Source organism: Artibeus jamaicensis, unplaced genomic scaffold, assembly GCF_021234435.1.
Source record: "Artibeus jamaicensis isolate MK-2021 breed Jamaican fruit bat unplaced genomic scaffold, CSHL_Jam_final contig_484, whole genome shotgun sequence".
NCBI lineage: Eukaryota > Metazoa > Chordata > Mammalia > Chiroptera > Phyllostomidae > Artibeus > Artibeus jamaicensis.
In genome coordinates this window covers 2565730-2637818 of record NW_026521859.1, presented here as the reverse complement: position 1 = coordinate 2637818, position 72089 = coordinate 2565730, and the positions used below count along the sequence as shown (strand labels likewise).

General features: G+C 43.0%; 1 protein-coding gene across 1 annotated transcript; it reads right to left on the bottom strand.

Moving 5' to 3' along the window:
* Nucleotides 1–18412: 18412 nt before the first annotated feature.
* On the bottom strand, nt 18413–63794 carry GCLC (glutamate-cysteine ligase catalytic subunit). Its single transcript, XM_037159552.2, has 16 exons — nt 63198–63794; nt 39869–39981; nt 38894–39076; nt 35459–35572; nt 33803–33861; nt 33567–33700; nt 29330–29404; nt 28750–28866; nt 27106–27244; nt 26528–26640; nt 25953–26045; nt 25589–25693; nt 21410–21491; nt 21228–21331; nt 21033–21153; nt 18413–20039 (listed from the first exon to the last, which is right to left on the bottom strand). The coding sequence occupies exons 1-16, from the start codon at nt 63345–63347 to the stop codon at nt 19828–19830; spliced, it is 1914 nt and encodes a 637-aa protein (XP_037015447.1). The 5' UTR covers nt 63348–63794; the 3' UTR covers nt 18413–19827.
* Between the last annotated feature and the right edge of the window lie 8295 nt (nt 63795–72089).

Sequence of the window (72089 nt, the reverse complement as noted above, 5' to 3'; positions counted from 1 at the left end):
ATCTTGTAAAACTAAACCCTGTGTCCACCAAACAGCAACGCCTCATCCCTCCTCCCCCAGCCCTTGGCAACAATCATTTACTTCCCGTCTCTATGAATCTGACTACTCTTAACTACTGCACATAAGTGGCATTTTACAGTGTGTGTCTTTTTGTGACTGGCTTATTTCATTTAGCACAATGTCCTCAAGTTCATCCATGTTGTAGCATGCGTCAGAATTTCTTTTTAATGCTGAATAATATTCTGGTATATGTATACACTACTTTTTGCTCATCCCTTCATCTGCCGATGGATGCTTGGGTTGCTCCCACTTTTAGTCTATTGTAAACAGTGTTGTAATGAACATACATGTGAAAATATCCTTTCAAGACTCTGCTTTCAATTCTTTGGGGTAGGTACTCAGATATGGGACTGCTGGATCTTACGGTAATGTCATTTTTGATTTTTTGAGGAACTGCTACACTGTTTTCCACAGCAGCTGTGATGTTACACAGCCCCACACACAAGGTTTCCGACTTCCTCGCAGCCTCGCCCCTATTTATTGTTTCGTTTTGGTTTGGTTTTCAAGTGTTCATCCTAATGGGTGTGAGATGACACCTCACTGTGGTTTTCATTTGCATTTCTCTGAGTAGTGATGCTGAGTACCTTTTCATATGTTTGTTGGCCATCTGTGTATCTTCTTTGGAGAATTATTTATTCAAGTTCTTTGTCCACTTTTTTAATTCCTCACCTGAGGACATTTTTTTAATTGCTTTTATAGAAAGTAGAAGGGGGAAGGAAGGTGGGGAAGAGAGAAAGAAAAAGAGAGAAAGAGAAACATGGTTGTGAAAGCCAAACATTGATTGGTTGCCTCCTGTGCATGCCCTGACCAGGAATCAAACTCACAACCTAGGTATGTGCCCTGACTGGGAATTGAACTTGCCAACTTTTGGTGTTTGTGCCAGTGCTGAACCATACCAGCCAGGGATGTCCATTTTTTAAAAAAATGAGTTATTTGGCTTTTGTTGCGGTGGTGGTAGAGTTATAGAAGGTCCTTATAGTTCCAGATGTGTATATTCAGATACATAATTTAAAAATATTGCTTCTTGCTCCGTAAGTTGACTTTTCATCCTACTATTTTCTTGGATATACAGAAATTTTTAAGTGTGGTATAGTCCCATTTATCTAATTTTGCTTTTATTGGCTGTGCTTTCCATGTCACATCCAAGAAATCATGACCAAATTCAATTTTTTGAAGGTTTTTCCTCAAGTTTTCTTTTAGGAGTTTTACAGTTTTAGGTTCCGCATCTAGGTCTGTAGTCCATTTTAAGATGATTTTTGTATATGGTGTAAGGTAAGGGTCCAATTTCATGTTTTTGGTTGTGATATTTAGCTTTCCCTCCAGCATTTACTTAAAGGACTCTTCTTATACCTTTGAATAGTCTTGACACCCTTGTCAAAAATCCTTTGACCATAAATGTAAGGGTTTATTTCTGGACTTTTTATTCTGTTCCATTGGTCTGCACATCTGTCTGTACGCCAGCCAGATGTTTTTGATAAGTCCTATTGTCATTCTCGTTTGTGTCTGTGTATGTTCCGGCTGCTCTGTTTATTTCTCCTTTGACCCAGTCATTGTTTAACAGCATGTTGTATAATGTCCATATATTTGTGGGTTTTCCTGCTTGCTTTTTGCAATTGATTTCCAATTTCAAAGCATTGTGGTCTAAGAGTGTGCTCAATATGATTTTAGTCTTCTTAACTTGGTTGAGAACAGTTTTGTATTTATGTTTCTATCCTGGAGAATGTTCCATGTGCCCTAGAGAAGAATGTATAATCTGGTGTTCTGGGGTGAAAGGCTCTGTAAATGCTAATTATGCTCATTTGATCTAATGTGTCATTTAAGGCCGATATTTGTTTATCAATTTTCTATTTGGAATTTCTATCCGTATCTGTCAATAGGGTGTTTAGGCCCCCTATTATTATTGTGTTTTGTAAGTTTCAACATTTAGTTCTATTTTATTCTATTGATTCTAAAGAGAGGGAAAGGGTGGGAGAAAAAGAGGAAGAGTATCATCGATGTCAGAGAAACATCAATCAGTTGCTTCTTGAACATACCCTAACTGGGGACCAAACCCACAATCTAAGCATGTGCTCTGACCGGGAATGGAACTGCTGACTTTTCAGTTTGCTAGATGAATGCCCAACCAACCGAGCCAAGCCAGCCAGAGCTAATATGTTACATTTTCTTTTTGTATTTACCACTCTGTCATTATAAAATGCCAATTTTGGTCTCTTATTACCTTTTTTATCTTGAAATCTATTTTGTCAGATGTAAGTATGTCTATACCCTCTTTTCTCTGGATGCCATGGCTTGTAGAATCATTTTCTACCCTTCACTTAAAGTCCTTATTTGTCTGTGAAGCTGAGCTGTGTCTCCCAAGGGCAGCATGTTCTTGGGTTTTGATTTTTGATTCAGTCCACTGCTCCGTGCCTTTTTATTGGCGAGTTCAGCCCATTTCCACTTAGGGTGATTGTTGAGGTATGAGGAGTTCCTGCAGCCACTCTACTTTTGTTCCCTGGTAGCCCTGTGTCTCCATGGTTCCTTTCCCTTTGTGTGTCTGTCTGTTACTTCAGTTTGGCGGTATTCTTTAATTTATTCCCCTGTTTTCTTTCTTTTTTTTTTTATGATAAGTGTTTCAGTTCTAGATTTTTTGTGTTTGTATGTGGTTACCATGAGGTTTATGCAAAAGAAAATCTCATATATACAGTAGTCCATTTGCCTCTGAATGCGTCTTATCTCCATTCCCCTTTGCAAATTCAGACCTTTGCCCCCTTTCCTTGATGATTTTTTGATACAAGTTTTATAACAAGTTAAAATTTACTATAGTTTTTTAATATTTTCTTTTCATTCAGGGTGCTTTTTATTGTAATAGAATTGACACATAACAGTATATTAGTTTTAGGCGTTCACCGTAAAGCATTTAGGATCATTTAAAAACTGCACTCAGCTAGCACAGCAGCTCACGTTCATTGAATGCTTACTATTCTACAGGCACTGTCTCGAGTGCTTGACACGTACTGGCTCTTTTATCTTTACAGCTCTACAGGGTGGTACTATTATTGTCATCTTCAGTTTGCACATGAGGAAACTGAGGCAGCAGGAGGTTAGGTAACTTGTCCAAGGTCACCCAGGAAAAGCCAAGCAATCGGGGTCAGAGATCTCATTCCTTGATCTCCATCTCTGTTGCCTTCCTTACTTATGCTTTTTCCCTCTCCACTCACGTTCATTCAGACCTCTTTTAGATTTATCGAGGAAAATGAATAAGGAGCAAGGGAACTTTGCAAGCTTGAGGGAGAACCTTTGCTGACTGTGAAGCGTGGTATCCTGCAGCCCTGAGGTGAGACCTGCCGCAGGCCCCGGATCTGGCTGAGGGGAGCGAGAGTAAGAGTTTGTTCCTAGGAGGGTAGTACCAAGCCTGACCCCAGAGCAAAGACCTTTTTTAGCTTGGTGACAGAAAAGGGGAACAAGCAGCAATGGAAAAAAGAACATCGAGCAATTGATTCAGAATCTTATGTGGCAGGGTTTCAGTACCTGTAGGTGAGTGACTGCTAAAGCTGGGCGTGCCGTCTCTGGACACCGATGTATGGGGAGCGGCCGCTCACTGTGTTAATGGCAACCTGCTCGGACCGAAGCTTGTGTGAGGCAGGAAAGAAGAGGAAAGAAGCATCCCTATTTTAATTTTCGTTCTTTTTTCTTTTTAGCTTAGCACTGTGCTAAACCCATCCTTTCTCTGTCTATCAAAGAATGCACCTTAGGCTCTCTTGACCAAACTCAGACATGCTTTATTAGGGGCATATTCAAAGGGCAGAGAAAACAGAAGCTTTTGAATACCATTCTGGACCACCACGATACCAAAGGCAACTTGGATCCCTATCCAGGATGGGGTTAGTGCAGTGCTGAGCTTTGAATATCTTGTTTATTTTGTTCAGGGAAAATCTTCTTCACACAGAGACCTTGAAAAAGTTGCCTCTCTCTGTCTGATTGTGTGAGTGATGCTTTGTTGGCCTTTGCCTCACAGCCAGTGCGGTGAGACTTCAGTGCGCTCCTGACGGCTGTCTCGTGCAAGCTCACAGACATGCCTGTCACCTCCTGTGCAACTGGCCTGAGCTGAGCAGCCAGACTGTGGGGCCTGGCTAGGGAAATACACCTGGAAGTGACAACAATGCCTATTGTGTACAACCCTTAAGGTGGCAAAGCTATTCAACCTTCAGCTGCAAAATGGGCAACAAAGTCCTCTGCCCTCTGCTTTTTTTTTTTTTGCGAGGAATAATAAAGAGAGTTACAGGTGCCCCATTATTCTGAAGGACATCGAGGAAACAGCTCTTTTGTGCTCTCTATATATCTTAGACATAAATCTAGAGGGGCTGGACAGTGAAAAAATCTGAGTCCCAAGCCCTGTGCGTGACAGTTGCTGCACACATGAGAGAGAACACAGGGTTCTTGGGGCAGGAGCTGTCTGTCTCCGTTGCCCTGTATTTCCGGTTCAGCAGTTCCTGGCATGGAGTGGACACACCATAAATCATCACTGGTGGCCTCATCAAGGCTTTCTCGGTCTCAGTGAGCTGAGGACTGGAGTGACCTCTCAGCTGCTCCAGGGCCCAGAACAGAGAAGGTGCCCTAATGACCCATCTGTAGTGGAGTGATTTAAAGATGCTCCAGTGGCCACCGTTCATGTAAAATTTTCCTTCACAAGAGAGACCATTAGCAGGAGGGGCAGCTGCCCCGTTGGGAGGGTTAGACTCACCTGCTCCAATATTCCCACGCATTCCTCCTCAAACTTCTACACTGGCCAAAAGCACAGGAGCGGTGCACACCCCTTCTTTCCATAGCCTATTTCCAAGGAGCGGTGACACCCCCACCCCACCCTTGCAGGCTCCAGCAGAGAAAAATCAGTCCCTGGCTAAGCAGCCGTGATTATGGCTGTGTTTCTTTATCTTTATAGGTATGATAGATGTATTTGCTATTAACAACTCCCTTGGTGCTTGTGTGGTTGGCATTTGAGACCAGCCAGAGGAGTGCAAGGCAGAGCAGAGGCTGACATTTCTTGAGCATCTGCTACGTGCCAGACAGATGCCTGGCCAGATGAGTGCTTCCTGCCGGAAAGGATTATGTCAGGTAGATGTCATCATTACCATGTTTCCTGAGAAAATGCTGACGTTCTGAGAGAAACAAAGGGCATTAGCAGAGTCAGGAAGCTGGGTTGGACTCCAGAGACTCAGTTGTCTCAATGGGGGCAGGGAACAAGTCAGAGATTCCTTTTTATGCCCCCACTGGACTTTGCACAGGACGTTGGTGCCCTTCATAGGGAACAGATGTAGCAGAAACCCACTCAAAATAAGCTTAAACAAAAATGTGAATTTATTGGGAGGGACATTCAGTACCAACTAGGATCTGAGGAAGGTGGACAACCAGGTTGGTCATCAGCGGCAGGCGTCCTTGGGCTCCCTCCCTGAAGCTCCCTCCAGGCTGGGGTGGACCTGCACCAGTGACTCTTAGCTGGAGTCCTTGAGAGAGAACCTAACCAGCTCCTGGCTAGCCAGTGGTTTGTCTCCTCAGTGTCAGGTGTTCACCTCTAGTCCAATCAGCTATGGCCGAGAGTCATGAGGCAAACACATGACTTTTGGATGCTGCTTTTGTGGGTGGAACAGTTCTCTGAAAAACAAACAAACAAACAAACAAACAAACAAACCATTTCTGTGCTGGGCAGACAATCCGAAGGTATCTATTATATTTGGCTGTAGCTCAATAACTATTTACTGCATTTTTTTTGGTCCTGACCAAACACTTTGAGAACCTTGGCTGAATTATTCTCTTTTTCATTTTGTCCCTTGGCAGGGTTCATATGTGTTTAAGGAAAAGATGTGGTATTCCTACATGCTAGTTGTGCCCTTGTTCATAACCATGGGGGCAAATCAAGAAAGAAGAAATGGACTACCTACTCTGAAATGCTTGGTTCCAAGGGGATGGAGGAGGTGGGAGAACAGCTGTGGCTCAGGCTGCTGTCTGCTGCTGGAAGGCTACCAAGGCCACTTGTTAAATGGGTGGGCAGCAACCCGTAGGTGCTTTGATTTTTCCCCACAGGAAGTTATTTTCTGTTTTTGCAAGTTTGTTGAATTTCTGTTGTGTCTGGGGTAAATATTCTGAATGCCTGCATCTCTGTTTTCCCTTCAGAGTGCCCTAATTTTGTATTCTGCATAACTCCTGAGGGGCCCAAAAGCAATTGCAGGGCTTGCTCCTTGACCCTGAAGGCTACAAGCGCGTGGATTAGTTTTATGCTGCCACCATGAGGCGGCTGCTGGAATTCCAAGGCACTTTGGGTCACAATGATTTATTATCAAATGTCCAGCTTCGGAAAGAAAAATGGGCAAGTGAAAAAAAATCATAATAGAACAATCCACCCTGGCTGGTGTGGTTCAGTGGATGGAGCACTGACCTGTGAACTGAAAGGTCGCTGGTTCAATTCCAAGTCAGGTCACGTGCCTGGGTTGTTGGCCAGCTCCCCAGTTGAGGGTGTATGAGAGGCAACTGCATCTCTCACACATTGATATTTTTCTCCCTCTCTTTCTCCCTCCTTTCCCATTTCTCTAAAAAGTAAATGAATAAAATCTTTAAAAGAAAAGAACATTCCACCTCCTAAAAATGGCCTTCTGAAAGTCTTAAAGGGGTACACAATTTTTCCAGGTATGGCCAAGACCCACCCCACCTACCAGTTACTGAGTGTCCTTAGACCAACTGCTTGGATTTCCTAAGCCTCAGGTGTCAAAAAGCAATGATGCTATTCATTTCCCCGGGTTCCCTATTGACTGAATGGCCTTAGCACTTGGAAAGCTCTCAATAAATGACTGCTATTGTTATCTGGAATTGGCCATGCTGAGTCTTCCACAGGGAGAAAGAAAAAGGTGACAGGGGAAGGGGCGGGGGTGGAACGGGGGTGCATCAGTAACCCAAATAAAACCAAAAACTCACTGTATGCCCTGGAGCGGATGAGCAATGTTGTGGGCGGGGGTCAAGAACAGTGTTACGGGAGATGGCTCTAATCGTCAAAATGGGGACAAGAACATTCTTTTTTTTACTAGTAATTTAGAGTCAGGGAATTACATAAATATAGAATGCCCGTATGGTAATGATTCTAGAAATGTACCCCAATTTCTTTTTTTCAAACGGAGCAACCAAGTGGTTGAACCACTTCTCAAATGAAAATGTAGCTCCATCAGCAGCAGACTGAGGTTAGGACCCAAGACTTTTGACAGTTCATCTAGGCCCTTTATAAAATGCTGAAATAAAATGAACTAAGCAAACAACTAGAACAGGAACAGAATCACAGAAGTGGAGATCACACAGAGGGTTAACAGCAGGGGTGCGGAGGATGGGGGCAAATGTACAGGGAATAAGAAGCACAAATGGAAGGCACAAAATACACAGGGGGAGGTTAAGAATAGTACAGGAAATGGAGAAGCCAAAGAACTTATATGTATGACCCGTGGACATGAACTAAGTGGGGAGGGATTCTGGTGGGAAGTGGGTTGCAGGGCAGAGGGGAATAAAGGGAGGAGAACAAATCCCAAGACAACTGTAATAGCATAATGGATAAAATATACTTTAAAAAAAAAAGGATTGGCCAAATCAGGACTGCCCTAGATTAAAAAAAATTCCTTGGGTGAGCCTGTGGTTTCCTCACCTCCAAAGTGGCGATGATAATAATGTCCTACTCCAGAGGGTTGCAGTGCCGATCAAATGAGATACTACACATAAAGCATTTTGTGCATTAGATGCTCACGGGTATGATGCCACGACAGGGGAGGTCACCTCTGACCCCTGCGCTGTCTCCTGGAGGTGACCAGTCAGCCTTTGCCACCTTTTGAACCATTCATTCCTAACTCTGGGTCTCTGTGATCAGAAAAAACTGACGGCAAGAACATGTGTTAGTTACTTCTGTATACCTCCTGGCACCTGGCACAACTGCCTTTTTTAAATTAAGCTTTTTTATTTTGAGATAATTATATTCATGTGCAGTTGTACAAGATTATACAGAGAGGTCGCGTGTCTTTTATCCAATTTTCTCCAGTGGAAACAGTCTGCAGAATTACAGTATCACAACCAAGGTGTTGACATTGACGTAATCCACTGAGCTCATCAGATTTCCCCCGTTTCAATTGTCCTCGTGTGTATTTGGTTCTTTACAGTTCTAGTACATGTGCAGGTTCATGTGCTCATCATCAGTCTAGGCTCAGAGCAAGTCAATCATTTACGAAGGTCCCTCGTGCTGTTCCTTTATAACCACACCCATTCCTCAGTGGCACTCTCCCCTGCCCGTCCGGTCTCTAAACTCAGGGGACCAGACCACGAAGGGGTATTGGGCCTATTGGGCCCTTTTCATTCCACGTAACTCACGAGGGAGTCGTCCAGATTGCTGCTCCTGTCTATAGTTTGTTCCTTTTTACTGCTGATGAGTATTTGGTGACATAGATGTACCACTGTTTGTTTAACCACTCACCCCTCGAATGACATTTGGGTTGTTTTCTGTGCTTGGCTATTAGGGGTAAAGCTGCGATGGAGGTTTGTATACAGGTTTTTGTGTAAATATAAGTTCCTATGTCTCTGAAACAAATGCCCGAGAGTGCAAATGCTGGGTGAAATGTAATTACATTTTTATTTTATCTATTTATTTCCTGCCCCCACTCCTGCCTCATACCCACCCTTCCCCTTTGACAACCATGGGCTGTTCTCTACATCTATGGGCCTGCGTGTGTGTTTTTTAATAATTAATTTGTTCTGTTCTTTTAGGTTTCACATTAAAGTGAGACCATATGGTATTTGTCTTTCTCTGACTTATTTCTTTAGCATAATAACCTCTAGGTCCATCCATGTTGTCACACATGGAAAGATTTCATTCTTTTTTATGGCTGAATAATATTCTATCATATATGTACCACATCTTTATGCACTCATCTGCTGAGGGACATCTAGGCTGCTTCCAGATTTTGGCTGTCACTAGTAATGCTGCAATGAACACAGGGGTGCGTGTATCTTTTTGATTTGTGTTTTGTTTTCTTCGGATAAACAACCAGAAGTGGAATTGCTAGATCATATAGCAGCTTTATTTCTAATTTCTTGAGACATCTCCACAGTGGCCGCACCAATTTACAATCCCAGAAACAGTGTACAAGGGTTCCCTTTTCTCCACATCCTTGCCAACGCTTGTGCTTTGTCGATGTTTTGATGGCAGCCACCTGAAGTTGTGAGGTGGTACCTCACTGTGGCTTTAATTTGCATCTCTCTGATGACTAGTGGCATTGAGCATCTTTCCATATGTCTCTTGGCCATCTGTATGTCTGCTTTAAAGAAGTGTTTATTCAGGTCCTTTGCCCATATTTTAATTGGATTGTTAGGGGTTTTCTGGTGTTGAGTTGCATGAGTTCCTTATATGTTTATTTTGGGTGTTAAACCCTTGTTGGATGTATCATTCACAAATATCCTTTCCTGTTCAGTAGGTTGTCTTTTCATTTTGCACATAGTTAGTGTTTTAAGAAACTGTGAAACGTTTTCTGGAGTGACTGCACATTTTGCACGCACCAGCAAGGTATAAGTGATCTATTTTCTGGCACCCTTGCCAGTATTTAATATTATCACTATTTTTTATTTTAACTTTTCTACTAGGTGTATAGTTACATTGTGGCTTTAATTTGCACCTCTCTATTGGCTAATGATGTTGTACATCTTTTCAGGTGCTTCTTCACCATCTATCACTCTCTGATGAAATATGTCTTCATATATTTTGCCCATCTTAAAATTGGATTCTGTGCTTTGTACTCGATTTTTGCAAGTTCTTTATATAGTTTAGAGATAAGGCCTTAAGACATTCCGCTTTTAAAATACAACAATCTCATTGGATTATGAGTAGCATAACACATGTATTAGTAAAATATATGACTACAGCATGAGAATGGGAAGGGGTAAATGGAATATACTGTTGTGTGGTTCTTAGCATCACGCGTGAACTGACATAGTGCCTATTCATGCTAGACTGTGATCTGTTAGAGATGCATAGTGTAGCCAATTTAAAAAATCAGAATGAGGAAACATTAAAAAAAACCCAACCCAGACATATAATTAAGTCAGTAGGAGAAATAAAATGGAATAACCAAAGAAGAAAGGGGAATTAGAGGAACAAAACCAGCAAATACAAATAGGAAACAGAGAACCACAAGGTGGACTCAAACCTCACCATATGACTGCATTGCACAAAGTGTTCTTAGACATGTGCTTCAGTGAAAAAGGATTTAAAAAGTAAGACCGATAATTGAGCTATTTACAAGAGATACACTTTAAAAATAAAATCATAGGTAAGTGGTAAGTAAAAATGATAGAAAATAATTATTATGCAAACCCTAATCATAAGAAATTTGGTGTGACTATCTTCACATCAGACATAGTGAACTTCAAAACACAGGGAGTATTACCAGAGATGAAAAGGGGCCCTTTATTATGACACCAGGGTCAACTGGTGCAGAGGACTTAGCAATTCTAAGTGTGAAAGTATCGAGCTTCCAAGCACAGGAGACAGAAAACCTGACAGAACTAAATGGAGAAATAGATGAAGCCACAGTCATACGTATGAGCTACAATCTCCAGTGTGACATTTCTTCTCTACTCTTTGTAGTTGATAGTAAAGCAGACGATAGGAAGCAGAGAGGATACAGAGGCCCTGAACGGCATTGCAATCCGGTAAACAAGGTTGCACGTTGCGCATGTCAAACACATTTTCAAGTGCCCGTGGGGTATTCATTAAGAAAGACTGTATGTTGCCCTGGCTGGCATAGCTCAGTGGATTGAGCGCGGGCCTGCGAACCAGAGTATCCAGGTTCGATTCCCAGTCAGGGCACATGCCTGGGTTGCAGGCCAGTTCCCAGCAGGGGATGCATGAGAGGCAACCATACATTGATGTTTCTCTCCCACTCTTTCTCCTTCCCTTCCCCTCTCTCGAAAAATAAATAAATAAAATATTTAAAAAAAAAGAAAGACTGTATGTTGAGCTATATAAAACAAGTCTAAAATTTAAAGAATGGAATACAGTATATTCTGTGGCCACAATGAAATTATGTTAGACATAAATAACATAAAATAAATCTAGAAAATCCCTGAGATTTTTCAGTAAAGTAGCACACCACCAAACAACCCATGAATCAAAGAAAACAATCACAGGGGATTAGAAAATGTGTAACTGAGCGAGAATGAAAATAACAACATAAGAAAAAATGTTACCACGAAAACAGTAATAAAAGTGAAATCAATAGCTTTCACTGACCATGCTAGAACACAAACTTATTTCCACTTTACAGTGAGAACAGAAATAAAATAGATTTCAGTATGGAATTTCATTTTATAGCATCTTTGTTCAGAATGAGTCTCTGAATTGGGAAGTATTTGTAAACCAGTGAAACTAAATGAAAAGGCAACTACACAATAGAGCACTAGAGGGCACTATTACCTAACCTGCAGGAAAAAGCTTTCACTGTGGAAAACTGAGTATCAGCTCTGCCACAGACCTGCGAGAGCACCAAGGTTTGTATCCCTTTATTTTTGATAGTAAGACAGTTGCGTCCACAGGGAGCACATTAGTTGCCAAATAGCACACAGGTAATAGAAATTATGTTAGAACTAGAACCCAGTCTCCTGATTTCTAATGAAAGCAGAGACAGACCCAGACTTTCCTGTAAGGCTAACGGCCATGAGCTCAGTCCAGCTACTGAGCTGTCTGCCTGCAGCTGCCTGGCTGTGGGGAGAGGTGGGCAAGGAGAGAGCACCTACTATATGGAGAAAGCCTGCCTCAGCGCAAAACCAGGAGAGCAGCAAGTGCAGGCCAGGGATGGAGCAGCTAGGGCCTGGTGGCATTTGAACCCCAATAAGCTTGCTTGAAACTAGTGACAGCTTGGGCATTTCAGTTGTGCAAACTGGCACCAGCTCACTCTCACCCACAGGTAACCACTAGTGGGACTGAGATAACCATCACTTAGGCGTTTGTCTGTTCTTGAGCTTAGAAATTGAATCATGTATATATATTTTTGGTCTGACTTCTTTTTTAAAAAATATATTTTATTGATTATGCCATTACAGTTGTTCTATTCCCCCCTTCATTCCCCTCCACCCTGCACACCCCTCCCCCACCATTCCCCCCTTTAGTTTATGACCACATGTCTCAAGTACTTTAGATTCTATATTTCCCATACTATTCTTGCCCTCCCCCTATTTTCTACCTACTGTCTATGCTACTTATTTTCTGTACCTTCTCCCCCCTTCTACTCCCATTCCCCTATTGCTAACCCTCCACGTGATCTTCATTTCTATGGTTCTGCTCCTGATCTAGCTGTCCTCTTAGTTTGCTTTTGTTTTAAGTGTGGTTCTTAGTAACTGTGAGTTTGCTGTCCTTTCACTGTTCATCTTTTTTATCTTCTTTTTCTTAGGTAAGTCCCTTTAACATTTCATATAATAAGGGCTTGGTGATGATGAACTCCTGGAATTTGATCTTATCTGAGAAGCACTTTATCTGCCCTTCCATTCTAAATAAGAGCTTTGCTGGATAGAGCAATCTTGGATGTAGGTCTTTGGATTTCATGAGTTGGAATACTTCTTTCCAGCCCCTTCTTGCCTGGAAGGTCTCTTGAGAAATCAGCTGACAGTCTGATGGGAACTCCTTTGTAGGTGACTGTCCCCTTATCTCTTGATGCTTCTAGAATTCTCTCCTTCATTTTAATCTTGGCTAATGTAATTATGATGTGTTTTGGTGTGTTCCTTCTTGGGTCCAACTTCTTTGGTACTCTCTGATCTTCCTGGATTTCCTGGAAGTCTATTTCCTTTGCCAGAATGGGGAAGTTCTCCTTTATTAATTGTTCAAATAAGTTTTCCACTGTTGCTGTTCCTCTTCCCCTTCTGGTACCCCCATATAATTCAGATGTTGGAATGTTTAAAGATGTCCTGAAGGTTCCTAAGCCTCTCCTCATTTTTTTTGAATTCTTGTTTCTTCATCCTTTTCTGTTTGGTCATTTTTTTCCTTCCTTCTGGTCTACTCCCTTGAGTTGAGTCCCAGTTTTCTTCCCATTACTATTGGTTTCCTGTGCATTTCCCTTCATTTCAATTAGTTTAGCCTTCATATGTTCCTCTAATTTGTGAGTAAAATCAACCAGTTCTGTGAGCATCTGATGTCCACTGTTTTGAACTGTGCATCTGAAAGTTTGGCTATTTCTTCATCGCTTAGATGTATTGGCTCTGGGGCTCTGAGCTGTTCTTGAGCCATGTTTTGATCAGTTCATGCCTGTTACCTATGAGGAGCAGAGCCTTAGGTGTTCACCAGGGCAGGGCCACCCAGGTTGCTGGTTTGTGACACTGTATGTGGGGGCAGGGTCAGAAAGGGACAATGGCGGTTCCCTCTGCCACTTCGTGCTGCTGGGGCCTTCGTGGTTGGTTTCACTGCTCGCTCCTTCGCCATTTTATCTGTGCGCAAATGTGTGACCACAGTCAGCCCTCAGTGGGTCCGCCCGCTTCTCCACACCTGGGATCCGCCCACGGCTGCTGGCGCACCTGGGTCTCGAGCCTGGGTCGGTTTGGTGGCTCTTTCCTGCCCAACTCCGCTCTGCTGCTGGCTCTGCCCCTTTAACTGGTTTGGCTGAAGGGTTCATTGTTGTCAGACTTCTGTATAGTTCAATTTTCTGTGGTTTGGCTGTGTTTTTGTTGCTAAAACTTTGTTGTTTTTAAACTTGGTTGTGTGAGAAGGTACAGTGCTTCCACCTATGCCTCCATCTTGGCGGAAGTCCCTGGTCTCACTTCTTTATGTGACATTTCTGAGACTCATTCATGTTATGTGTAACAGTGTTTTCTTTTCCATTATTGTGTTATAGTCTATTGCTCTTTGTTTTTTATGGAGGTATAACTGACATATAACATTATGAGTTTCAGGAGTACAACACAATTTGATATTTGTACGCATTGTGAAATAATCACAACAAGTCTAGTTAGCATCCAACACCAGTCACAAAAAGGTGATGTTTTTCTTGTGAAAAACTTTTAAGACCTTGCAGTGACTTTCAAAAAAGCAATACAGTGTTATAAGCTATAGTCTCCATGCTGTACATTATAAACCAATAACATATTTATAACTGAAAGCTTGTACCTTTTTACCCCCTTCACCCATTCACCAACTCTGGCAACTACCAATTTATTCTCTGCATTCATGAGCCTGAGTTTGTTGCTACTGTTGATTCCATATGCAGGTAAGATCATAAAGCATTTGACTGACTTATTTCACTTAGTGTAATGTTGTTGTAAATGGCTAGATTTCATTTTTTATGGTCAAGTAATATTCCAGTGTATATATATACTACATATTTATCAATTCATCCATTGATGGACATTTTGGTTGATTCCATAATTATGTTGGCTACTAAAAATATTGCAATGGACATAGGGATGCAGATATATTTTCAAGGTACTGTTTTCATTTTCTTCAGAATTGCTGGGTCGTATGGCAGTTCTACTTTTAAGGTTTTTAGGAGCATCCATACTGCTTTCTATGTGACTGCACCAATTTACATTCCCAGCAACAGTCCACAAAGGTTGCCTTTTTCCACATCCTCACCCCTTTTATTTCTAGTCTTTATCAAACATCCATTTGAACAGGTGTGGAGTAGGTGACTTCTGACTGTGACTTTGATTTGCATTTGTTTCATGCTGGTGATGTTGAGCATCTTTTCAGATACCTGTCGGCCACCTGTGTCTTCTTTGGGAAAATGTCTATTCAGATCTTGCCCTTATTTTTTAAATGATTTTTATTGTACCTTTTCCATGATCACTATCCCCCTTATACCCTCTTCCACCTCCATCCATCCCCATCCCCCACAATCACCAAACTGTTGTCTATGTCTATGACTTTTTTTTCTTTTTGCAGACCTATTTTTAAATAGGATTGCTTGGGGGGTTTTTTTTGGGTGTCTTTGCTATTGAATTGTATGAGTTATTTATATAATTTGTATATGAACCCCTTATCGGATATATGACTGGTAATATTTTCTCCTATTCAGTAGGTTGCCCTTCATTGTGTGGTTTCTTTTGCTGTGCAGAACACTTTTTAGTTCAGTGTAGTTCTGCCTGTTTTTCACTTTTAGTGTCAGGTTTAAAATCAATCACCAGACCAGCATCAAAGAGCTTACCACCTGTGTTTTCTTCTAGAATTTTTATGGTTTCAGGTCTTGATTTCCAAGTCTTTAATTCACATTGAGTTAATTTTTGTGGATGGTTATGATAGTGATGCAATTTCCCCAACAGCATTTATTGAAGAGATTATATTCTTGGCTTGTCATAAATTGACCACATAAGCATGGATTTATTTCCAGGCTCTCTTTTCTGTTCTTGAGGTCTATGCATCTATTTTAAGCCAATACCAGAGTATTTTGATTATTATAGCTTTGCAATTAGTTTGAAATAAGAACAAAGTTGGTGGCGCCATTGTTCTTTCTTTGTGTATCTTCCATACTTTGCTTTGTAATGTTTCATGTCACAGAATGTTAAGAGTGAAGGGGGCGTTAGGGATTATCCAGTCTATTTCAGCTCCACTTAACAAGAAACTGAATGGGCTAAAAAGTGTATCTTTGCCAGCCAAGGCCACCCACCCAGGTTTTAATTCTAGTCCAGACCTCATCAGCTTCCTTCTAATTTATACTTTTCTAAGTATCACTTGGCATGTATGTTCAGAGAATGTTAAATATTTACACAAAAGCATAATGGAGAGGAGAGAGCAGCTTGCAGAGCTCAGAGGCTTATCTCCAGGGAAAGTGGAGAGAAACAACCTAAATAAAAAGCATATTAGCAGCACCTCTAACAACCTTGCAATGAAGCAGCCTACTTACAGTTCTGACAACAGTCCCTTATCTACCCAGAACTTTGAAAGGCCTGGCATCAAAAGGCTCACTTTCTGTGGTTCCTGCCAAGCTAAGCACTACCGGCGGCCTGAAGGGTACTTTTCACTTTCTCTCTGCAAGGTTTCAGGTCCCCAGAAATCTACCTTCAGTTCAAGTATAGCCTAACCCTGGATTTCCACATCTCACTTGGTTAATTTTTCAACAGGTGGCCATTTAGATGGGAGTGGCCAAGGCAAGCTCCCTCCGTTTCTGAAGGGAGAGGCTCACAAACAGCTTCGGGGATGAACAAAAGGGTGGGGCACAGTCATCCTGCTGCCAGGAAGAAACCTCCTATTAATGCAGGAGAAACTGATGGACAGGAAACTAGGCTTTGGGTTAGAAGGGCGGCAGGTTAAGTTTATTCTGAGGGTCGAAGAGTCAGCTCATTAACTTCCCTTAGTGTCTCCAGCTCTGTTCCTAAAACTGAGTGCTCCAGCTGTGTTCAGGTGCCAAAGCTCAAGAAAGGCAGAATTCACTTTCTTGTCTTGGAGACAGAGTACTATTTATTCCCTGGTTTTTAGCAGGAAAATCTAGATACACCCCATTAAATGAAAAGCAAGTATCATCTGAGATGTACAACTGATGTGTCTAAAACTTGGGCATGGAAAGTGATCAAGTCTTGGTCACTGGGTGTGGACCACGGACCAGCAGTGGGAACATTACCTGGGAGGTGATTAGAAACGCGGAGATGTGGGCACCACCCTAGGCCAGCTGAGCCAGAATGTGCACTTGAATAAGACTCCCAAGACATTTGTATGCAGATTAGCCGGACAAGCAGGGCACCAGGATCATTCGGGTAAAGTTACAGCTCTGAGAAAGGTAGACTGGCCCCAGGAGGAACAGTAGTACAGAACTCAGGTGTGAGAAAAGGATGTGGATGCAAAACCAGGGGGTGAAAACAGCTCTCTTGCGGGACTTGCTGACTCTGAACTAAGTGCCTCCAGCTTGGACGGGAGTGTGCAACAGCACCCAGGTCGATCAGCGCTCCCCAGGTGGCCACTGACTCTGATAGGCAGCAGTTCAGAGCAAAAAAAAAAAAAAAAAAATCACTTCTAGTGTCACTTCAGCAGAACATCAAGCCCCTCCCTCTCTACAGGGGCTGACAGCTACTAGAGGAGACAATGATACAGGGTGCAGCCAAGAGGTGAGCCCCCAAAAGGGATTTGGAATGGGGTCCAGAACTCAAGGTGTCTAGGAAATATTGGAGAGACATGTAAGATGTCCTCACTCCTTCTCCACCTCCCCAGGCATGAGTTGGGGGAAGGGACACATGGACAAGAACACGCAGGGCTGTTTTGTACAGCTACAACTTTGCAGCTCATCCATGGCATGGTCATTTAACGTATCTATAACCTTTAACTGGCTGCACAGATATGTTAAATAGCTGTAGCCATGCTCTGAGCCAGGGGGTTGGATATAAGGGACTTCCCCCCAAGATGTAACTGGGGGCAGGTCCCCTGAGTTATAACACCTGCAAGAGAGCTTGGAGATGATTGGCTCCATGCCATGGGGCCACAGCTGCCCAGACTCACGATAGCAGCCCAGGAAAGATGGGAGGATATGGGCGTGCTGGCAAGTGTAGCCGATTGTGGGAGGAGTCGGAAATGGGGCTGCAGAGGAGGACTGGCATGAGAATTTAAACCCAGACTCAGCAGCCACTGGAGAGAGCCACCTGCAGCTTTGGTAGGAGAGAGGACAACGTGGCTGTGGCAGTGCAGGGAGAACTACACTTCTGGCAGAATGGGGACCACTGCAGCTTTGGTAGAAGAGGACTAAATGGCTTTGGGGTGCTTGCATTGGCCAGGTGGCCTGGGAAGCAGGAGAGACTATGCTTGGAAGAAGGGAGAAAGAACTCTTGCCAGTGGGCCATGAGAAGGTGCCACATGGCTTTGGATTAACTGGAGATCCTGACTGGATGGTGACACAGCTGATGGTGCCAGCAGCTGGAAACATGGACATTTGCTTCTTTTCCTGAGTTACAGCACCCCAAATTAGGGCAGGGGGAGAAAGAAGCACTGTGGGCGTATGAGGGTATCCAAAAAGGACTTTAATATTTTAATGAAGACATTAGGTCACTACTTTAAGTCTGTATAGCATTAAATAAACCTTTCCTTCCCTTTTCACAAACCTCTGGCATTGAGAGACGTCTTTCCTATCTGGCAGCAGACATAACGAACCTGGTTGGGGGGTCCTTTCGGTAATAGTATATCGTGTCCCCCTTGGCCTTGCCCTTGGCCCTGTGTGGGGGTATCTGTTCTGTAACAGTTTTTGGCGTCCCTGGGTGGGCCAATAATTGGTCCCTTGTTCTGTAGCAATAAGGCATCTGTTTTTGTCACTATTATAAAAACATCTGAGGATCACAATGAAAAAGAATTTCACAGAACATCTGAACTAATTAAAAAAAACAAATCCCACCACGCACACAGTTGAAAGTTTGCAGACTGCTAATTCCATTCGTTTATTTCCTCATCGACAAACACTTTAGTTCATCTTCCTTTTTACAACCTGATTTACAAGCAAATTGAAATGAAAAACAGGCATTCTTTAATCCTCCAAAATGCAAGTAAGAAATATAGCAGACCCTAGTATTTATACACAAATAGGTTTAGCGGAAGCAGCTTTAACACAATCTTAAAATTAGCATTATAGTTTAAATATTGATGCCTGTTAAGATCTGCATAATCTATGATACATAGTTATTTCTGAAGCAAGTAAGACTTTTAATTGGAAAAAAACCCTTCAACAAAATGCTCCAATAACAATTATGTGAAATTTAAATTATTTACAATTAAACATTTAGGGCCCTGATTCACACACTTAGTGCATATCATGATTTACTTATGAGTTTCATAGACAAGGTAATAAGCAGCATGTAGAATATCTGCCAGGTAAGGTCTAGATTGTCAATATGCTTACTGGAAACTAAAAAAAGTAACAAAACAGACACTTCAGCAACTGCCCTTGATTTGCAAATGGAAATACACAGCAGCAACCAGAACAGCCATGGGCCACAGCAGAAGACCTGGTGCCGTTCTGACAATACTCTGTGGATTATGTGCAAGAGGAATGTCCCCCAACCCCTTAACAAGAGAATCACCCCAATACTCCCTACATGTGAACTCAGGGTAACAGGCTCCTTCCTGCCTTCCTATGGAGTTCTCTGTACACTTAATGCCTGAACCAAATGTATCAAATAAAGACAGAAGTATTGTATCCTTCCTAACAGGCGTCAAGTTCAACGGTGGGGAAAGCCTGGAGCACTGTATGGAAGTGGGCAGCTATTCCGATCACACCAGAAACCGGTAAGGTGCCAGAAATCCAGGGTTAAGTTACCGCTGAAGTCCTTCAACGGATTCAAAGTGATTCTACGTGCAAAGCAAAGGTGATGACTCAAAAAAAAAATGAACAAGACGAGCTGTTTTTAAAGGGAAATAATAAATCTCAGTGAATCAGGCCCCAGGTAAAGTCTTTAACGAAATTTACAGTAAACATTGTGAACTCTGGAATGCAGGTATAGTACAGTTACTGGTACATCACATTCACGAAACTGCTCAGACAGTTGTTGCTCCAGAGGAAGAATTCAAAAATGTACAAGCCAGCTCACGACGACTTCAGACATGTTAATAAAATACACTGTTAATCATAAAAATACTTTACTATGTACATGTTCGCTGTATAAACTCGAGATTTACCCACTGACGGAAGCCTCTAACCCCACTTGTGGCTGACGGGCCCAGAAGCGGCAGCGGCCTGTGCCCGGTTTTCACCCCACAGGCTGGCCGAGAGGGCTGCGGTCGGTTCTTCAAAGACACAGCCACGCATCTTCCCTTCTGCAAAATGTCTACTTGGAAGAGTCGGTTTTACTTCCGCTATATTTCACTTTCCTAAATGCTGGTCCAAGTAACTCTGGGCACTCACACGATTCATTTGCAATTTGGTTACACTTTGAGATAAGGCTGTAGTTCATTTTATCAGTTATTACACTGTCTTGCTTGTAGTCAGGATGGTTTGTGATAAACTCCCTCATCCACCTGGCGACTGTCATTAGTTCTCCTGAAAAAAAAAAAAATTAAAAACACTTTAAGTTAATAGGAGAGCTTTTTAAAAATAAGTTGACATTTATTTAGTGACCAAGAAAAACACAATCCTAAAGAAAAATTGGTTTGACCTTTTGGTGTAGCGAGATGGCAGGGGCTGGGGAAGAATTTCAGGGTACAGGCAGGCACCCCATTGCTACCTGTTAGATGCTACCTAACAACTGACCCTGCTCACTGGTGAGAAATGGGAGCCAACCTGTGGGCCAGGACATAAGACACTGGTCCTCCCATCTGGCCAGAGGGCTAAGACCACATATGCTGGTTGGTGCCATGAGACTATCTCAGGTCGGTAGGTCAAGTTTTTCAAAGTGATCTTTAGTCAAAAAGGTAGAGCGAATAGTAAATAGAGTGGATGAAGAGAGACTGGCAGGTACGCCATTTGGGGGGTATGTCCTTTGTGAATGCAGAAGGTTTAGAGAAGGCTCAAGTGAAATCAGATGCCAAAACCACCATCATGGTTGCTCTTCCAACAGCTGACTGCTCCCCTGGGCCTGGCCAATGAGAGCTCCTCACAGCTACCAGAGGAGCTGCTGGGGGCGCTCACTGTACGCATGCAGGCTGATGACCCAGACGCCCTCGCTGTGTTGCTCCTTTAGCCTGCGGAGTCACCGAGCCCTGTGAGAAGAGCCCAGGACGGTACAGAGTGCACCTGGCCAGACTTCAGCGACAAACGCCCTCTACGTGCTGTGTGGCATCGTCTACGATGCCACCAACTTAAAGATGGATCTGTTTTAGAACCAGTATTGAAAAAAGAAAGCACTGCTAACTAAGGTGTGACTGTCGAAGGTTATAAAGTATATCCAATTGCAGAGATGTCAAATGTGAAAAGGTGTGCACTGATAAATGCACCTTTTGAAGGACCACTTGAAGAAACAGTACTGTAAGACTGTGAGGTTCTGCCTATGTTATAATTTTTTTAAGAAAGAAGAGAAAGCAAAGGATACCATACCAGATGCTCTCTTCTTAATCAGCTTTAGGTAATTCAGAATACTGCATCTGGTGTCCACATCCACTTCCATGTTTTCAAGGTAGGAGTTCAGAATGGGGATCAGCCCAGGAAACACACCTTCCTACAAGAAGAAGGACGTGCCGTCAGCCCCTCGCCCACGGGTGTCGTGGTAAAGGGCGGTCACAGGACGCCTACCTTCCCATTGATGATGGTGTCGATGCTCATCAGGGTGTACTCCTCTGTGGCCAGCTCCGGGCTGTTCTGGGCCCTGCCACAGCCATCCACCACAGCATTGCCGCCTGCGAGGGCCGGGGCAGAGAGAAGCTTTAGGGGCCTGGTGTAGCCTAAAGTGACCCGAGAAATCCCAGAGAACGTACCTTTGCAAATATCTTTCCTGAAATAGAACATTCCCTGCCGAACAGCATCTCGTCTCTGTGCTACTTTCATGTTCTCGTCAACCTGCGGGAGAAAACCAGTCACGGCTAAGTCGGGACCCCTGTGACCCAACAGAGGTCATGCCTTCCTCGTTGCTGCAATCAGGACTCGCCCCCCTTCAGAATTCCCTGTCCTGCCAGTGCTCTCTGGTCAGAAGAACAGACTTTCTACTTTTACGTGGGGCCTGTGTCACTCAACCACAAGTTGGTGTGTCCTTTTCAATAACAATGGGAAATTCTAAGAGAAGCCTAGAAACAAAAACCCGTATCACTAGGCTGCCTGCACTTTAAAGCACCTTTGTGAGGAAGCGTAGGAGAAACCTGTCTTGAGGGCGCTGGCTGGTTCCCTGTACACGACAGGTAAGGAAAGTCGGAGAGCGCAGTTCTCCTGACTCCCAGTTCCACGCCCTGCCCTCCCTCCCCCGCGGCTCTGCTGCCTCTCTCCGCTGTCAGACCTGGAACAAGGCTGGCCCTGCAGGGGCAGAGACATGCTGGTGCTGTTTCCCACCTGGTGGCGCCTGCCACATCAACTAGTTCATGAGGCCAAAAGCTTCATTTGTGAATTCTCCATTTCCCCAATGACTTTTTAAGACCCCAAAAGTAGAACTTTTAAAACTTCTTAGCGAGTCCCTTATTTCCTGTAATGAAATCTTGAATCTCAATATTTAAAAGACACAGGGTAAAAGGTCACATTGAACTAGCACGGGCAGTACAAAGTCTTTGCTTACTTAGCCTCTTTACCATCCTCATCAACTCCTGTTGTTGTCTGTGTGTGTGTGTTCCTACCTCACCAGAGAATATGCCTGCTGATTTTAGAGAGAGGCGAGTACGGGGAGAGAAAGAGAAACATGATCAGTTGCTGCCCACAGGCACCTTGACTGGGGTTTGAACCTGCAACCTAGGTATAGACACTGCTCTGAGTGGGAATCAAACCCACAGCCGTTGGTGCACAGGATGATGTTCCAACCCACTGAGCCGCAGGGCCAGGGCTGCTGTTGTGCTGTCTTTTTTTTTTTTAAAGACACGTATGACCTGAATAATCTAGGTAGTTCGAGGTGCATATTCAAATAGTCTAAAATTCCACTGTGATTATGAATGTTTTCATTTCTAATAGTTTTTTTAGTTCTAACGTTCTTAAGAGCAGTGGTTCTATTTTAATTTCTGCTTTTGTGAATTCTTTCTTCAAATTATATTTTCCTAGTGCTCTTTACATCCTCACTTTGACTGCTTAGGTTTGTTTACTTTTCCATCTTTCTTTAAAGCAGAGAACAGTATCATTTCCCCCTCAGATTAGCTTTGCTAGCACCTCCTTGCCATTCACTTTCCTATACAATCTGTAATTCTAGTTTTTACTTAATGTGAAACCTATTAGGAAAGACATGTAAAATTTCCAACAGGTAAATTTCTCAACATCTTGTTGTTGAATTTGGGTGAGCATGCACCCTGCATGGTACCTACTTTTCAGGAGTAAAGATTTCCCGGATTAATTTTTGTAAACCTGACTCAGGGTCTCTGAATAAACGAAGTATGATGGTATGAGACCTGCAGTGGAGGCTGTGCGGCTCGTTAACTGTGTCGTTTCACCTCCCTGCAGCCCTTCTCCTCCTGCACGGGACCTGCCAGTGACGGAGTAGCACTCCAGGCAGCACTCCGCCGAGCGGTGCACCTCCTGACTCCCGCCCGGCTTCCAGCCCCCCCTCGCCCGACCCTGCGCTTGCACTGACGGGATAAGGAGCCTGCTGGGTAAGAAGCTAGTAAGGAGCACAGTGATTTATGAGTTTACTGCTCACACCAAAGCTGTGTCTTACTCCCCCCACTACAGTGCTTTTAAATGCTGCTTCTGCTTTGCAGAAATGTCGACACTTTACAGTGTGAAAAGAATCACAAGCCTAACATTATCTTGGAAAAGCACAGAAATACGCTGTCTCTGTCTCGTTTAATACTTTCGGTCTCACATTTTATTTTCTGTGACTGATGTGTCATTCTGGCTATCTTTTTAAAGGTCACCGTGTAGATCTCTATTTCCCACACTTATCCTTATTTTCTGTGTGTCATATGCAAACAACATGTGGCCATTTCATATCATGTCTTTTAGCTTTTTAACAGAGTATTCAGATTTGTTGTCTTCTTTCCCTTTTCGACCATTTCATGTTCCCGGGGCTACACTGTCTTACCACGTCCCTGGCCCTGCACGCCCTCTGCGGACCGGGAGGTTTCTTTGTTCTTTGCCCACCCCTTTTAGCTAGCAGGTTAGAAGCAGTAAATCCTACTTCTATACTATTTATAGTTTTTCTTATAATTCTAAACAAGTAGTTTTAAAACTGCTTCTACATGCCAAGCATTAAAGAGTATCTGCTATCGCTCTCCTTCACTATCTTGTCACTGGATAGGACTTTCTGGCATACTTTTAGCCCTAATAATCTACTAGGTTGTATTAGAATAGCCTGAGATTTAAAGAATAATTAATCTTTGGAAGAAAATTCCATGGTTGAAATTCTTCATCCCTTAGGATTCTGAAGACTTTTCTCAATCTCTTTTAGTAGTTATGTTTTGGATGAGAAGTGATATCAACTAATTTTTCCCCCCTTCTTGACAGCTACCCTAATTTTCTCTCCTATCTAGACAGCTGGTTTTTTTCCTTTGAGATTCAGAAAGTTCTAGATTTGGATTATTCTTTAAGTATTTCTGTCTCAACCTTAATGAGGTTGAGACAACCTTATTTTTCCTGTAAGCAGGGAAAATAACCATCTTATTTCTATGACTATTGTATCTCACATTTCTTTTATCTTGACCATTCTTTTCTTCTAAATTATTGTACAGACACTGAATTTCCCCAGTGATTCTTCAGGTTTGTTCTTCCCTTTCACTTCTTTGCCATCTGCTGCAATGAACCGCAGTTTGGTTTCCTAAATGACTGACTTTGATCTTTACGAACACCTGCCCTACTGGTGCACATACTGGGTTTTAAACGTGTGGCTGCCATGTTGTTTCCGACAATTACCCTCAAAATGCTCTGTGGTTCAGTGCTTGTCCGTTTCATGGATGTGACCCTTCTCTAGAATTTCTTCCAGGGCAGCAGTCAGAATTTCTTTAGGAGTTCTTTCCAATTTCTTGAATTAACTACGATTCACTAAGGATAATATACTCGGCAGGCCCAGGTGGGCCCTTCTCTTTAAGGCTGTTAAAAGTTCTTAGTTTTCTATTGACTTTCAGACATCTAACTATTTATATTTGTAAACAAAGGTTTAGACTGGTGGCTTTCCCAGACTGTCTCAGATGGGTTTCTCTCCCCAACACGCATACCCACGTGAGCAATGTGGGCCCACGCGATCCTACGATCACCTTTGGCCTGGATGTGAAGAGCACACAGGGACGAGCTGACTGCCAGACTTCCGTCAGGTGTGTGGGTGGGACAGGTGCAGGCTGGAGCACCCTCCGGGAGGGGGAGGGGGGGGGCAGACGCCGGGTTAGGCAGTTTTCTTCCTCCCTCCACACCTGCTGTGGCAGGGCTGCTCTACTCATCTTTCTCTGCGCTGACACCTCAGCAAACCTCTCACTCTGCCTACCAGCCACTCTCTGTGCCAAGACACCTAATGCCCAGGAACCCAAGGCCTCCCTCCATCTTCTGCTTGTTCCAAGGCCCTGCCGGGAAACTGCTTCCAGCAAGCTCCTTGGGCTGGAGCTGGTTAACTCTGATTTGTTTTTCTGATGGTGCGGGGCCACCTACATTCTCCAGAAACATCTCTAGTTTGGTTCCACTGAGATGACTGTTCCCTGCACTCTTTCTTTTCCCATCCTAATTTTTATACTGTAACCAAACTGAGATTTAGGGGAGAATGAAATCAGTTTGTGGGACTCACTCCAGGCATCATGTTTCAAACACGCTGAGTAAGAACTACAATTAGCACTTTTTTTTTCAGGAGTCTCCACCAATGTATTGTAGTACCAAAATCTACAGCATAAAATTAGATTTAAAAGGAAAAAAAAGATAGGATGGAGGGAGAAACATTTTACTCTAAAGAGTGAACAATTCTAAATGAGGTCAGATTTAAAATAAATATATGAACAACAGAATAACCTACACACATCTGGAACCATCACCGTCCTGAAACACACCCTTACCTTTGACAGTGGAATGAGAAAATCCAGTTTGTATGAGAGGATCACTCGAGTGAGCAGCACCACAAACACCACGTACGCCGAGTTCTCGAAGTCTGTTAACTGAACCTGGACAAGCGGGAGCCCAGAGGGGTTACAGACCAACCACGCCCTCCTTGGACCCCGTCACTCCCTGACTCCCCATCTGCCCACCATCTACTCTCAGAAATCAACCCTCCTTAGCTTTTGGACTTGCTTACGGCACGCACACACTTGATTTGCATGGCCTTGCAATTAATTTAAGAGCCTCGGATGAGAGCACCAGAAGGGTGCTGGGCAGTCAGAAGACAGGTGCACGTGAATCAGTCACGGCTGTCGCGTGTCTTACCTCCATGGGCCGGAATTCTACTCTCCATCCAATATCTGAGTTTGGAGGAGGCGGCTTAAATCTCATCGTCTGCCAATTTGTGGACTGAATATTCTATAACAAAAAGGCAGAAAATGAAACCACATTTCCATAGGTCCAAAAAAATTAAGATGATTTGATCTTTAATGAGAGAAGACTGTTCACTGTACCTAGTACTCTTCAATTTAAAGTTATAAAAGGTACAATTTAAGATTTTCTTGGAGTGTGACGTGCTGGGAAAACAACCAGCAAGTGCTCAACAAAAGCTGGGTGGTGTGTTGACAGCACTAAAGTGACTGATTGGATCATTTTTACGCGGCGTGTCTGAATGTTTCACCATTATGCAAACAAGAGAAAACACTGAACAGGAAATTGAGAATCAGAAATATAACCTGTACGAATCGTAATAAAAGCACTTTACACCGATTTAAAATTTTTCTTAATTCTTTACTGCACTGGGTAATGTAAGGCGTATGAGATTTCTACTGTCACTAAGGTACAGAAAACTGCATCCACCTTGGTTAGTAAAATAAAAATGCATTTAAAACAGGAAATACCTCAAAATGGTCAGACTCATTGGCATCATCCAGGTGTATTTTCTCTTCAAACAGAGTCAGTGGGTCTCTAATAAAGAGATGAGCAACATGCTGGGCCAGGAGATGATCAATGCCTGCAAAGAAAAGTCACACTGGGCTCACTTCAAAGCTCACGACCCACTGTTCCCTAAGTTCCGTAGGAAGACAGGACAGCTCAGGAAGTTTGAAGGGAGGCCAGCTAGAAGCTCAGGCAAGGGCTGGTTTGTTCTTGGTTTGTTCCATGTTCTCCTGCTGCGGAGGATTTCCTCCTCTGGGACCTGGGGAAGTGCCCGAGTCTCACTCACTACTTACACAGTGCCGGCTGGGGCACTGCGGTGGACCTGGATACGGACCTCCAAAGTAAGCTTTTGCTAAAAGTCAGGAAGTTCTCACGAGTGTTTGGAACTCAAAACTTTAGGAACAAGCAGCCTCCTAAGAACAGTTAGAGACTTCACACTAAAAACAGAAACCAGACCAGGAGTCAGCAAAAAACGTTTAAAAGAGCTTTGAAGAACTGAAGGCGTACAATAAAAATCTAGGAAAAAAGGCGCGATGCTCACCTTCCTGCAATAGCTGTTTGTAGATTTCTTTATCTATTGTCAAGTCGATGTCATTGTATTTCTCGCCACACTCAGATAAATAACTATCTATTGAATCATATCGGGATTTACTGATCCGATAGTTATTGTTCTTCAGTGGCTAAAATTAAGAACATGTGAGTGAATGTCATATAAAATCACCTGGAAACAAACTAATGCTCCAAATAACTATATTAAAAATGCCATATGTTTATATAGATACTAATTATATAAAAGCATCCAAACGTAACATAAGGCTCTGAAAAAAAAGTTAACATTAAGAAGTATTATTAGGGAGATATACATTTAAAAAGCCTGGAGACAAATTAAGTAGCCATTTTACCTGATATAATTTAAATATAGTTTAACTTTTTTCTTTTTTAAAGCAGATCACCTTCATTCTTATTAAAGTTGGAAAATACATGCCAAATTGACAGCAAAAAACAAAAACAAAACCCTGAAAACAGTTTATAATGTAAAAACACAGCTATCAAAATGGTTTTCCCTTTAAGGGTCTTTACTTTTGCCCTGACTGGTGTGGCTCGGTTGGTTGGGCATCATTCCACAAAGTGAAAAGTAGCCAGTTCAATTCCCAGTCCAGTCCCTGGCATTTACAAGAGCCATTTACATTTATAATCAACGTATCTCTCACACATCCATGTTTCTCTCCTCATTCTCTTTCCCTTCCCCTCTCTCTGAAAATAAATAAATCTTTAAAATAAAACTTTATTTTCAGAGAGAGGGGAAGGGAAGGAGAAAGAGGGAGAGAAGCATCAATGTGGTTGCCTCTCACGCACCCCCTACTGGGGACCTCGCCTGCAAACCCAGGTATGTGCCCTGACTGGGAATCAAACTGGTGACCTTTTGGTTTGCAGGCTGACATTCCACTGAGCCACACCAGCCAAGGCCAAAATAAATTTTTTAAAAGTTCATTTATTTTTAGAGAGCGTGTTCAACAACTTGTGAACAATTACATAAAGACCAGAGCAGCAGTTGCATGGTCCTGGTTGAGAAAATCAGAATTATTTGTGAGGACTCCTTTAAAAGCACCTGTCAAAGTTCTGGTCCTGGAGATGCTTATTAGGTCAAAGATGGGCCTGATCGACATTCTTGGCTGGAGAAATACACGGTCACAGTTCAACATGCAAAGAACACTAACCAACCATTATTAGCCAAAACCTAACCCTTTATATGGGATAAAAAAAATCTTTGATGACACAGTGCACTTTCCGCAGCAGAAAGCATCAAAAACAAAGCACTCTTATAGCGCCATAAAGCCTTTTGGTAAAAACAGCCATCAGCAATGACTTCCAAAATGTTAAAAAAAGAAAACAAAAACAAAAACAAAACTGCACTATTAATTTGAAACAAATACAGATGTCAACAGATGATGAAAATTAATTCCCCACTCAAACCAAATCACATTTCCCACATATTCAACCTGAAACAAACACTATAAAGCCACGACTACAAATGAAAAAAGGTACATAACCCATGAGTATCACCCCATATGTGATAACCTATTCAAGGCAAAAAGTTAAGGGAAACTTCAAAATCACAAGTAGTTACAATAACTCCATTTTACCTGCTTGACATAAAAAGGCTATTAAGGAAAATCATTCCCACCTCCAGGCCTCTTTCCTCCCGAGTTCTATCATCTACAGATGCAGAAATCACTCCCCAGCGACAATCAATGTCTGACACATAGCCTCGGTAAAAAGGAGACGCAGCACTCAAAGCCATCTAAAAACAAACAAAAGTCAGCACCTGCAGGTTCGAAGTGTCACTTACATGCTGAAAAAGCTCCATGCAGTTCTCTCTCATGAAGAAGAGTCAGTAATGCAACCCATACAGAGCTCTACTACGTTATCTGTGGCTGTTTCTCACAATGAAATAAATACACAGGAAGGGACTCAAACCCTTGGATCTGATCCATTTAAATCCTCCTCTCTATAATGTGAGGACAGGAAGGATGGGAGAGGGAAGATGGCTTCACTTGAACTTGACACTTCCACACATAAATATCTTACTAGCAACAGTAAACGCCTATGGCTTAGACTCTTAGGCTCTTTAACTACTGTCTGTGTTAGTTCATTTCTGAATGACGTCTTAACTGGACTTAAAATAGCACATTCAGCAAATTTTGCACATGCAGTCTTTATTTTATACAAAGCAGTATTTAAAATAAGATGTGATTTTTACTTACGACAATTGGGCAGATAGTGGCCAACTGGTCATAGAGGTATCTAGCCTCAGATATGCTGCAAGCTTGGAAGGTTACCTGTTTAAGAATTGCAAGTTATTAACAACAAAGAATCATTAGCTTCCGCCCCCAAGGAGTGAAAGTCTGAGAAGACGGCTTGGGAAGAAAGGGGACCTGGTATGCAGTGGTCATTCCACTAATGAAACGTTTCATACAGGAGTTTTGTTTAAAAGTGGTCTTAGATGAACTTTGCTAGAAAACGGTATTTAATCATGTTCACAACTAATATCAATGACCATGTTCCTACGCTAAGTAAGATTTTACAAAGTGAAGAAAGAGAAACAAGACACGAGATAAATGACGAAGTAAGGCATTTCCTCTTCTACTGAAGAACTCAGCTTTCTTACGAGAGCTTCCATTCACTTTAGTTGGCTGGGGGGTTATATACCCCTCAGGTATAAAAGGGATTTGGAGACGCTAAGGCTGGGTTTCAAGTTCACTGGCAACAGTATGAGGAACAGCTGTAGAAGGGCAGCACTGGAGGGAGGCGGAGCAGTTAGAACACTGCCACCAGCTACGGAAACGCGGAGCACGCCAGAATTAAAGCATCAGGCTCTACCACTGGGAACAGAGAGTGAGGGTGTGACTTAGGACTTGGCTTGGGCGTTCCCAGGGCAGAGGAAGAAGCACCAAGACAGATGGGGTTACAAGTCAAAGAGGCCCTGTAAGTGGCTGGGCCCCAGGGCTGGCGCCTAGTAAAAAAACCTGAGCTGGAGAGGTATTTGGGAGTAGACTCAGAAGACAGGCAGATCAGCAGACAGTCTGTGCAAGGTGGGTAAGTAGTATGTGCACGACTTAGGAAAGAAAAAGATCACAGAACAATTAGTAGAAACACTTCATAAACGACTGCCAAAAAGAAACTAAAAAAAGCCCTACCTTCTTCGGGGTGGGAGCACTGTGCACAGTGGAGGAGCAGGGCTACAAACCAGGGTTCTGTTAGCACATCTGTACTGACTTCACATCGGGAACGGTTCTAAGTTCCTCTGTGGTTGTTACTTAATAATGACATTTGAATTTAGTGTTGATGCAGGAAATGATTTAAGTGTTTATAGTTGAAGTAACAGCCGAGTGAACGTGTTTACTGTGACGATCCCAGCATGTTAGTTCTAACAGTTTTAGCCAGGTCTCAGCTTTGCATTTTTTAAACACTGAGAACCACTGTGGAGAGTCACGGATGTGCCTGTTCAATCACAGTGGCATTTCATGTCCCTGTGGTGACTACAGAAGGCAACCACTTAGATGAGTTCCTGTATCACAATGAACCAGCCATCACCAATTAATTCGACATCGAGGAGAGCTGAGTGACAGCCACCGAGGAATGGGAGTATGCATGGTTAAAACAGGCAAAGATTGAGAAGGAATGGCAATTAGGTCACTGGTGACGAGAAGAAGGGTAGTTTCTGCGAAGAGGTGGGAACTCAGACACCAGCTTGTGCCTGGATAAGGGTTAAATGACAAGCGGGGAGATGCAGAGGCGAGTAAAGTATTTACACACTCGTCTGCTGGGACCCACCACAAAAAGCTCCAGCAGAGCGGAGATCTGTCTGCCTTGAGTTCTCGATCCTGAGTGTACAGAACAGAGTCTGACACCAGACTCTGTTGGTGGTAACTCTACTTAGTCCTTAATAGATATTTATTAAATGAGTAGCACATTGTCTTGAAGGACAGAGGATGCTAAAGAGAACACAGGGACAAAGGTAAGTTGTAGTTTTACATAATGGCTGAGACACTGGAAACTATGACCCCACAGGCCAAATATATTACAAGTACCTAAATGTTCCTCAAGTGTTTTGACTGCTGAATTCTTCGGAACATGCATCTCTAGTTTAGGTCCTACTTCTACAACTTGGGAGTTTTTTAGTGTGTGTTTTACTTAGTCTTTAAGAAGATACTATGATAAGCATCTTTTCTCCTCAGTTTTTTGACTGGCTTCTCTAAGCTGGGCTAGTGGGTATCAGATGATCCACTTTAAACAAACCCTGGAAAAGTCAACTCTAGAAAAGTATGCTTCAGAAAATCAGCACCTGGCATTCATAGTAGAGTCACAACAGCGAAGGAACTTACTCTAAATCTATTTACTAACATCTGTTTACTGCCAGGTGCCTCCTTATCCTAGAGGCAACACGGTCATTACCAAACCGAATGTGACATCACGGTGGGTAACGGTGTTAGCGAGGGGAGGAAAACGTGTTCCAATACCTTAAAAAGGTGTGAATATATGAACAGCTGGATTCCGGTATCCTCTTAAAGTACATGAAGAGGAGAAGCAATGTCACTGGGAGACTAATGACAGGGGTGGGGGGAGAGGAAGTACGGAGAATAGATGTGACAAACCTAAATTACCTAGAACCCAGTCTGAAGGCACATGATTTTCTTGAGGGTGGGAGACCTCTCACAACATGCAGGGACTTACTGACATGAGCTCAGGAAATGACTCCTGACAAGCTCCCCGAGTCCAGAATCTGAATGTGGTTAAAATGACTTTTTGTTTTGTAAGGTAAGTCTCCCATTAATCTTAAATTACTTTAAAACTATTATTTCTGCTTTACTGGAATAAGCAGTTTCTTGAGTTCTACCTAAGAGCTTCAGAGCAGGACACCTGTGTTGATTTGTGGAAGCTGTCCTGCTTGCCACACACTTCACAGTATCTGTGCTGGATTTTTAAGTACTGAAGCTGGGGTGATAGATGTGCCACTGAGAAAAAAAACTTAATCTTAAACCCATGTCAAAGCTTAAACTGGATGGGAAACTAGCAATAAAAATGGTAACTCCTACCACTAGAACACATTTCTTTATTAAATGCAGGATTTCAAAGGAAAGAACAGCCCTTCAGAAGTGAAAACCTGTGATGTCCGAGGCAACACACCTGGTTTAATGTGAAACCCAAAAAAGGTGAGTGGTACCCCATGGAACCGACATGCTTTTAAAGCCGTGCACTGTAAGTTCTAGAACTTACCGGTTCCCTTTGGAAATATTTGTAACTAAAACAGGAAATCAGATATTCAGTTAACAGTCAAAAGGTCTTTTTTTTTTTTTTTTTTTTTACAAAGTATGAACATTCGTGAGGAAACTTTCTGGCCTATGTTTGTTTGTAAGCCACACATTTTATACTAGCTATGTAAGGAGAAAATTTTATTCTTGGCATTGGTTACCAATGCACATGCAGCATGGAAAATGCTGACTCTGGCATTCAATATTGATTACACACAGCTGTAAAAATAAACACACTAGAGATACGTGCAAGAAGGTGTGTGTCTATGTTGCGGCTGCTCTGGGATGAGGGGATGCTGGATTCCCTGGCCGCTGCGGACAGTGCTCAGGCACGAGGCTCTGGGGGCCTTGCGTGGGCCCAGGCTCCGCACCGCTCCAAAGACACCCTGCTAACCAGCTGAAATAATTAGAACTAGATGAAGTCTCCTTGGAAGATAATAAGAGGCCTCTATTTTATTGGACTTTTCAACTGGAAAATTTTTACTTTTTAATTTCAACTCCTATTCTAAACAGATTTTAAACAAATTAAAGGTTAAAACAAATACTTCTGTTAATAAAAAACAATGAAATAAATATTAGCTTGGAGTCAGACCTAAAAGGGGCCTTAATATAAACCCTTCTTTCAACTGCTGAGAAGACTGAGGCCAGAAGAGCTGAAGGAAGTTACCCAAACCCCCGGGGAGCCAGACCCTGAGCACCCTCACTGCCCGGGGCAGAGCAAACTGGGGCTGCTGAGTATTTATTCCTCATCTACTGCTAGATGGCCTTGCGTGAATATAAAAATTTAAAGTCCAAAGAGCCCTTGGATTACACTCATCAGAGTTCATTTTCCGAAGAGATTCGAGCCCTGTTTACAACCTCCAAGCTGCGCTGTCACTCCGCCACTAGATGGCAGCCCAAATCAGGCATTCAGAAAGAACGGAGGAAATGACCTGAGAGTATTTCACGTTTTAAGTTAATTAAAACCTACGTATCTTTGGAGTGGACCGTAGATTCTGTAAATTCTCTGTCAAGAGATAGCTTACAGTGAAGTTACTAACATAATTTCATTGGTTTTCAGAAAGACATGTTAGCTACCATTTCAACGTGATTAAATGTGATTTTTTACAAGGAAGCACAAATCCGTACAGAGAAATCACAGACAAACGGGCAGGGGAACCCTGCCCCACTGAGCGGCTGGAACAATTACCTGAAGACAGCAGTTGCCCATCCCAAATCCCATGGCATCCATGTAGATGTGGTCCGGCTTTGAGGCCTTCGCCGCCTCGTCATCCTCGGGAAATGTTTCTATGAATGGAGACGGTGTGTTCTTATCCTTAAATACTGCATTTAAAAAAATAAAATAAAAAAGGAAATGGTGAGACCCAAGGATCCAACACCAATGCAGCAGGGACCTCTCCCGCTGCCACCTCCCGGTGGACCTACTTGGTACGTTGATGACAACCTTTTCTCCCCTCCTGTGTCGGATATTTCTTGTCAGGGTGCTGAAAGAGACACCGAATGTCATCAAATCGGTCACCAAAGACCCATTATGTAAAAGATGAATTTGATTATATACTAGTAAATGAATGAAATCCTGTACCTTCAAACTACTTCTGAGGCCACAGCACAGGTAATTTATGTGTATTAAGATACTCTGAGGGGTCTCTGAATGAAGGCGTTACCTTAATGCCACGTCCTTGGGTGCTTACTCGAGAACGCCACTCCCCAGTGGGGACTGGCTCAATCCCCACTTTCCCAGCTCCTTGTAACCCACCAGGCCAAGTGTTTCCAGTCTGCCCTGGTCAGGTCTCACCCTACCTTTCCGACACTTCCCATGTGAACCAAACCTTAGCACTTGCTCTCCCCAGTGCCTCATTACTCCCACCCCAGCCTGGGGCTTTAATACTTATCCCCTAGATCTGCAGTGTTGAATCCGGAAACTACTGGGCAAATGTGGCTACTGCACACTTGAAAGGTGGCTAGTCCTATCAAAATATGCTGTGTGGTTAAAACACACCAGATTTTGACAATTTAGTACAGAAAAATTTCTTATACTTTTTGAAATATTGAGATTACAAGTTGAAATAATATTTTAGATATCTAGGACTAAAAAAAAACTTTGTAAAAGTAAGTCTCCATTATTTACTTTTTAAACGTGGCCACCAGAATACTGAAGGACAGTGGTTCACAGTGGGACTCCACTGGATGGCGCTGCTGCAGACTCAGCTCCGGTGCCACCTCTCCCACGACGCTGCTCTGGGCCCCGGGGTCAGAAGCACCCTCCTTTTTCCATGGAGTGCCCCTGGTGCTACCACTTTTCAACACAGTGATAATCTATCTTTTTTTTACAGCTGAATAGCTATCTGTTTTTTCCCTTGGCACACTCCAACATTTGAAGTCGGGAACTGTGTCTGTAAATCTTTGACTCAGGGCAAGTGTGCAGCCCTCTTTAAAAACGAACACTGAGAAGTCCCAACAGCCCTAACTCTCTAGGTCAGGCTTCTGGCTTCAGGATGATGAGTGCGAGTCAAGGTACAAAACCAAGATCAGACTGGTGTGGGCCCTGAAGTAACTTCAAACCTACGAATTAAACTACAAACTAATAGAGCTAGAAGAGAACAGAAGGTAGAGAGTACCTATTATATGCATATATACATATTTTACCTTATTATCAAGGTAGAGTGGGACGAGTAGATCACATATACTGGTGGTAACTTACAGAGGGAGAAAAAAGTAAAAATAATTAAGAGAAAGCTCCCCAAAATAGGTGTTTACAGAACTAGGATCTCCCTAGAAAAGAATCTGATCATGAAAGGAGAGGACAGGGGCTAAGTTAAGGATTGTAAGATGCGCCAGACACGGGCAAGTCAAGCCTGGCAGCAGAGCGACCACCAAGCAGCCTTGGCAGTACTGAGCACGCAGTGGGGTGGGGTGTGCGCACGCTTCTGCTGTCTTCTCTGCTCGATTACAAAAGGAGCCGGAAACACCCAAACACCCAGCAGACACTCAAAGAGGACACCTGTGCAGGAACACGGTCCCTCTGAGAAGGCAGGGATCTGAGTGAGGGGCACCTGTGTTGGAACACAGAGCCATACTCACCCGAAGCGGGGGTGCTTGTTTATTGCTTCATCAGGAAAGAAGAGGGACTTGGAAGCTCCATCTTCAACTGGATTGGGTTTGAACTCAGGCAGCGTGAACCCCGGGCAGCCTAATCTACAACAAATTTAGGAACTAAATAGGTAGGAATTTTTTTCAAGGGTTAATTACGCCTGGCCATCACTGCACCTGTGCACCTGTTACAATAACTTGTGTGTGTTAGGCCCCTTTTCAGAGGGTCAAGCACACAAACATCTTATAAATACTGGGTCCCATTACAACCACCCCTTTGCACTTTATCTTATTCACCAAGAGGTCCTTTTGTGATTCCAGCCTTTTACTGGCCTTCTCAGAGAACTTCCAGTCACGCATTGTCTACGGCACACCTACCCACCTCATCATTTAACAGCCACACCCACAGCACAGAAGTCCCTTCCCTTGGTCCTGCCAATTGTCAAAAGTTCCAGCTGTACTCCCCCCTGCCCCGCCACATACACACAGCTTCTGGGGCTTCCTCTTTTACTAGCTATAAACTCTCAACTTACCTTTTGAGCCCTGCACACTGTCACTGGCCCCAACCTCCCAGTAAGTTAGTTCTGCCTGGATCTGAAAGGGGTGTTTTTTTTTGTCTCTGCAGGTCACCTCATGAATCCCTCAAGATTAAGTACTGTCTCTACAGGTGTCCTCATTCACCCCGCAGCCTGACACCCAACCCTATTATCTACTTGACCTAAAGAAGTTTTAATTCCATCTCCCAGAACATGGAAGCGCTGGGTGTAATCCTAAGTGCAGTGATACCACCAGTTCTTCAGAATTAAGAATTTTAAGGTATTTGTGAAGTGTGCTGTGAGGGAAGACAAAACCCAACAAGTTGGTGGAGGCAAAACTGGGAAGGCTCTTGTCAGGGCTTTGGATCAGTGATAAACTTTTGGTTGAGAGCCAAGACTGGTCTTTGCCTCATTTTCAACCCCTACCTTTTATAAAATGAAGTGCCAGTTGGCTGAATTTCTGCCTGTGAACAACTGAATTTGCTGATCTTATCTGGAAAATAATTCCCAGGGTTGCTGGGAGCTCCTGCGGCTCTGTGCATTATTTCCTGAGAGCCTGCACCTTGGGGAAAGTCCTCCAGGGGAGTGACAAACGCGCATCAGGGGAGTTCTTGGCCAGCCAGCATTTGTTGACCGGGCCTGTCAGAGCTCAGATCACTGCTTCTCCCCTGGACCAGCGGGGACTGGCCCACAGAGCCTCCTGCAGGGCCGGCTGTGTGAGAACCTGCCGGTCCAACACCAGCGTGGGGGTCACTGGCGGCAGGCGCCACCGAGCCCTGAAATGCAGCTACTGAACGAGGACTTGAATTCTGCAGTTTTTGTGCATTTGATTACATTTAAATTGTCACAAACTATAATCCCACACTAAAGTTTTGCCTCTTTACAGAAAGAAAAATCACACTGTTTATACTTTAAAAAGTGTAAATAATGGCTTTTTAAATAGATTTTTAGAATAAAACTTTAAATTTCTTTGTCTTAATACTCCCTCATAATAACTTAAGAAAAAGACGCTAAATCTTAAAAAGGAAAAAAAAGGGAGGGGGCAACTATTCTATACGAAGCTATTCTCACAGGTAGAAGACACACTGGGTTTAATCTACAGTTTCCCTCTGGGGCCCAATGCCACCATACTGCACACTCCAAATTTTAAAGTATAAGCTACAACCATTCTGGTTTGCATCACCAATGTCGTTTTAAAATTTGCTAAGTAAAAGGCAAAACTCTAATGTTAAGGGGGAAAAGGAAAACCTAAGTTACTGACTTTTCCAGTTCCCTGAAACTTGTCAAATGACATCTGTAACGTACTTCTTGGCCTTTATTATTCTAAATTTCATAATAATTACTTAACAGCAGCCTTGTCATCTCTCTTCTCTGCCCTAGGTTTGCTGATTTTGCTGTCTCTTGATCTACCCATCTGTCCCTTCTCCCCTCCCATCTCACGCGGCTGCCCCGCCCCTTACTCACCTCCCAGGGAGCCTCAAGCCCGTCCCACAAGCACGCTGATGCCACAGCCCAGGTGAGCGCTGCTGAGCTGATCTGTGATGCTATCTGCCCAACCCAACCTTGCCTAGGTCTCTCTTTGCTTTTAGGATAGCAACCAAAATTCTTAGTGAACACACTCTGGCCCCCCAACCACCTGCCCAGCATCACCTTACCCTGTGCGTCTGCTTCGCTCTCAACATCCCTGTCACACCAGCCCTCTGCCAGTTCTCCGGAGGCTCGTGCTCCCCGGCTCATCCTGGGACTCGTGTCCATCCGTGCTGCTCCCTCTCCCCAGGACATCCCTTCCCACTCTACTATTAAACTCCCACCAGAACTTGGGGCGTCACTCTAGTCACCCTCCCTGGGAGGGGTTTTTGACGGTACAGAGGCCGTCAGAGAACCCTGTCACACTCTACGTGTTCCACAGCCCTTCACTACTTCCACTCGTGACCTCGCAACCCTCACTGCGTGGGGTCTGATGTGCAGCAGGCACTCTAATGTCCGAGTGAATGGCAGTCATCATTTCTTTACCTCCTCCTTCAAACACTGGAGCAAAGGAACATACTGATTCTCTTCCAAGAAACCTGCCCACCCTCACACGGCTGGGGGTGGGGTGGGGTTTATTTCTGGAAGGGAAAGGGGTGGGGCCTGCACAAATGGAACAAAGGAATCACAGAAAAAAAGAGCGGGATGGTTTTCTAAATGTTTGGTGAGTTGCTTAACACAGATTTCAACTATTCAGATGTGACAATGGAAAACTCCAAAAAATTCTCATTCAAGTGTTCTTCTGAGACCAATAGTATGGCTCTTCCTGTGCTCATTATGAACACTTACCAGAAAAAAAAAGATATGAAATATGCTCAGACTGTTCCAGGACATGGATACCAATCCCAGTGGAAGACCCCTCCCCTCACCCAGTTCATAGTTCATTTGGGTCGACAGTGCCCCGGGGGCACTGATGCCAACCCTCCAGTGGGTGCCCCTTGGATGGGCCGCTAACACCATCATTTGCTGGTAGGCAAGTGAGTGAGAAGAGCCCTTGACAATCATCGGGGGACTCAGCAACTCCTTCCCGGGGTCGCAGCTGCATGGCATTAAGATGTACTGTTCCTGCCACCCTGCCTGGGGTGGATGAAGCCACATGCCAACCAGTCAACCAGTCACCGTGGTCCTCGTGTCCTTCCCACCAGGGCCAGAGGACGGCTCTCACCGCAATGCTCTGGGCCGCCACCGCCCACTGAAGCCGGTGTGTAGTTTTTGCCTGTAGCTCTAACATTAGAGTTCACCCAAGGCAGGAATGTGGAGAATGACCTGTAATGTATGAGAACTGCAGGGCCAAAGGCTTGGTCACAACTTGCTCTCTTTATAAACTAAATGTCTGCTGGGACAGGTTCTTGGAGGAACTAACCTGGGAAATGAAGTTATTGTGCAAAGAGCTTGATTTTCTTTTAATAAAGAAGTTGCCTCCCGCCGGCGTTTTCTCATGTTGTCCTCAACTGTGTTGAACTCGGACATGGTCCCTCCATATGGCTGTCCGGGTGTCCCTTCAATCATGTAGCTCCCATACTCTGGTCTCCAAAGCGTAGGGTGGCTACAGAGGAGAAAAAAAATTGCTCCATCTTATTCTTTGGCTGCAGTCTACTCAATTTTTTAAAGTTTTTTTTAAAAGTTGCCTCAACAATTTTAGAAACTATTAGGTATAATGAAGCTAAAAACTTCTTTATAATTCCCAAGGGCCACTATTTTTTCATAGTTCTTCAACTACATAAGGGTTAAAAGTACTGGGTCCAAAATATTTATAAATAACTGAACAGGTACACAATAGGGCACTCGCTGTCCAAGACAAGCTCATCCACTTGGCAGGAAGGAGATCAGGCCTTAAGGGCTCTTTCAGTTCTATGCTGAGGCCCAGACTCAGGTGCAGCCTACCCAAATCTGGGGAGGAGAGGACAGGCCCCTTCGCCTCTGTCTTCTTAAATATTTAGTAAACATCCCGCTAGCCAAACAAAACCCACCTGCAAGTTTTATCTGGTACCATAGTTCATGATTTCAGTAACACTATGGTAATTTTTAAAAGCTTAATACTAGTAACAGGCTTTATATTGAGTTTACTATTCTGAGTGCTTTAATATATTAAAGGATTTAAAATGTCAACACCATACATGGTAGATATTATTATTATTATTCCTACCGTACAGACGAGGAAACTGAGCCCCAGAGAAGTGACGTGACTTGCCTAATAAAGTAACCCAGCCAGTAAGTATAGGAATCAGAGCCTGGGCTCAAAACTGCTGTGCTATCTTGTCTCCTTTACATCTGAAGAAAGAGTCTGTTTTAGTAGTTCCAACAATTTCAAAAACACTAGAACAAGTCTTCAGCTTACTTTGGGTTTGCCCTTTCTCCCTTTTCTTGTAGAATTTCAAGAAGTTCCTCTCCAGACAGGATCAACTGGACTTTTTCATGTTCATGATCAAAAGACACCAACATGTATTCCACCTATTGAAGAGAAGGAGAGAAAAATGAACACTTTCGGATTGGCGCTCAGTGTGACCTTTAAGAGAAGGTGGCAGGAGAATGTGAAGTTCAGAAAGGACCGACAGTAACTTGAGACTGTCACACTGCTTTATACTGCAGCAAATACTAAGTGTTCGCATAATGTGAAGACCTAGAGAAAACGGTCAACGGCGGCACGGTGTGAGGACGAGAACTCCCGAATCTCGAGTTCTTCTTTCCCGTGTTCTCCTTGGTATCTCCTACCGAAAGGCTGCGATGCCCATTTTGACAAACTGCACTTCAAGAGAGAAGTATGTCAAAGCTGAGATTCTTTACAGCTGCAGGAAGTTGAAATTTTTTCAACTTTATTTATTTTTATTTCATCTTTACTGTATTTTTTTCCACTACCATTTAGTTCCTTTACACCCTCCTCCCCCGGCAACTACCACACTGTTGTCCCTGCTCAGCTGGCTTACTCTACGTTTATGGAGGTGGTTATCTGGCATTCTGATCAAGGTACATTATCCTTACTCACAGGCGGGTTATTTAATCATCCCAATGTAAGCCCTACTATTGGAGAGTTCAACACACCGATATGGAGCAGTTATTTTAGGAGTTTCAACCATTTAGTTTGAATTTTTCAATAATCATGTAAGACAACTTTCCAACTCTGAAACCAGATTAAATTGACAATGCAAGGTGCATCTACGACAATACCTGAGGGAATGCTGATAGAAATCAAGAGTTCAATGCGAAAGTAAGACTTTTCTGGGCAGAGTACAATCAGAACTTGCTTTTGTTTTCCCTGAAATCACATACTTTAGATCATCATTAGTGATAACGAACAGTGAAGATTATGAATCACTATGATTGAAATAAAACACACATTATCTGTATGTAAGGGAAAGGTACGGAACCAGATCATTCAGGCAAACATTTGCAAGTGCCTTTTGCACAAGACAAAGAGGGGGCGGCAAAATGATGCCCCACAAGACAGACCAGTGCACAGACAGGTTTCGTTTGTTTATCCTAATATTTAAATTAAAATTTTTAAGAAGGCACGCAACAACGTATCTACTACCTGCCTGACAGTGCACACGTGGATCCAGATCCCGGAGTCCCGCAGGGCCAGGCCGGGCTGCTCTCCTCTGAGGGGCCCGCCGTGGTCTGCAGGGGCCTAGTCCCTCAGTTCTGTGTGCCCGCCCAGGCTTGGAGGGTGTTTACCCGGACATCCCTATCACAGAAGTGGTAACGGTCAGAAAACTGGTTTACCCTTTAGCTAAGAAATATAATTATGAAGGGGAAAACAAGTTAGTAATGATAGGAAATAGCCTGGCAGGTTTAAACAACAGAACAATAAACTTTCAGTTAACTTTTTTTAGTTGTTGCTATGGTCTGAGTGTTTGTGTCCCCCCCCCAAATTCCTATGTTGAAGCCCCTGCTTTCCAATGTAAGGGTGTTTGAGGTGAGGCCTTTAGGGTAATTAGGTTAGGAGGGTGGAGCACTCACGATGGGATTATTGCTGTTATAAAAAAAAAAGGATGAGGCCTTGGTGGGCAGCTCAGTTGGTTAGAGCATCTCCTGATGGGCCAAGGTTGTGGGTTAGATCCTCGGCCAGGGCACGTACAAGAAACAGCTAGTGAATGCATAAATAAGTGGAACAACAAATCAATGTTACCCTCTCTAAAAATAAAACAATAAAAAAAAATTTTTTAAACATGAAAAATGATCTCTCTTCTTACTCTGTGAGGACACACCAAAAACGCAGCCAGGATGAGGGCCCCTTACTCGGAACTGAATCTGCCAACACCTTTGACCTTGGACTTCCCAACCTCCTGAACTGTGAGAAATAAACCTCTGTTGAAGCCACTCAGTCTATGGTATTTTTTACAGCAGCTTGAACTGACAAAAAAAAAAATGAGTTTAAGTTCCCATTTGTGCTCCTTGATTAGAATTTTTTAGTTGGGAAAAAAAAGATAAGACTACTTGATTTTGGTACACGAACCGGAAATGTGAAATTTGTACCTGCACTCAATGTCAAATGCCTGAAACCCGTAGGCTGCAAAATCTGGAAGTGTTCCCAGTTTTAAGTATAGGTTTTCAGATAACATCTACAGTTCCAGGATTCCTGAAGAGCTAAAACATGATGGAACAGGAAATTTTGTTAAAGTCTCAGGATGGGTATATAAAAATACAGGTATGAAAAACAAATTTACTTTTAAATGAGCAAAATGAGAAAAGGTATAACATGAACTTTTCCTATATGGATCCTAACCTTCAAACCCATCATGCAAAGTAGGCATGAGCACCCTTTTTACAGATGGGCAAAGGAGAGGCTCAGAGATAATACGTTTCCCAGAGCCACAAGTATTAGGGCAGGGATTTAAAGCCAGCGTCTCTGGACTCAAGGCCCAGCATACCTCACTGCTAGGACTATAGAGGATGCCAGTCTTGTTTAGTGATATGATAAGCTTTTAAAAAATTGTTGTAAACTATATGAAGAAAGGTTACAATGCTGGCTGAAAAATCTCTCAAATTGGTTATGCTTCAACTTTAGGAAGTGGACTTGACATTGTATCATAGTAGCTGAGGTGTAATAGTTCATGGTTATAGATTTAAATAGATGGGCCAGCCCATCTCTTAGGCCCAGGACAGAGCACACTACGCAGCATTCCTAACTCTCCCAGTTAGAAGGAATCTTCTTCCTTTAGCACTTCCTCCTTCCATCACTGGTTCCAACACATCTGCTCTCGGGAATAAGTTATCTTCTTCACCAGATAACCTGCTTCCTAAAGATGAAAAGAAACTTCCCAGAATACTGGGTTCCCATCATTCACTATTACAATGAGCAAGAACTTTTGTAGCAACTGTATAACCTCAGTTGCAATAATAACTTTTGTTAGTTTCCTAGTTCTGAAATAGTTGAAGTCCTTGGTTTTCAAAAATACTCTTAGCCTACAATTTAGAGCATGGGAAGGGCAAAAAGAACAAAAAGCTTAAACTCAGCCAAATGGATGATATTTAAAATGCTAACAAACCAAACTCTCCTTAATTAAAAAACAACCATTCATGATCTCATTAAGTAAATGAAATAGAAAACCATCAGCATATTTATCAAGTGGGAGAGAAAAACAAACTTACTTTTAGTAGCCTTAAGAATTCCCTATTTAGATTTCTCAAACTCAAATGGAAGGTGTTCTGAAGTAATTGCCCCCTTTCTGAGCCAGTGTTCAAAATCGTTCTTTAACCTCCTGGCTTTCTATTGTTTTGTTTAATCCTTCCCCCACCAACTTCAATACAACATTTATGTTTGTTTCCAATTCTAGTTCATGCACTCAAATAATTAACTCAATCTTTAAGAGTCAATCTAGAGCTGAACTGGATTCTGGTTCAGTAACCTAGTTGTTAAGAGATAATAAAAAGTGATACAATAAGACAATCTTTTCCCAGTATAATAACTAAAGCCACAGTAATTTATTTTCCTGTTTCTGGATTTTTGTCCCCAACCTAAATTTTCTTTTTGTATTCAAATGATGAGAGGAAAAGACAAAATTAAAGAGAAAATAACAAAAAAGGATAGAGAGGCCCTTCTGCACACAACACAGATTCTAATGATTAACTTGTACCCACTTCCTGACTTCAAGTACCGCACAGGCTGTTCACCCAGCGTCACGGCAATGTCACACGTGGTGCACACCTCGAGGAGCGTGTGCCCGAAGAGCATTATTAATGGACTGCAGAGCAACTGATTCGAGTTCGTACAATTAACACATCATTTGGAAGAAGCAAAAACAGTACTATTCTCAGCACACAGACTACGATGCCCCAGATGTACCTGAGGGACACTGCTATTTGGTGCCCATCAGTTATCTCTTTAAATGGGGGGAGAATAAGCCCTATAAAACTAACCTACCTCTCTCCTTGTGAGACACTCAATTTTTTAAAATGTACACAATTTTTTCTACAAATGAAAATTAAAGTCCTTTACATTTCACTGCTAAAGGGCTAAGTGGCTAAATTTTATGCCCCTAGAAAACCAGTGATAATCACTAATGAGCTGCTGAATCAAAGACAAAGGCACATTCAAAAGGCTATTATACAGTTTACAGTTACATAGTGTTGGTAGGAACGCCCTGGACAGGGTAACTCTCTACTCATTTAACACAGGTTTGGACAAGCACAAGGTGCCTTACGCTCATCTGAAGTTAGGCCAGTAAATATAATCTTAATTGAGGGTGATGTAAGTACCCAGTACATTGCTGCACACAAACTGTGAAATACTCAAGGCATTCAAGTTCAAGATAACAGTTAAAATATTAACTGTTACTGTCACAGTATTAAAACTTTTAGTATTTATGTTGTCTTTAAATGGCATTTGCCAATAGTTCAAAATCAAAGGTTTCCTTTTTAAAACAATAAACATTTTTGATACTCTACCATTAAGCTTTTTTAAAGGTTTCAGGTACAGCTTAGATTTTTAGAATTTCTACTCTCTGGAGGTGAAAACAGTGCTTCACTTAGGACAACAATCTAGTTCTCTCAGACCCCGAAGTAGTTACAGGCAGTTTCCCACTTAGGGAGGTTGCACTTCAGTCTCTCACCACCCCACTGAACTCTGAGTCCAGGGTGCGGGCCAGCTCCTTCATTCACTGCTGGCTCTCTCCCACTGGCCCACACCTGCAGTCCTGACTCCTACTGGAACCACCTGCTGCTTCTAGGAGACCCAGTTTTCTCCTTACATTAACTCTAAAAAAAGCCCACTGCCATTTGAGGGTTAAGGCTCTGGTGAGAGTTGATGACCAAATCAGTGCCAAAAGAGCACCTTGCTGTCTCCCTCTGCTGTGCCCACTTCCCCTACTCTCCCACCTGCTTTGTCCCTTCACCTCCTTGAGAAAGCCCTGTGCTGGGAATACTGTGGAGAGCCAGGCAGGTGTGGTTCCTGTTCTCAAGCTTACACTGTGGCTGGAGCGACAGTATTAACACAATAGAGCCAAAAGATCTGTGGGAGTGCGTGAGATGTGCACATTAATAGGAGAGTCGGATCCAGTCTGGGAGATCAGAAGGCTTCCAAGAGGAAAGCAACTCCCGGGGAAAGGAGAGGGTCTGCTGCTGCCTGAGTATAAACACAGCCTCCCACAGGGCCCAGTGCTTTCCCGACCAGCATTCTGACTGCTGCAGCAGAACCGCCTGCCAGGATGGTCAGAGACGCAGATGAACTGGTCCCAACCCACAGAAGTCAGGCCACAGTAGTCCTTCTCTGGGTTATACACTGTTTTAAAGCTAGCGACTGTGTTTGCTGTCCAGAACGCTGGTTCCTCATATGGCAAAATATTAAAGACTAGTATTTTTGAGCACTCTCAACCATCTAATTGGATGGCATCCATTTCCATATCTACCACAATATGGACACTTGGAGGGTCCAAAAAGGTGCTAGCCACAGATACACTTTTTTAAAAAAATCACCTGTATTTGGGGAAGACCTGAATGACAAGACCAAAAGAGCCACTGAGCTCAAAACAATGGCTACACGTCAGCAAGAAATTCTAACACAGATGTAATAAAACTTTATATAGCTCAGAATTCAGTGTCAGGCAGACTCCCAGGTTAGATGTATCTAAGGATAGTATTGCTTCTGCTATCACAACTGCTGTTTTATGTGGTAACCTTTGAGCACTTTGGAGAAGCCAGTATAAAGCAGAAACTGTAACATGCTTTTTGTATTGTTGTGTATATATTTCAAGATGGTAGTTGTTGATATGTCAAATTAAACTGTCCTGTGTCTCCCGAAGAAATGTTTTAGTAGTGTAGTCTAAAGTTATATGAAGTTCTTTTTTTTAATATTAAATTTTATTTAGTTACTTTTCAAGTACATTTTTTTTATTTTTCCCACCCCCCCCATTTCTCCCCCCTCCCCCACCTCATCTCTGTGTCTTTCATATAAAGTTATATGAAGTTCTTACAATGGGATGTATTTTCACTCTCCCCCCACCCATCACCATGAAATGTCATTTTTATACCATGGAATTGCACAGGTGAGCTCTAAAGAAGTTTACACTTTTAGAAACCAAAGTCAACGTGGCCTCACCCTGACCTTATCTTTGCTGGTATCCTAGAACAGGACTCCAGCTTCCCGAGCAGCCTGAGAACAATTAATTTCCTTTATGATTAGGTGAAGTAACTTCCGTGAATCATCTCTTAGCCCACATGAGAAAACAAATTCTTCACATGCCGAGATTAGTGATATGAAGCCTCAGTAAAAAATTTGAGGACTTTGAAAGAGAAGAAACTGGGGGCTGCTAGAAAAATTGTGGTGACTCTCACAAGGGGGACAATGACACCTTTCACTAAAGAGAAGTTAAAAAAAAATCATGCTGTCCATTATCAGGCATGTGTGGCTATTTAGAGTTAAAATTAATTAAAATTCAGTTCCCAAACCCCACTAGCCAACTATGGCTAGTGGTACCCTACTGGCTAGTGCAAACATTTCTATTACTGCAGTAAGCTGTACTGGACAGCACTAGACTGAACCCAACAGACACAACTTTTGAATTGTACCCGGACACATGGATTCATTACACAGGAAATCCCTGAATGTAGATCTGCTCTTTCATGGCCTACAGATGAAATGAGACATTTCATTTCTGACCCTGAGAATTTACATTGGCTGACTTTTTTTTTTTTTTAAAACCATACCGCTATACTTCAGGCCTATGTCAGTTGTAATTTTCCAATGGTTATAAAGACCATGCAATATGACTCTTATTTCTGAACCAAATCTAACAGATCCCAACCAGTCTTCTCACACAAATGAAACTCAGAGAAAGTAGCACATCAAGCGGAGTTATCAATGGTGATGTTTGCTATGGATGCCAAGGTAATGGAGACAGTCAGCAACTGAGAAACCTCAACCCAAAACCAGAAGACTTTTCCTCCTAAAGAAACAATACTATAAATGTAAGTTGTTTTTATTGACCTCAAACCATCTGTACTTTACACTATAGTTTCTGGGTTCCAAGGACAAGTGAATTCCTGGGAACACATTCCTCTGTCCGAGTCCTGTTCCCAGAGAGGCTGCTCTGGATCACCTGCTCTGCAGCGCTCAGCTGGACGTGGAGTAGGAAGAATGTGAGGGAGTGAGGCCACATCAAGAACCTCTGAGGTGGCTCCTACCAGGTGCAGAAGAGCTTAGGACTTTAGCAGAGGCACGGCTATTGCTAAACAGAACGCTCTCCATGGTGGAGCCAGCTCAGGGCCTGATTCACTCACTGGAGCTGAGCAAGTAAGAAATCAAGCACACCCCCTTGTGACCTGTGTTTATAAATTAGGTTGGCCTAACTTCGGGGACTGCCTGTGTGAAAATCAGGGTGTTAGTTCTCAGCAACTGGTATAAAGAAGAAAAAGTGCTTTCTAAAGAGAGTGTGAGAACGAATGCTACAATATAGAAATTCTAACTCCCAAGTAACTGCTGTACTCAGAGGGGGCCCACCATGTCCCTGGTGACAGTGATTCAAGACCTCCAAGTTTAGTGCTAGTCCACCCTCACAAGAATCAGAGCACAGTCAGTCTTGCATGATCGCATCTCATAAAGGCAGCAACAGGGCTCTCCTTAGGGAATTACTCCTGGACGGCAGGGCGGATCCTGCCAACAGACCTGCTTCAGATGAGGTTTGGAAGATGGAGACTCTTGCTACATGAACTCCTGCACTGCTGTATTTGAAATGCGTGTTAAAGGAGCAAAAATCAGAGGTTAAGTCCAAGCTCCGGTCTTGGGCCTCTGATTCTGGCCCACTACCTGCTGCCCGAGGATGAGGCGAGCATAGGCTGCATAACTGTCAAGTGAGGTCAGCTTGATCTTCATATAAAGGGTGCATCCGTATCTGCCTTTTCACAGGGCTCCACTGCCAGCAGGAGATTAGCTGGGAAGGCCCGTGGCCACGTTACCAACCCTGTTAGCATTTGTCCCACAGACCGAGAAGTTTACCGAGCATGTTCAACATCATAGTTTTGAAAGAATGCTGGCTCAGCAGTGAGTGTACGTCTCCTGCAGTGTGCTTGGCAGCTGCCTTGCTACCTGCTCCCTTGCACGGCGGCCTGTGGGCCACGCTTTACACACAGACCGGTATGTGATCCTTCAAGAAAGCATGAGCTCCAGGGGCAGTAAACTCCCAGAGTCACCACTAAACTGCTGACTGAAAGCCTAAGGTTGCTCAGGGCATCCCAGGGTAATGGTTGCTGCCACTCCAGGCTCTGACGAGAGCAGCCTGGTCCTTCTCTTGGACTCCTCCGGTGCCCCAACCAGGGACCTGGCCCGCCACCCAGGCATGAGCCCTGACCACCCTGACCGTGAGTCAACCACTGACCTTTTGCTTTGCGAGACAACTCTGAACCGACCAAGTGACAGAGGATCCTGCTGACACGAAGTATGCCCTCGATCTGGTGTTGGGCAGATGCTAGGAACTTCCTGCATTAGCCGGTGTGAGCAGCTGTCAACTTCCTGGAGAAAAAACTGCCTTGATATTTGGGGGAGCTTAAATATCATTTAGCTTTCTTTCTTTCCTTTGTCTTAAACAAGTACTTGGTTTTATTAAGAAGATTCCAGTAATATATAGTAAAGGGGAAAAAAGAAAGAAAGAATGCTGGCATTTCATGGGAAGGGAGTCACTGGCTATCTGGTAACGAAAGATACTTAAGCCTGCATTTGTGGCTCTCAGACATTTATATTTTCATTCAGAAACAGTCCCCTGCCCCCCCAAACCCCAACTTTCTTTGTTGGCACCACCCTTTCCTCTATTCTTCCTTCTTTTCCTCTCACCTGCAAGCTCGTCTCAGGCTGGAGCTGCGACCACTGTCAGAGCTCCTTTCCCTCCCGGGTATCGGGACGTGCTCTCTGGGGGAGCAGCCAGGAGTGCAGGTTTCGGAGTCCATCTGTTTGAATCTTAGCAACTCCTGATTTCAGTTTTTTCTTTTGTAAAAGGGGGACAGGGGGTAACAGCTACCTCACAGAGCCACTGGGGAGGATCACAGAAAAGAATGCACGTAAAGTGCCAGAACAGTAGTAAGTACACACACCGCTCAAATGCCAGTGGTTACTACTTTCTAGCTCCAGGGCAGCGACACACTTGTTGAGACAGAACAGTGTCTTATAAATGTTTTTTGAATTCTGGTTACAACCCTTCAGTGGGCCATGGTAGGTAGCAATCAACATTACGAACACTTTGAAATAAAGTGGAATAAAATTTCAGAATATGTCCCTTGTGGGAAGGGAAGTACTGTTTTACCAATACTATTTCAAACAGTTTCCAATAGCGTTTGTTCAAGTACTACTGGTCTCAGTCAAAGGTGAACACTGCTAAGGCAGAATACTGCCTAACTCCGCAAGAAGGCAGACCTGGCTGGGCTCCTTCACCAGGTAGATCAAGCCACTCCCCTCCTTGAAGCTTACAGGCGGTTCACACTCGGCAGAAAATCCACAGCCCCTTGCCAAGAGCAATCGGCCCATCTTTTGGCCTCTGCTCCTCCATTTCAACCACCACCACCACGCGGCCACACTGGCCACCTTTCTGTCTCTCCACCAGCCACTTCAGGGCCTTGACACACTTCCACTCGCTCTGTTGGGAAGACCCTACCTCAGCCCTTCAAACAGCTGGCTGCTGTGGGTCTCAAGTCCATGCCACCTCTTCAGAGAAACCTTTGCTGACACCCCCCAAACTGTAACCCTCTTCCTGTCCCCTCCCTCAAGGGGCCCCAACCACACTAGTGCCTCTTGGACTTGTGCAAGGTGGTTACCCTGCTCAGGGCAATCTTAATTTATCCTCTATTTTCACAAATATTACAATTATAGGCATTGGAATATGTTCTGATCTCTGGGCCTTAGCTTCATCATCTGGAAAACAAGAAAAAAAATGTCCTTTCCAGCTCAGTTCTACTATTTCTGTAATTAAACTCTTCCGGAAATCCTCTTAGTATATAACCATCAATTTTTATTTCACTCTCAAATACATTACTCACTCTGCATTGCCAGGAACGTAATTTCATTCAAATGCATTTTCTTGTTACTTATCGTTTATCCCCTCTGTTAAAAATATGATCTCTTAAAAAACTGTAAGGGTATACCAGTAGAAATCTGTGTAAAATCGATTACATGCTCTTCCACTTTGAATAGGAAGACAATAATGACATCTTCACTTTCCATTAAGGCCTCAGGCTTCATCAGCAACTTCATTTCTAACCAGAGTCCTAACTGAGCCAGGTCCTGGAGGCCCACAGGGCTGCATCCAGATCTGCTTTTCACAGCCGCTCTCTGTGAACTGGTCTCTCATTTCTGTCTCACATGATTTTGCAGTCCATCCCGAGCTGGGAAAGGAGATGAAAGAGCTTGCAGGAATTGTGTATGAAGTCAGTGACTTCTGGGTAAGGAAGGATGTGACACTTCTAGGAGTCAAGTGCACGAACTCTGTACTTACAGGACTTTGGTTTACTTACAAAGTCAGCAGATCATGACCCCTAGATGGCCAGCTTCACCTGACCAAAGTGGCCTTAGGGCCACAGAAGAGAGGCCTACCATGCTTAGCATGGGGAGGCCTGTTGAGAAGTGCTAGATGCTGGATCGGGTCCCCAACCTCTGGGCCTGCTGGGGACTGGGCTACACAGCTCGGAGGTGAGCTTGAATGCAATGCACTAGAATCAGCCGGAAATCACCCCCCACCTCTCACCTCCATCTGTGGAAAAACTGTCTTCCATGAAACTGGTTCCTGATGCCGAAAAGGCTGTGGACCATTGTGCTAGATAATAACACAGCTTCCAAGTATCCCATTTGTGTAAATATTTAGAGACAAATAAAGGAAGCACCCTTAAATAGCCCCTTTCAGTCACCTGAAACTTAGTTCTCTCAGTGTATATACTTTACAAACAAGATTTAAAAAAAGCAAACATACAAAAACATTCCTTAACTTTGTAGTGTTTAAGGTCAACAGCTCAAACCCTAATTCTATAAAATGCTTCCAAGAAGAGCCAGCCAACTTTCGCAGGTACTTCGAGATCTTCGCTACCTCATCAGTGTTATAAAAATATGTGAAGTTTTGTGCGCCTCAGCCCATGACCCGGACCCCCGTGGGTGATCCAAAAGTGGCCGAGTTGCAGCTCAGCTGAATCTTACCGACTTCCAGAAAAAGGGTCATGGAATGCCTCTTGCTTTAGGGTTTTGTTTTAGAGCTGCTAAATCAGCATCCAGTTCGAAAAGAAGTTAACTGACTCCAAAGGACTGAAAAAGGAGCTGGGGGAAGGGAGGCAGAGAAGACAGTGTATCTTTGTGACTACTTATGTAATCAGGAACATCTGGTTTGGGGGCTCTTTTATAATCTCGTTGTGGAAATAAGTTCAACTTCCAAATCCAGACCATAACAGACACAAATATCTAAGAATACAGAAAGCTCTCCAAAGAGTGTCCAACAGGGTGGAACGTTTCCCATTTGAACTCTCCAAGGATATAGTGATCTAGAGCAAGTTTTCTAGATACTTAGATGTAACCAAAAGAAGCTCTTCTGCTAGAAGTTTGAAGCTTATCCATGTTTCCCCACCTTCTTGAACAGTATCTGAGAAACCTGACCTTTAAGTGGAGACTCAAGGTCATCATCCCAGCATATACTCAATCCATTGCAGTCAGTTTCAATACACAACAGAGATAACTTAGCAGTCACATAGATACTGCTTAAATGACCCAAGCTCGTACGCTTTCTCAAATCGGTCCTGTTTCTTTCTGAAAATTATCATCCTGATTTCAAGGATTCTGGAAGCCGTGAAAACATGCATGGGCTCTGTGCTATTAATTCTGGCCTGAAACCAATTTTTGTTCTTTTCCCAAGTTCCTAATATGTTTGAAATAGGTTGTTGCCAAAGCCTCCATTTCTGTCTAACTGGGAAATCCAACGGCTTCACTTCAGTTCCCACCCTTCCACACATGGCAGTCCTACTGCGCTTGTCAGGACCCTACACCAATCCCTGTCCCTAATCTACGCTTTCATCAGGGGTCTGAGCACTGGCAATGCTTCCTCTCTGGGCTACGTTGCTCCCCATCTTTAGGTTGTGGCTGTGTGGGCACATGCACAGCCAGCTCAGATCTTGCTCCAGCTGTCTCCCCACCGTCCACCTGGGAGAAGCAGCACTGGGCCCTTTAAATTAAGGGTTCCAAACACCACCCAAACCAGGTCCCTCAGAAACTACCTCCACAGGGATTCTTACTCGGTTGGTCATCTAAGGTAGGACCTGGATGAGGGACATAACCAGGTGCCAGGTACTCAGACTCCCCCTCAAAGTGGCTCTTTAACATGTACAACTCTTTCTGGAGCCTCAGGCTGGACTCTTCTCTGTAGAGATGTCCTGTGCAGTATGGGCCCCTGGTCCCTAGTGACCCTTCTGAGCCCTTTTTCACACTGTTACCAAAGGGATCTATCTAGAAAAAAAAAATCTTATACCCTTCCTGGACTTAAAATGCCCTCATGGGCTATTATAAAGGGCCTTCAACAGCCTGAACCCCGCCCACTTTTCTAACCCTAACTTCCAGCCATTCCCTGTGTTTTGGCAGTACTTCCTCAACTTTACACACCTTCAAAGATTCACATTTGCACATGCCCTTTCAGAGCTTTTCTGAAGGTCCCCCACCCATACTCCCAGGATCTCCATGTATAGAGCAAACCCACCCCACCAACCACTGGAATTCTTCAAGGGCAAAGAGCTTCTCTCTTTTCTTGGTTTCTCTTCAACCCCATGACCTAGCACAGGAAGCATTCAATACGTAGGAGGTATTCAATAAGCACTTTTTAATTCAAAAGTCATCTACCACGGAAACAAAGGCTTTAGTGTTTTACCACATATAAGTAAAGGTTAAGTCTTAGCTTTTCTAAGAGAAACATTTTGTGATACCATCTTGCTTTTTATAAAAAAGCTATGAGGCTCACATACAAATGAGAAAGCTAAAGAAAATAATTTCTAGAAATCTAATATCTATGGCTTTCTGATTAGATTAGTTTCTCAGTAGCCAGTAAAATGTTATCTTAGAAAAATGCTAAAACCCAAAAGGTGACAGGGCAAGGAACTGGGTTCTACCATTTCTGTAAAATATGCATTTCCTGATTTTCACTAGTTGTATTGAGTTTAAAGCATTCTGTCAAATCGTTAAAAGACGCAATTAGAAATACATATAAACACATGATCTGTATGCAAAAGTGTGCAATTTGAAAACAAATGACAGGATTTTTTCTTTTTTAAACATTTTATTTACTTATTTTTAGAAAGCAGGGAAGGAAAAGAGAAAAAGAGAGAAACATCAGTGTGTGGTTTCCTCTCATGCACCCCCTTACTGAGGACCTGGCCTGCAACTCAGGCACGTGCCCTGACTGAGAACCAAACTACCAACCCTTTGGTTTGCAGGCCCACACTCAAGTCAGTCCACTGAGCTACACCAGCCAGGGTGGATTTTTTCAATTTGTCTTCCAGATGAGGAAACTGTGGTCCTAAAAATGTAAGTTCCATATCTAAGATTACACAACCATTCGAGAGAAGACTCAGGGCTTGGACTCCTATCTTCAATTTAAAGTCAATTCTGAAAATGTATGCAAACTTTCAAAATAATTGTGTTTTCACCAAATACCTGGTCAATATATGGTGATAACAGTGATACCAAGTCTTGAACATTATAGTATAAGAGCAAAGAAAATCCTAACTTTAAAAATCTGTCTACATCTTGGTTGCTGGAGATACAACCACAAGGGTAGCCAGACTTGGGACAGTTTACACACAAAGGAGAGCAGAGCTGAGAGAACAGGACTTCCACTTCTGATCAAAATGGTGTAAGAGCAATCAATTTTACCCTCCCACCTGCAACGGGGCAGGTGGGGGGGTGGCGGTGGAGATGGGGAAGAGTACACACATGTGAGCAAGAGTACGCAAGTAAATATAAATGAGAATAGAAAAGTTTTTTCAAGACACTGGGCACCAGCTAATCAAGGGCAGAGATCCCTGAGACATAGGGAGGGGGAGGTTAAGTAAAGCCCCACAACTGCCCCAACTTACTGACTTAGGAGAGACTCTAGACTACGGCAGACAGGTGAACGGAAGCTTGGAGGACTCCCGGAATGGAAGGGATAGAGTTGAAGGGATAGAGCTGAAGGGCTGAGGAAACCAAGTCAGTTAGAGTTCACAGGACCAAGTACCAAAGAGAAGAGAACTGCATATAAAACCCCAGAGAGCTGCAAAGGGAACCCCTCAAGGACTCGGTAGTAAATCAGCCCATGCATGGGAAGCGAGCACTCAAAGCTGGGACAGAGTGTGCTCCTACAAATCATAATGGAGGATCTCCTAATTTAGGGCCACTGGGGAAAGGACTCATGGAGGACTTGTCTCAGTAGAAGTAATAGCCCTAATTTGAGTTTTCTCTGGATCTGCCTAATTGTAAAAGCAAGACCTGAGAGATGATTAAACCATCTCCCAATTACTATATTCCAGAACAAATAATACTCTTGAATACTTAAGAGTACTTTTAGGAATACACAAATATCAAGTATCCAACAAGGTAAAATTCAGAATATCTAGCATCCAAACAAAGATTACCAGAATGCAAAGAAGCAGAAAAACATTAAAATGAAGAGGAAAAAAAAACCCAATTGAGCCCTGGCTGGTGTAGCTCAGTGGATTGAGTGCGGGCCTGTGAACCACACGATAACGGTTCGATTTCCTGGGCTGCAGGCCAGTTCCTAGCGGGGGACTCACAAGAGGCAACCATACATTGATATTTCTCTTCCTCTTTCCTTACCTTCCCCTCTAAAGATAAATAAATAAAATCTTTTAAAAAATCAAAAACCAATTTACCCTGACCTTAAATGACAGAGATACTGTAACAGTGATTAGAGCCCTGACTGGTATGGCTTAGTGGGTTGGGCATCACCCCACAAAGCCAAAGGCTGCTGGTTCAATTCCCGGTCAGAGCACATGTCTGGGTTACAGGCCAGGTCCCCGGTGGGTGGCGTGCAAGAGGCAAGCCACTGATGTTTCTCTCTCCCTTCTTCTCACTCTAAAAATAAATAAATAAAATCATTATTAAAAAAATAAAATAAAAGTGGTTAGAACTATACTCCATATGTTCAAAAGTGAGTTTAGTAAGGTTGCAGGATATAAGACAAATATATAGAAATCAACTTTATTTGAATATGCAGGGTAAGGCAAAAAGTAGGTTTACAGTTGTTCGTAGGGAAAATAATACAATATAAATAAGAATAAGCCGTTTCACATATTCACAACTGTAAACCTACTTTAAAAATATTTTATTTTTAGAGGGGGAAGGGAGAGAGAGAAAGTTCAATGTGAGAGAGAAACATCAATCAGAATGCCTCTTGTACATGTCCTAATGGGGGGGGGGGGGGGGGGGGGTAGGGGAGACCAATCTGCAACCCAGATGTGTGCCCTGACCAGGAACCTGACTGGCAACCGTTTGCTTTGTGAGATGATGCCCCACTAACTGAGCCATACCAGTCAAGAGCTGTAAACCTACATTTGTCCCACCCTGTCCCACCCTCATCAAAAATTAAAATGTAAAAGTAATAATACCATTTACAATAGAAACATATGAAACAGTGCTAAACCTGAGAAAGATGTCAAAGACTTGTACACTGAAAACTACAAACATTGATGAGAGAAGTTAAAGAAACCATAAATAATGAAGAGGTGTATTTGTTCATGGGTCAGAAGTCTCATTATAGCTAAGGTGTCCATTTTCCCCAGATTGACCCATAGATTTAGTGCAATCCCAGTCGAAACCCCAGCAGGGTTTGTTTTGTTTCCTTTTGGTAGAAAGTGCAGCCGATTCTAAAATTCATGTGGAAATTCAAAGAACAAGAAGATTCAAAACAAGTTCAAACAGAAAAAGTTGTACAGCTAACACTACCTGATTTCAGGACTTACCATAAAGCTATAGCAATACGAAGTGTGGTTTTTGCCATAAAGATAAAGAAATCAATGGAACAGTACAAAACCCCCCAGAAATTGAACCATACATACACTGACAACTGATATTAGGCTAAAGTGCTAAGGCCATGCACCTTTGACAACAGAGAATAGACAGTCTTTTCAACAAATGGTGATGGGGTAATATGTACAACCAACCAAAGCCAAAACCCACACTTTGCATCATGCACAAAAATTAACTCAAAATGGATCACAGACATATTTATAAAAATGTAAGATTATACAACTTCTAGAAGAAAACATAGTAGAAAATCTTTGTGGCCTGGGAATTAAGAAAGATTTAGATACCACACCAAAAGCATGGTCCACAAAAGAACATATGAACAAACTGGGCTTCATGAATATGAATAATTTCTGTTCTTCAAAAGACACAGTTAAGAGAATGAAAATAGACTAGGAGAAAATAGGTGCAAAAGCATACTACTTACATCCAGAATACCTAAAGAACTCTCAAAACTCACTAATAGGAAAACAGCTCAAATGGACAAACAATTTTAACACAAAAAGGATACAGACATGGCAAATCAGCACATGAAAAAGTACTCAATATCACTGCTCTTTAGGAAAATAAAAAATACAATGAAATACCACCACACACCTATTGAATAGCTAAAATTAATGAGATCGAATATACCAAGTGTTGGCAAGAATTCAGATGAACTAGAACTGGTATGTACTGCTGGTGGAAATGTAAAATGTGATACAACCACTTTGGAAACATCTGGTAGTTTTAATTTAAAACACACCACTCCTAGATAATAATCAAGATTGAAAGCGTAAGTCCATACCAAAACCTGTATGTTTATGTCCATGAACGTTTTGTTTGTAATACCTAAAAATTGGATACAGTCCAAACAGTGAGCTATGGTGAAACAAAGAAAATCCCCTGGGGAAGCGGAGGAAAGTACAAAGGGCACCAGGACGTGTTTGGAGATGATGGGTCTGTTCATCATTTGAATTGTGTAAGGGTTTCACAGGTGGATACATATATCAAAATTTATCAAACTGTACATTTTATATATGTGAAGTTTACTTTAAGTCAGTTATATCTATATAAATAGGTGTTTCTACACAAAGCTGCTACAATGTTGAAAACAAAAACTAAAACAAAAACAAAAACTTGGCCTCTGGCCCGGTAGGTTGGCTGGTTAGAGTGTTATTCCCATAGACCAGGGTTGTGGGTTTGATACCCAGTCAGGGCACATACAAGGATCAGCTGATGAACGCATCAATAAGTGGAACAACAAACTGATGTTTCTTCCTCTCCCATCCCCCGAATGAAAAATTCTTTAAAAACTTGGTTACATCATGTGTATAAACAGAGAATATTAATTAGCGAGCTCATTAGGATGATACATCCAATAATACCAACATCATATGTAATGCCCCATATACAGTTTTCTAAATTAACAATACCCTCAGATGACTTGAGTATCTAAAAATGCTCAAAAACACGAATTCTGAAGTTAAAGGTCCAATTAATATTCTTACATCTTTTATTAGGATGTGGGGTCTTAATGAGGTTTACCTAAGTTCATACCTCAAAATGAACCTACACACAGGATACTAGCAACTAAATTTGCTAATACCACTTCTCGACATTGCTGTAAGTGGTATCAGAAGTAATATTGTAGACATTCCTCTTCACAGAGGTATGCAACAGTGGTATGGTGGGGATGTGGTAACTGGTTCAGAAACATTTTTCTAGAGGAGCCAGATGTACAGAAGTATTAAACCTTTTCTTCCGCTCTACTTTCCTCATGCTTTTGAAATGCAGCAAAACCACTACTTATCCAGAACTATAAGACTTGCACAAACTGATCACACCTATTCACAGCACGTGCCATATATAAGTGCATATAACCCTCACATGCCAATGTTATTTCTCACCTGTCTTTCTTTATCACATTGTTTTTGCTTTTGTTTTTTGCCTGGAAGGCCTTCCCTTCTCTTCACTAATTAAGATCCACGCAATTCTTAGGGCAGCTTTCCAGAGGTGGTTTCTGAAGAATCAGAACCACCTGCAGGGCTGTGTTTCCCTCTCTCACAAACATCTGCGGAGGAGCACAGGAGCTTCTGGACAGCGTGGGAAGCGTTACAGATACAAATGTTACGTTTTTAAGTTTGACAGTGTTGGCAGATAGCTGGTCATATACACTGGTTAAAAGTCATTGAACTATACATTTTAAATGAGTGTGTATTACTGTATGCAAATCATAATTCAATGAAATTGGTTTAAAAAGCAAGCCCATGCAAAACTAACACAAAATGCTGTTAGTTTTAAACTGGGTAAAAATCTGAAATTCACCCAATCAAGCTCACATTTAAGTTTTAAATTCTCCACCTCAATACCTAATGTAAACATAGGGTCAGTTATCTGGTTTCCTAACCTTCAAAAATAAACCTCTTGGTACAAACGGTAATTATGAGGGGGAAAAAAATCACCAGAAGGCTCCAATCATGTTCCACTCCATTCCGTCATTTCACCACTGCACTTTAGGCACATGCCAATAAATGCTATTAAACTAATATCCACAGTGACTGTAAGAAAGAGATTCAACAACTTTGTTTTATATGCCACAAACCCAAAGTCTCCATAATGACGATCAAAAAATAATTAATTGTGCTCAATATCTTATTCTAAGAAGTAAATGTCAAATAATGCATTTTAAAAATAAAATTTAGAGTTTGAAATGCCAGTTAGAATTCAGAAATACCATCAAAAATTCGAAACCAATGGATTATAACTATATCTAAGGAGGCAAATTTCAGTTAATTAGTTTAGAAAATCCACATACATGAAATTCCTCATTCCCCAATGCCATTCTATTTAAATGAGGTATACCAGATATTAAAAACTTTTCAAGTAAACATTTTAAGCTACTATTTATGAATATTTTGTAAACTATTTCATCAACATTATCTCATCCAATTTTAACCCTATAAGGAAGGTATTATTATGTCCCCATTTTATAGATGACAAAAATAAGGTTAAGAGAGATTCAGTAATTGGGCCAAAGCTACACAAAACTTTGTTAGACTAAAATGACTATGACTTTTGCCTATTCTAGATTTATAGCTTAGGATTATTTATTTTTACTATAGGATCCTAACCTTAATCACCGATAAGCTACCCATTCTTTTTTATTTTTAAAAATACTTTACTTATTTTATTTTTAGACAGAGGGGAAGAAAGAGAAGGAGAGAAACATCGGTATGTGGTTGCCTCTCACATACCTCCTACTGGGGACCTGTCCTGCAACCCAGGCATGTGCCCTGGACTGGGAATCAACCAGCGACCCTGTGGTTCACAGGCTCAATCCACTGAACCATGGCATGCATTTTCTAAATAGCCACTTAAGCACTCTTAACCTACATAGGCAAATATGTAGTGCAAAAATCAATGGAAGATATTCCAGCCCTTAAATCCCACCTCAGTTTTATTAGCTTTATGCATGTTAAGAACACATGAATACATATTAAAGACTTTATATTTTCCTCTCAAATTTCACATGCACTTTTCTACTAGAGGACAATTTACCTTCTTGCCTTTGAGAGACACACTATATTGGGTTAAAAAAATTTAGAGAAATTATGTTTGCTTTTAAATGCTGTGTTCTGGCACCTCTGTGGTCTACAGAGTTTAAACTCTGTAAATGGAGATTTGATGAAATCTCATACATTGTAAATAACCCAAAACCTGGTATAATGTGTTTAAGAAATGGACCTGGAGTCAGACAGATTTCAATTCTGATAATGCCTCTGCTACTAAATAGCTGAAATGGCCTGGCAGGTAGCTAACAGTAGAGTGATTATTAAGAAAAATTCAAGAGTTGTATTTATTGCCACATTTGCAGCACAGATTTCCTAGGTTTGTCTTTTAACGTGCAGACTCCAAGCTATACACACAATCTGAAACTCGAAAGTTGTGTGTGAGCTGTGAAGGGAGAAGTGCTTAGTTTTGGCATACACGCAATGCTTAGCAGGCAACAGAGCACCCAGGAACGCTCATCTTACTTCTCCCCTTTACCACATCCGCCATCCCGGGGCAAAAAGAACAGATGAGTTCCTGGCACCTAGGAGTTACAACTTCTACTTCCCACAGAAACAGCATCACAAAGGTGGCAAAGCTTAGGATATGCCACACAAAGGGTGAAACACACATCTCTAAGCTGATCTGGGAATCTACCTATTTATAAGGTTCTCACCTTTTGAGTTTCAGTAAGCCAGCATACACAGACCTTTATCATACAACCCATTTTTACCATGGCAGTTGATGACAGCCTTCTCTTTACTCGGCAGTCTAAAGATTATCTCGAGGTGAATTTAAAAGAGGAACGTTCTAATTTGAAAGTTGTACATATTAATAGATTTATTCAAACTGTACTTATTACTCAAACTGTAAAAGCTGGAAGGGAAAGAGGGTCCAACCCTGTCACTTGCCAAATGAGGAAGCCAAGGCTCAGAATTACACAGGCAGTTTTTGGCAGGCCTCGGAATACAACACAAGTGAAACTCCAGATCCAAGGTTCTTTCTGAATAAACACTATCAGATAAATAACTGTCCTACAAACTAGGGCTGAGCATTTCTAAAGTGGCAGTCTGTCCTTCCACAGTTTCAAGGCACTTTTTCTTTTTCTTTTCTTTTTTTTTTACATCCAAGTCCATGCCCCTGTAAGTACACCCAAACTTCCCATGAAAAGCAGTATTTTGGTATCACACTAACAACGTCCAACATAATCGCACCCCAAACACCCCTTTCTGTCTGGCACAACCAAGCTTCATCTCAGGGCCTACACCACCCACCACACCCTATTCTACTCTTATCTTCCCAGCCTGTTTCTCAGTTACTGCCCCAGGCTCCTGTGTCAAAACAAAGCTTGCTTGCTGTCTGCTCCTGCCTGAAGACCACTATGCAACCAACAGCTGTGATAGTCAATTCCGACTATATGTAAGGATTAGTGCTAACACTGGAGAAGTTGTAATTACTCTACGGCTCTTTTTTCGGAGGCTCATTTCATCAAGGAAGCCTTCCATGATAAACCTGAGACTCTGACTTTCAAATTCTTAACTGCAACCATTGTAAGAAATAATTTATATGTGACCCAATACACACCTCAAACAAATAACTCAGAAGTATGGTGTGATATTCCTTCTGTGTATAATAAATCAATATTCTTCATCCTATTCCATTTTTATAAAAGTCCTGGATAGAAAAAAAAATCTAGGGGATAAAGAAGCTATATCATAAAATACAAAAAAAATACAAGTATTTATATAAAATGTCAAATGTAAAGAAACAATGAACTTTAGACTTCTAAAATCTTTTAAATGTACTTCTCAACCCACTCACTAACAGATCATGCTGTAGTTTGAAAAATAATGCTTTGTAACATAAAAGTGATTCCTTTGACCGGATGCTAGAGAAATAGAGGCATCAACAAATACTCAGGTGTGAGACCCTCCTCATCCCCAGGAAATGTCACACCTTGTATCTGTCCCGAAGGATATAGAGACAGAGACACTACAATGAAGAATGAGAATCGCATTAAAGATGAAGGATGTCAGAGAACCTACTTGAGGGGAGACTCAGGCTTCACCGAAGTGCCATTTCAGGAGTAGGAAGTAAAGTGGGTTTTTTTCTCCCCCTTTAACTATCTGGGAATTCTTCACTCTCTCAATTCTCTCTCTCCTGTCTGGCTTCCTGGACTGTCAATATGCACAAACAGAAATTGTATTCCTCTTGAAAATCCTACACTCTCCCCAGACATGATGGAACCAGAACTTAACAAATAAGCAGCAAGTTATTTTTTAAATCTAAGATAACTCTTCTACTTCATTGTTTCTATTAAACAGTAAACTTCCAGCACCAAAGGACACTGGTTTATTAATAGGGGGGAAAAGCAAAGGGAGGAGGGGGAGAGGAAAAAAATCTAGGGGGAATAGAGGATAGTTCACAAAATACACACGATACACAAACCAGTATATAAAATGCCAGATGCCATAAAGAAACAATGAACTTTAGACTAAAGCTAAACAATTACCTTCAAACATATACTGTACACCACCACTTATAGTAGCAATGTGAATTATTGATCATTATATTCTAACTTGAAGCAGCACAATTCCTTGCACTGCAGAAGTAGCATTATGTTCCAATCTTGGAGAACAGAAAAACTTTTTGCAGGGATAGATTCTGTATTGGTGAAGCAGCACCTTCGTTCACACTTAGGTCAAGAGTGATAGAAAGGACTACAAGATGAATCATTAACTCCTGACTAAGGCTACAAAAGGCAAATGATAAAGACAAAAAGATTAAAGTGGACTTTTCAAAAAGTCAATTATCTGAACTGTATATACATGTGACTTTTTAAAAATGATAAGAGAAAGCACAAAATGCTTTGGCATTAACTCTAACGGGAGGCAATGCTTTCCAGATCATTCCAATTAAACAATGGTTCAATATATTGTGAATCCAGACACACATTTCACCCCTAGGTAAAACATATATTGATGAAGCACTGATTTGTCAAGTTTAGATGCTGGATTTAGGCCATAGGAAGGTACTAACAAATCCCGATTACGAAGAGCTACGAGTTCTCGGTTACGATTAAACAGAGCCAGAAAGATTCCTCTCCTTTAGAACAACCGATTCGTAATTTCTGCTTCAATTTATCCCTATAAGCATGCGAGTGTTTGGGGGGGGGGGGGGGGGGTGGACTGATGCGGAGTTGGCTGTTTAAAAGATAGCTGGTATGAGGTGGGTGGCGGGCAGAAGTGAACATCCTTTAAACCTAATTCCTAATAGCGATGGGCCTTCCTAGGACAACTTTCCCTTCATATTAATAGCAAAAGCGCATTTCGAGATGGGATGGTGGATAGCGGAAAAGAGACTGTAAACTCCTCCAGGCACCAAATGTCACACTTTTTTCTCGGTGGCGCCCTCCAGGTGCCCTGACTGAATGGGAGAGACACGTCTGGCCAGAAGGCTCAGAGCCGGGCCCCGCGCCCGACAGTTTTGGACGCCCAGCGGGAGATGGCTCGCCCGGGCAAGGAGGCGCCCGGGGACCCTCAGGGCGCAGTGCAGGACGGAGAGCCGTGGGTCCCAGGAGCCGGGGCCAGGGTGGCAGGTGGGGCCTTGCGGAACAAAGGCGGTGTGGGGTGGGCTGACAGGGGAGCCCAGAGACAGGGTCGCGGGCGCTCACCTCGTCGCCCCACTTGAGCACGTCCTTGTGCCGGTCCTTGACGGCGTGATAGATGTGCAGGAACTGGAGAATTCCGTGCCGCCGCACGTGGTCGGCGTGGCGCTTGGTCTCCTCCCAGCTCAGCGGCGAGCCTTGGGACAGCAGCCCCATGGCCGCCCCCTCCTCCTTCTCTTCGGGGCTGAAGACGGCCGCACGCTCCGGCCTCGAGCTGGACACTCAGCAGTCCACCGGAGGCGGCGGCAGCTGCTCCACGCCCGGGGTGCGCCCTGGGGCCGCAGTCGGTAGCCGGAGGGTCCGGTCCGGCTCTCCGGCGCGGGGTCTTTATTGCCCAGGTGACGGACACAGGGGTCCGGCGCACCTCGAGGGCTCAGAAGCAGAGGACCGGAGGGCAGGCTGGGCGGCTCTCGGCCCGGCAGCTTCGTCCCTCGCCTGCTCTAGCTCCCGCCCCACTCTCGCTCAGAGAAGGCGACGAGAGACCCTACAGTCGCGGTGCCGCAGCGGCTCCCGCTTGTCTTTGCCGGTGCGGTGCACTGGCTTCTTCCTACTTGTGACCAAAACCTGCGCCGCCAAGGAGCATGCCCAGTGCTGTCCGCTCGCTCCCCCTTCCAGACCGTGATCCAGCGCTCCGCATCTTATAAACTACGGGGCCGGGGGGCGGGGGTGGGGTGGGGTGGGGGCGGGGCCCCGGGCCCGGGAGAAGGGGGCGGTGCAAGAGAGAAGGCGTGGCTGAGCTCCAGCCGAGACCCGTGCGGGCCGCAGAGGAGGCGTGCGCGGGAGTGGTTGGGGTGGAGTCAAAGGGAAGGCGCTCAACCAAGGTGGCGAGTGCGGGTAGGCCTCGCTGGAAGCAAACGCGATCTGTAAAAGTCTCGTTTTCTGATACCAAAAGAAATCAACTCTGGTTCGGGGAAGAAAGTTGATTACCTGAATCAATGAAGAACACACCAGATTCTTTTTAGGTTAGAGGGCCTTCACACTAATAAAAGCAGATTGAGGACAGCAGGGTACAACAAGAAAAAATACTGACTTGGTAATCAGATGAAACACGTTCAATTCTAGTCTCCACCATTTACTGATGATGAGACATTAGACAAGTTATTTCCACACCTGTACAAAATTATATTCTTTTATACATGTTGTAAAAGTTGTGCAGTGAACTGGTGCGTAGAATTAATGCTCAATAAATGATCTGGTTATTAAGAGGAGTCAGTTTGTCTACAAGTTTTTAAACATGCGTATATATTACAAGCATTTGCGTATTCTTTATTTAATGATATACATTTTTTTGGATGACACGGACATGATCGACTGCAACAAAAGGGGCTTTGTTAATATCTCCAGATGGATCATTTGAAGGAAACACCTCCAAAAGTATACTCAGTCCAAGCCTGAGAGTCATCCATGAAATAAATTAAAATGATGTTCATGTGAGCTTAACCATGGGGGTAGAAGATGTAAGAAACAGCTGGGTTGGCCCCATCCTGGCAGGAAAGGGAAGATATGAGGCATCTTGCCCCAAGGTAATTGTTCAACAGATATGTGTCGAAAGAGTAATGAACACAACAGGTCAGAGGAAAAGTGACAGGAACTAGAGCTTACATGTACTGAGGCCGGAAAATGTGTACTAATTGTGTCCACTTCCTTCACACTTTCACTAAGTTAAATTTAATGAGCATTTATTAACTGCTGAATGGATATATGATAGTAGGCATCTCTTCTTCCACACCCTTCATATTGGATGTGCCTATCTCAGGGCCTGGGGACATGGGTTCCTAAAGTCTGGCTGTAATTTCTGCAGCAGGGTGTGTGTATGTGTGGGGGATTGAGTGTGGGGGTGTTCAAAGCTCGGGGATGATATTTCACTCCCCAGAGCAGAGGTAGGATAAAAATTAAGCCTCACTTAATTTGTCCACAGCTGATTTAACATCCTCAAATATTGCCCCTACTCTTCTTGTGCTTCCCCACCAACTTCTCCAGACCTGTGTCGTCCTCGATTTCTGTTTGTTTCTGCTTGGAATTCCCCACCTGACACATTCCTGTGCATCATTTGAGTTGCAGTTACTCCTTGCTGTATTTTGGTTTCACTTGTACATGCTTCTATTTCTACATTATGATACAATCACTTAAAAAAGATCTCCACACTAGAGAGTGACTTCCTCTGGAACAGAGATTATTTATGCCTTTGTGTCTTTAACTCTAGAAAAGTGCTTTGCATAAATGTTTGCTTCCTATGAAAGGTGGGTAAGTATGGGGGGGGCAGAGGTGGGGATAGTGTTGGTCATTGTTTGAAATACAGGAGAGTCATGCAAAGGATCATTTTGTTATTCTGGTTATCTCGCTGCATATTTGCATAGACCTGCATTGTTCAACACAATAGCCATCCGCTACAGAGTGTTTGAAACGTGGCTAATTTGACTGAAAAACTGAATTTTGGTTTTATTTAAATCCACTTACATATAAATTTCAAAACTGGTATCCCATCTGGTTGCTGGAAAACTTTTAACTAAATTTTGAAGACTGGGAATGTGAATCCACTTTTTCATCTGTTAATTTTATGCAATCTAAACACAGATCAATTATTTCCAATGAAAATTTAGTGGTCTGGGAGATGTGCTGGGGGTGTAATACACCCAATTCAAAGACTTAGTACAAAATTGAATGTAAATATTTTAGTAATAATTTTATAGTGACTATACTAGTATTTTAAATGTTAAAACAAATTAATTTACTATTTCTTTTTAGCGTTTAAAGGTGGCTAATGGAAAATTTTAATTACACATGTGGCTGGCAGCCCACTTAATTAGAACAGCGCAGGTGTAGACATTTACACTTTGCAAAGCACAAACTTTCCCACTACACCTGCTTCATTTCCTCACAATACTGTTTAGCTGGTCTCTGGGGAAAGTGTCAGTTTCGCTTTAATAAGGAAACGGAGCGGGGTGAGGGGTGGGAAGGGGGGTCAGGGAGAGACAGTTTTAGTTAAAGCTCTATGTGATACTTAATATAGTGAGTTAATGCTATAATTTGAGTCACTCAGTCTCAGATTCCGGCTAATACTCACAGAGGGTGCCTCTCCCACCCTGTGCCCAAATTCCAAACCGGCATCCCAAGAGGGTCCTCCTGGGCTCTGGACAATCCCAAATGGGCTACAGCGTGGTAGCACCATCTGGCAGTTATGTCACATTTAATCCATGACCACTACAACGTCTTTGCCAATTACTGTTACAGGGGTTAAGAAACTTACTACACATCAACGAAAGTCATATTGAACAACAGTAATTTCCCTCTATTTGACAGTGTTTTGCATTTATTTTTAGGTTTATTTCGTCTCGACTTCATTCTGTAGATTGCAACCAAAACTGGGTTTCAATACCCGGAGTGAGTTTTCAGCAGACAGCCTCGCACTGATCATTTAGTACTTTAAGGATCATTAAAGAGAAAAGAAGGAGCTCCTATCTTGTGTAATCAGCTCTTCCCCAGGCTTGCCCAAAGGCAGGTTCTTGGTCATTTCTTTCACAGAAAAAGCCTAGACTCCTTCGGCCCGAACCACGCCCTGACAGTGGTGGTTCAGAAAGCGCCCCTTTGGCTCCTAGCACCCAGGCTAGCTGCTGGGAAAACCCGGACCGCGGAGCAGAGCTGCTGGATATTCCGTGCAACCGCGCAGCCGAGCTGAGCATGCTCAGAGAGCTGGTTTGTCGCGGGAGGAAGAGGCGCGGGCAGCACGCCGCGCTGTTGTTGTGGTACAGCCCCTGACACGTGACTGCACCGGCCCGCCTCCCGGTGCAGCGCGGCACCGCCTCCGGGTGACTCAGCACTTTGTACAGCGGTGGTGCTAGAGGTCAATCCCGGGGGCATCCTTGGGGGCAAAGTCACATTTGGTTACTCTTGCCCCGGGTTGCTGCGAATGCTGTTGTTGCAGCAGCCATTTCAGACTCCTGTTTCGGGACTTCCGACAAGGAAAAACCCATCGTTTCCCTGTAGTCACGCCGTTCCCAGTTTCCCTTGAGTCAGCGCTTCCTTGCAGAGCGTGGAGCTGGTTGAGCAGAGGTTAAATGAGGAAAACAGAGGGGGTGTGCCTAGATGTCTCTGAGGGAGGAATTTGTAGGTTCGGGTCACTTGTCACTCGCCCTGGACCATACTGCCGTCTTTGGTCTGAACATCTCCCTAGATGGTGTCTGGAGGTCTCAATAACATGCTCTTTATGGAGCACCTGGTTTATGCCAAGCACTCTAATCTGGAATTCCAAGAACAGTCCTCGGTGCCGCGTTTTACAGATGAGGCAACTGAATCCAGGACGGTAGTCCCCAGTTACCCGTGGGGAATACGTTCCAAACCCACAGTGGATGCCTGAAAGCACAGATAATACTGGACCCTATGCTTAGTGATTTTTTGCTATATATACATATTTACAGTAACGTTTAAATTACTTTTGTGTTTTGAAGCCATTATTAACTAAAGTTTATCTGAACATAAGCAAGCAAGATAGTTGAACTAATAATCGAGATGGCTACTAAATGGATAGGGTGGGTAAGATACACAGGGTGAGTGAGTACCCCAGACAAAGGGGTGATTCACATCTGGAGGGCGAAGGTGGATCACTGTACTACTCAGAATGGCGCACAAAATTTAGAACCATAAATTAGTTTTGCAGTTTTCCATTTAATATTTTCAGACTGCAGTCGGCACTGGTAACTGAAACCGTAAAAGGAAAATCGAGACCCTGAATATTAGGATGGAGGGGGGTGCTTCTGTCATCCTAAGTAGCACGTGGTGGCTCTGCAGGAATTTGAGCTCCAGAGTAATTTCCCGGCTGGTCCCTTTTCTGCTACACCTCGCAGCCTGGGAAAGCTGAGGGCCCCTTTTGTGGGACGCCTCCTGAGTGTTGATACAACCTCTACTACAGAGCCCTCCTTCTGCTGTGACACTCCCCTTCCCCAAAAGACCTCTGGGTGCCAGTGAGGTGCTTAAGACTTACTTTTGATTTTAATTAATTGGTAGGAATAAACACACAGTTATTTCTAAACTTCAGTGTAGATGGTACAAAGTGCAAAAGATGTAGAAAGGATTTCTCCCTACAGTAGCATTATTCTTGGATTTGATTTAATTATACTGAACAAAGCCCCCAGGAGCTTATGATAGAAGGGCAGTAGCCAAAAGACATTGGAGTCTTCACCCTGGCTCACAGGGTAACCTGCTGGATCAATTTAAGCAAACTTCTGTTTATGCTTAGGGACCCCTCCCTCTTCACCTCTTCAAGTCAAGAGTCTAGAATGAAATGATTATTCCCTTCCGACCTAAACGTTCTCTGATGTCAGCACTACTAAATTAGCCAGGAAAAGCGCAAATCTTTTTGTATTGTGTATTATTTTTGACATATGCTTCTGAGATGCACTATTGCCATTTTAAGTAAATAAATATCGTCTTTTGATTTTTTTAAATCATGTTATTTATTTACTTTTAAAGACAGGGTAAGGGAGGGAGAAAGAGGAAAAGAAACATCAATGTGTTTGATGCCATCAATGTGATTGCTCAGTTGCTTCTCACACGCCCCCAGCTGGGGACCAGGCATGAACCCTGACTGGGAATCGAACTGGCGACCTTTCATTTCACAGGCCAGTGCTCAGTCCACTGAACCATACTAGCCAGGGCTAATTTGGGTGTTAAAGGCAATTTTTTAGCTTCTGTGGGTTTAAAAAAATAAATATGGTCATTTTCTTGTAGAGTTGCAAAAGGTCTGCTCTGTCAAATGAAAGCCTTCATTAAGATAAGGAAGGTTGAGTGAATAGAGAAGATGGATAGGAGTCCATGGTGGGGGGAGGATATTAAAGATGTGGGAGTAAAAAAAGGATGCGTTTAGAGCAGGGTGTCTCAGGAGATATAACTTCATGGGACCCAGAACACATGTGAAGTGGTGAGCTTTGTTTTGTAACAATATCACTGTTTTCCTGTCAGATGCTAGGGAAGAAAGTAAGGATGCCAAAAACAGTGGGTTGGGATGGGAAGGGTGAAAGCCGGGTCAGTACAATCAATCTTTTCACTGGAGTATGGCTAAAGAAACACAGCTTTTTATAATGGACTTTTCCAAATAAGCACAATAACAGAGAACATAGTGTAATGCACCTGTTACCTGTCAGGATGGGTGGGGTAGGACAAAATGGTGGCTGAACTACAATCAGAAAAGATGGCTGATGTCAAAGCAGAGAGCCGAAAGGGCGGGCTTCATCCGCAGAGCAACCTGAGCCCCAGGAAAAGCACCAATGATATATTGCCGCTTTGTTCAAAGGGGACCAATCCCCAGCTCCCACGAACAGAGCCAACAAAATAAACCCCCACCACGTTCCCTGCTTGGGAGTCAATTCTTTGGCCCCACTCTGAGGACTGGAAAATCTCACCCCGGTGTGCAAACCCCAGTAAAGCTCTATACTGCCTGACTTTGTGGCTGATCAGCATTTCTTCCTCCGCGGAGCCTAAGAAACCCTTTCATTACCCATCTCCAGAATCACCACATAGCTAATCCTTTTTCGGATATTCACCCATTTTTGTTAGTTTAAAGCAAATCTCACTGGATTAGGATCTCAGGTAGTTAGCTTGAAGTGAGGGCTGCAGAAAGAAAGAGGGACGTGAAAGACAGTTTGAGCAATCTGTATGAGGAACAATGATCCAGGAAGGTGGAAAAGAATGAGTAATAGGCTAATCCCTTACTGGAAACCAATTTCCTTCATTCTGAAATTGGAGACTATTGATGTTAACCACTTGTTTTTATTCCAAATTGTCTAGCTATTGTGGTTCTAAATTATGGTACCTTGTGCTTAGAAGCGAAACTAAAAAAATCATGCTTGTCACATGTAGCATAAACTATTTCACAGTGGCTGGCACAGATGATTATTATGGTCAAAGTAGGCCCATTGTCAAAAAGTGAGTGAAGTCTTTAAGGCAGTATTTACACTTTTAAAGATTCCTAATCTTAGTCACTACCCTTTTCCTCCTATTTCACTTACCTTGGTTCATATAAAAATATGTAAATTTTATTCTAGGTTAGATAACACCAAATAATTAATATTTGGCACTTAGAAACCCATCATTTGCAGGTAATGAAATGTGAAAAAAATGGCTAACCATAATTATATCTATGCAGAAAGGCAATTATACTGGATATTGAGCAATTTTGCTTCAATAAGACCAGTTCCTCACACATTAAAAAAAAGAATAACATAATGGTACTTCCTGAAAGTATTGTATTTTTCCACACACAATTCCCCCTGCCACCTATTTCAGTACTTAGGCTAAAATGTAGCTGCTGTCTTTGGTGGGGTGGGGGGAGGAATCAGGTCATCTAGGAACAAGGCGTCCTACAATGTACAGGGCAGCCCCACACAAAGAATCATATATCTCAAAATGTCAGCAGCACCAACACTGAGATGCTTTGGTCTGTGTGCATCAGGATTAATTCTAAGTATCACATGAGTCCCTTTCCTTAAATATTTGCAAGCGTTTCTAAGGTCATCAAAATGATTAGTTGAGAAGTGAATATATACAGTGGTTAGAATAACTTTCTGTGTAGTTATGAGCAGAGATATATACAGCTGTCTAATGTCCTACTGGCCCTAGTGTGCTGATGGAGCCCATTAGGAGGGGCTAGTGCCCCTTCTTTATTGGGTTTCTTTTTTCCTCGTAGCCACTTACTGGACTGTTCTCCATAGCGTCTTATTTTCTGTCCATGTGAGACTAGTTATATACTTGTATCAATATTAATATTAACTGCAGAGTTCTTAGTCCCCTTTAAGAACATTCTTAAAAATTCAATTTTAAAGAATTGAAAACTCATTAGATCTCTCAGAAGCTCTGTTACTATTACAAAGGGAATATGGGTGCTGGAAAAAACCTCGGCATGAGTGTTGGAACAGAGCTGGAATCCCAGCTCTGCCCACTTCTAGCTCCAGAACCTTGGGTAAGCTACTCTGCTTCAGTTTTATCATCTGTTTAATGGGTGGGGGCGGGGAGGCGAGTAACACTTTGCTGAGTGGTTGTAAAGATTGAAAATAAGGTGTAGAGCGTCTGGCACATATTGGGAACTCATTAAACGGTACGTTTTTGCATCAATCAGGGAGAGGTAGAACTTTCAGGAGGAGCAATACTACTATGCTCTAGTATCAGGAAGCTCAGAGAACACCTTCCAGCCCTGGATGCTTCTGTTGCTGCAATGACAACAGTTCAGACTGTCCTGGAAAAGACACTCCCCCGTTACTCAAAAGCCCAGCACCTGTGAAATGCAGGGTTATAAGCTCTCTGCTGGCCACTGAAAGCTGCCTTTCTGGCACTTTAAGTTTTGAGGTTTTGTGACTATTGCCTATTTTTTTCTGCACATGTCATTCAGGCAAACCTTCCCTGGCTCCTCTATTTTCCTTCCTTCCCAAGTAGCACACTGAACAAAGTAGAGAACAAGCTGCTCTTCAGCAGCTGCCTCCACGGCCTCAGCAGGGGTGTGATAGAACCTTGATTCAAGGTGGCCAGATGGCAGGGTGGGCCACTGAGTTCACCAAAGAGATAATGGCCATGAAGCATCACTCAGTGTGGGCATCTCTGCTCTGGTACAGCCCAACCTTCAGCCTTCAGAGCAGTGTTCAGCCAGGGTGATGGGCATGAGCTAAGTGAGTTGCTCTGTTTGTCCTTAATCTGGGGAAGTAAAGGAACTAAGAATTTATTTAACATCTATTATGATCAGAAAGGTTTACATTTATTCCTCTCCACAAACCAGATAATGCAAAGCTTCCCAAAGAGTATGCCCAGATACTGGTGTGCCCCGAGTAGTCAAAGAGTGACAAAATGCCCATTCCCCCAGCCCTTACGATGGCAAAGCAAGACCTGATTTGGTGTTCAGAGCCCTCTTTTTTTGGA

Coding starts and splice junctions, on each gene's coding strand:
- GCLC (XM_037159552.2), bottom strand. CDS start 63,347: ATGGGGCTGCTGTCCCAAGGCTCGCCGCTGAGCTGGGAGGAGACCAAG. Junction 33,701..33,802: donor GGTTGTCATCAACGTACCAA/GTAGGTCCACCG, acceptor TTTTAAATGCAG/TATTTAAGGATAAGAACACA. Junction 21,492..25,588: donor TTCTCATTCCACTGTCAAAG/GTAAGGGTGTGT, acceptor TTTCTCCCGCAG/GTTGACGAGAACATGAAAGT.